At 48.4% G+C, this 70,294-nt stretch overlaps 4 protein-coding genes, 1 long non-coding RNA gene and 1 pseudogene across 8 annotated transcripts; 2 read left to right on the forward strand and 4 right to left on the reverse strand.

Moving 5' to 3' along the window:
* Positions 1–7,334: 7,334 nt before the first annotated feature.
* Positions 7,335–10,219, forward strand: LOC120685418 (heavy metal-associated isoprenylated plant protein 33-like). 2 transcript variants are annotated; one of them, XM_039967340.1, is made up of 4 exons: positions 7,335–7,527; positions 7,796–7,875; positions 8,078–8,153; positions 8,337–10,219. In XM_039967340.1, the coding sequence occupies exons 2-4, from the start codon at positions 7,846–7,848 to the stop codon at positions 9,725–9,727; spliced, it is 1,497 nt and encodes a 498-aa protein (XP_039823274.1). In that variant the 5' UTR covers positions 7,335–7,527; positions 7,796–7,845; the 3' UTR covers positions 9,728–10,219. The 2 variants fall into 2 exon arrangements, with proteins under 2 accessions (XP_039823274.1, XP_039823275.1); XM_039967341.1 differs by lacking the exon at positions 7,335–7,527 and adding an exon at positions 7,558–7,690.
* Positions 10,220–17,470: 7,251 nt separating this feature from the next.
* LOC120686270 lies at positions 17,471–19,101 on the reverse strand (annotated as a pseudogene).
* An 18,061-nt stretch (positions 19,102–37,162) lies between these two features.
* On the forward strand, positions 37,163–40,377 carry LOC120684345 (putative receptor-like protein kinase At4g00960). Its single transcript, XM_039966211.1, has 4 exons — positions 37,163–38,610; positions 39,225–39,450; positions 39,587–39,737; positions 39,856–40,377. Exons 1-4 carry the CDS (start codon positions 38,115–38,117, stop codon positions 40,222–40,224), a joined length of 1,242 nt encoding a protein of 413 aa, XP_039822145.1. The 5' UTR covers positions 37,163–38,114; the 3' UTR covers positions 40,225–40,377.
* Positions 40,378–42,430: 2,053 nt separating this feature from the next.
* Positions 42,431–44,518, reverse strand: LOC120684346 (proline-rich receptor-like protein kinase PERK12). The gene is made up of 7 exons (XM_039966212.1): positions 44,126–44,518; positions 43,940–44,026; positions 43,780–43,850; positions 43,604–43,680; positions 43,300–43,447; positions 43,050–43,211; positions 42,431–42,957 (listed from the first exon to the last, which is right to left on the reverse strand). The coding sequence occupies exons 1-7, from the start codon at positions 44,337–44,339 to the stop codon at positions 42,727–42,729; spliced, it is 990 nt and encodes a 329-aa protein (XP_039822146.1). The 5' UTR covers positions 44,340–44,518; the 3' UTR covers positions 42,431–42,726.
* Positions 44,519–44,601: 83 nt separating this feature from the next.
* On the reverse strand, positions 44,602–45,390 carry LOC120686562 (basic proline-rich protein-like; the record flags this gene model as incomplete). Its single annotated transcript, XM_039968773.1, has 1 exon — positions 44,602–45,390. A coding segment is annotated over one exon (789 nt), but the record flags the coding sequence as incomplete, so codon positions are not given.
* A 7,884-nt stretch (positions 45,391–53,274) lies between these two features.
* On the reverse strand, positions 53,275–68,842 carry LOC120686075. 3 transcript variants are annotated; one of them, XR_005679951.1, is made up of 6 exons: positions 68,645–68,842; positions 55,498–55,609; positions 55,216–55,268; positions 54,893–55,004; positions 54,104–54,166; positions 53,275–54,021 (listed from the first exon to the last, which is right to left on the reverse strand). It is a non-coding gene; the product is annotated as an uncharacterized LOC120686075 (long non-coding RNA). The 3 variants fall into 3 exon arrangements; XR_005679950.1 differs by having other exon boundaries at positions 53,275–54,032; XR_005679949.1 differs by having other exon boundaries at positions 53,275–54,166.
* Between the last annotated feature and the right edge of the window lie 1,452 nt (positions 68,843–70,294).

Genomic DNA, 70,294 nt, shown 5'->3' on the forward strand with positions numbered 1-70,294 from the left:
GAGGCGGCCTCGCCGGCCGCTGCATTGCTGGCCGGGGAAGCCAGCGTCCCAGCGCAGCTCGCCGGCGCGGTGGCGCCGCCCGCTCGGGGCTCGCCGTGGCTGGGCCCCACGCGCGCCCGTCGCCTATTGCTTCTCCAGTCTCCACAGGCCAAACCTTATCTCACCCAAAATAGGAGTTGTATACTTGTATTGATCTTCGCTGCGTTTCGATCGACATGTACCGTATGTCGATCCTAATCTAGCTAGCTGGTTACTACAAGCCTCGACGATCTCGTGTCATACGTACTAGAGAATATTCAGCTGCAGTTCAGAATACATCATTTTAGAATTCTGGGTATATATTTAAACATTATGAACTTTTCTCATCGATAAGACCATTAATGAACAAGGGCGTAGGTTGACAATGTAACAACGAGTAGATTTTAATAACACAGGAAAAATTGAGAAGTAGCTGCTGCTAGTAGCACAGGGGCGAAGCTATATAGAGATCAGCAGTGCTAATGGCACCCTCTAAAAATGGAAAAACAGTGATTATATATGTACCCCACTCTAATTTACTCTAGCTTCGCCAATCGCCACTGCCTATTGCTAGTGCATCATCAGCTCTATGCGTGGATTCAGAGATGATGCGGTATAGATCGAAGTTATGGCACGCGAGAACTTGCTGGTGCACATCATGTGTTTAATTAGAGACACGAAACTACGAATTGTGGTGCTATACAGACGCTCTAGGGATGACAAGCAGCTGTGATATTGTCAGTGTTGTACATACAAAATTTTCACACTCAAAACCAATTTTCAATCTGAATATTAACCAAAAGGGGTGGCATTGGTTATTAGAGTACGACTTCCTATCAGCAAACTGTTCTGAAGTAGTAGCCTTGTAACACAGAACTACCATCATTAAACACAAATAATCAGTACTGCTTGATTATAATTGGTGAAAAATTCAGAAGGGCCGCATCTAGCGATGGCGTGATGCAATGGCGCAGCACGGCATCACTGACAGTACCCGTCAAGAAGGAATAGATACAATGGTGATACCAAAGAGCTATTGTTAGTGCTCTACGGCACAAGCTTGTATAGCTTAATGCCTACCCCATGCCCCTGCCGAAGTTCAGACGAGGATCATCGGATGAACTGAAACGACATGGATGCATGAACAATGTGCCGCAAGCGGAAGCCGGTGAAGTCTCAGCTAGTCGCCTCGGCCTCCTCGCCGTCGTCCGCCTCCCACCTTTCCGCGAGCTCATCCCCGCCGGCGCCGAAGGCGAGCGCTGGCCGGAGCAACCAGGGTGGTCCCTGAGGGCAACGCCTGCAAGGCAGGAGCCATCGGGCCTCAGCGAGATAAATGGGCTGAGGGAACTGGGCCGTCACTTGGCGCAGCCCGAACCAACGCGTCGCGCTCCAGCACGCCAGGTCCCTCCGCTCCGATTCCCAGCCGCAGAGATCCCATCGTACGGCTCGGAATCAGTCCAGCCCGGACGGGAAATGAAACACCGTCCCCCCTGGACGGTGAATCGAATGCCGTGCCGTCCACCCCTGGGCCTGGCCGGTCGGGGACGCCGGCGCCCGCGCAGCCGTGCGGCGTTCTCCTCCGCGCGTGGGCGTGGCTGGCCGACACCCTTGCTCTCTTCGTATTTGCGCTGCTGAAGGCGCTCCGTCGCAGCAGGGGCTAGCCAGCGGCGCTGGCTTGCGGGCTGCCGGCCGGCGTCGCCGTGGCGAGGTCGAGGGGGGAAGTCGCCATTGCCGCCCGCGGTCACCGTCGTCTCCGGCAGGCCCGCGACGGCGCTGGCCGCGGCCGGTACGCCGCCGAACCGGCCGCTCGAGAACCTCGCACGCCGTGAAAGAAGCGGGAGGCGAGTCGTCGACGCGTCCACGCTGCGATCTATCCTTCATGAACGTCGTCTATGACAGAAGCAGCCCCAGAGAGCACCATCAGCTTCAATAATGGCGAGGACTGGATGTGGATGAGCCGAAGAGATTGAAACTGCACTGCTAGAAGTCTAGAACGGTGGCTAGTACCACAGGCAGGTTCCCCGATGGCGACGGCGATGCGCCCGGACACGGCGAGGACCAAGGAGCCAAGGACGGCACGACGCAGCTATGGCAGTGAGCAGGCGCTGCCGTGCAGAGCACACGTGGCTGCACCGTCGAGCATCCCGTTCTGTGCATGCGCTCCATCTGGAGTCTGGCACCGGCGTCGCACTCGCACCGGGGCACCGGCCGGGCTCGCCGGCGCCACGCGTGGCCGTCTCGTCGCAGGGATGGTGAGGAAAGGGAAAACGATGTGAAATAGGAGGAGATTTCCGAATTATCTCAACCGTAGGATCCTGATCGAATGTACCGGAAGGACCCTAGGGGTGGACGGTAATTGAAATCCCGTCCGCCCTGGGGTGGACGGTATTTGGCGTCCGCTCCTGGGAATATTTGGCGCTCGCCTCCGCAGCTTGCCGGAGCGCCGCCGCGTCTCGGTCGTCCACTTTGCCTCTTGAGAGCTCCCCGCCGCTGCTAAAGCATGCATCCACCATGGTCTCCGTTACCTTGGCTCTGCTGGTCTGAGTGTCTGCGCGGCGCGCCTGCCGACGGGCGTTCGCGCGTGGCGCTCAGTCGTGGGCTCGGCGTCGTTCTCCGCAGCGGAGGGTTCCGTTTAGGAGCGCCCATGGTGTCCGTCTAGGCTGCGGCTGAGGTGGTTAGCGCCGCGGGCTTGTTGGGAGATGGATATGGTGGCGCTGGCAGAGGACATGGCCATGATTGTCTGAGCGTCCGATGCTGCTGTGGCAGGGAGCGGCGAGCAGTAGCCGGCCGGTCATCATGGCGGTGCGCCGCCGGCAGCCCGTGCAAGGAACTCGTGTCTTTTGAGCAAGCATCTTGGATTCTTGGCAGCAAGAAGTGATCCAGCCCAGAGCTCATGTTTCTCCTCAACGATTCACAGTAGCCGCCGTTCAGTCGGCGTCTGACAGCCGATTCTCAATTGTGCCAGGCCAGTTCCTTCTTCTTCAGTCTCCACCGCTCACATCCATGCTTTGGTTGAATTTATCCTGATTCCTGAGCTACTGAGGTACAACAAGCTAACCACACAAGCATTATTAGATGAAGAAACCACTCAACGACTCAAGCAACACTCAACAAATAGGCGACAAAAGCAGGGATGCAGCTTTGAAATCGGTAGTAACACTCAACCAGCTGTTCTGCTTCCAAGACAGATCTTTTTTGAAGAAATTCCAAGACAGATCTCACATTACATCACACGACACATTAACACATTAACTGAGATCTCACATTGCCTCACAAACTAAGATCACAGGCTACAACTTTCAACTGAAAGCATCCGCACCAACTACAACTGTTGTCATCTATCCCAGGCTTGCCGCCTGTTGGTGTTGGCCGGCGGCGTCCTCCTCCGCCTGGGTGGGCAGCCTGAAGCGGCAGAGCGGGCAGAAGCGGCTGACCGAGAGCCACTCCACGATGCACTCCCCGTGGAACGCGTGCGCGCACGGCATCGTCCTCAGGCATCGCCGGCCGCGTACCCCTCCAGGCAGACCGCGCAGCAGGTCTCCTCGCCGTCCCCCATCTCCTCCCCTCCCGCGCCCACCGTCGTCTCCGGTAGGCCCGCCACGGCGCTGGCCGCGGCCGGCACGCCGCCGAACCGGCCGCTCGGGAACCACACGGTGAAAGAAGCGGACGCCGCGTCGTCGCCGTCGACGTCCACGCTGGGCGTGGCCGCCATCGTGCCGTCGTAAAACTCGTGGGGTGCGGTGTGTATGCCGATGCGGCGGGGTCCTCCTCCTGTCACCGCCGCCGCCGCGTAGCTCGCCGGGCGCCTCTCGAGGTACATCTGGTGCGGCATCGGAAAACCTCCCGCCGCACGCGCCACCTCCATCTGGCATCTGCACCTCGCCGTGTGCTCCGACGGGTGGAGAAGCGATCGAGAAGAGATGCAGGGGAGACGAGAGGCAGTCGAGATGCGATTGATTTGATCAATGGGCATCGGGGGTCCAGGATTTATAGTTTTATTACCGAATCGAACACGTCCGAGTCCGCGATGCGTTTGATGGCGTGAGAATTGGGAAACTCGGACCAGGGTCCGACTCGGATTCAAGCCGAGGTGGAGGAGTGCGCTACGGCGGCGAGCTCAGGCACGGCAGGTCGGAGGCCCGGAGGCGCCGCTCTCCCTCGTTTTATTTGCATCGTTGTTCAGCGCAACTGTGTGCGCCCGCGCTCTCTCCTCCATGAACAGAGACGGCGACGGCGGTGCCCCCCCTGGCTGCGGCGCTTCTGCCGACGGGCGTTCGTGCTCAGTGCCGTCTTGGGGTCAGCGTCGTTCTCCGCAGCGGAGAGTTCCGTTCGGAGCGCCCATGGTCTCCGTCCAGGCGGCGGCTGAAGGGGCCTTGGCCTCTGCCGCTTGCCCGCTTAATTCACACTGTGGTGGCTCGCCGCCGATCTACAGGCCTCAGCGAACTGGGCCCAAACCAAAAGCTCCCCACTCCAGCCCGCACAGGTGCAAAATCACTCCAGCCCGAACGGTCAACTGAGCGCCGTCCAGCCCGGCCGGGGAATAAAATACCGTCCACCCTGCAGCCCACAAACGAGCCCATAAAAACACTCTGCAACCCACAAACGAGCCCATAAAAACCGCTCGGCAGCGCCCCCGCTGCGGAGGAAGAGGAGCCCATAAATGGGCGCGCCGTCGGTCGCCCACTCGCCCGACGGCGCCAGCTGTCTGACGTCGCTCCTCACTAGTCGCGGCCATGGCCTAGTTCCGTTCAGCGCGCGGCGGCCACGGAAGCGAAGCTCGGCTTCGTGGGGACCATGGCGCTAGTCGCGGCCATGGCCTAGTTGCGTTTGTGCAGAGTCATGGCCACGGAGACGTCGTAGTCTATGAGGCCTCCATGGCGGTGTTGTTGGGGCTGGGCTCCGGCGGGCTCCGCTGAATATGGTTGGGACTGAATGAGAATATGAGATATGCAGAATGTTCAGAAGTTCTCAAAGTTAAATTCACATTGCAGATTATATTTAGATGGATTCTTTGGTTCACTTGTGGCTTCGGAGGTTCCTCTGGCTCGTCGGCATCGTCGACGATGCCTCTGTTGCTCGGCCAAATTCCCGGCGTTGACTGCCGATGCACCACAAGGTTCATGTCTTGCGGCTCAAAAAAGCTGGAGGTCGCGCCGATGGGTTTGGTTATGGAGCTTGAGTCCCGGCTCCAGCGGTTCGGAAGGCGGCGTGCGCTCGGGATCGGGGGAGACGACGGCGAAGAGCATCAGTGCAATTCCGTTGTTCTTTAGGGCTGTTTCTGCAAATTTGTCCGCCTGGAGATTGTGTTGTGTGGAGTTCGTTGTAATTTTATCTTTCTCCAGGGGGCTGAATGTAATTCTCTGGGGATGAATATATGGGCTTCCAGCCCCTTCCGCAAAAAAAAAAAACACTTCTGCTGTACAAAAAATGACAAGATATATGTCCATTTGTAATTGAAAAATGTCAGACTAAGAAACCAATTTATTAATTGATTTCATCTGCCCTTTTCTTTTCTTTTCATTACATAGCAAGTTCTAGGGCCTAGGCATCCAGGAATTAATATACTTTGTGCTCAAGCATACTGAGGAAACTTTTACTCACTAGATTTAATTTGCAATCATCTAACTGACTCTCTAAAAATGTGTTTGGTGTTCTTAGAAATGTCTTCTGCAATGATTCTGAGTATTCTGTTTTTATTTTCTATCTACCAGTGATTTTAAACCTACCAACAATAAATTCAGGCAGGTATCTCTGAATGAAACTAGGGATTTCTTCTATCTTGAGTCTGTGTTTAGTTCGCGATTTTTTTTGGGTTTGTGTACTGTAGCACTTTCGTTGTTATTTGGGATTTAATGTCTAATTATGGACTAATTAGGCTTAAAAGATTTATCTCGTCTTTTACAATTGAACTGTGTAATTAATTATTTTATTCAACTACATTTAATATTCCATGCATGTGTCCGAAGATTCGATGTGACGGATACAGTATGTAAATTTTTGGGAACTAAACAAGGCCTGATTCTTGGAAGCTAGGTTGTAGACACCATCTGGCGATACAAATACCACTGCCAACGGAGTGCAAATTCAGTCTGCAAGCATCGCCGTACACTTGCTGGTTAAAACTTGTGTCCATATACACCCCCCGTACAGGATGATGCACTAGCAGCTTAAGGGGGTGTTTAGAAACAGGGACTTCAAAAAAGTCCCAGGGACTTTTTAGTATTTAGAAGTATTAAATAAATATTAATTATAAAACTAACTGCAGAACCCTGGGGCTAAACTAAGAGACGAATCTAATGATGTATCTTAATCTATGATTAGCGAATGGTTACTGTAGCACTACTGTAGCAAATTATGAATTAATTAGGCTCATTAGATTCGTCTCGCGAAAAAGCACTCAGCTGTCAAAAAACATTTATAAACAGATTTTATTTAATAATATAAAATAATAAGATTTCTTTTGATGTGATAGGGACTTTTGAAAAAAGTCCTGGAGCCAAACAGGCCCTAAGGCGTCCCATGCTGTGCTGGCTGCAGTGTGCAGGTGTCTAATTGAGCCCTTGTTTAGTTGTAATTTTTTTTAGAATTTTGGTACTGTAGCATTTTCGTTTGTATTTGATAATTATTATTCGATCATGGATTAACTAGACTTAAAAGATTCGTCTCGCAAATTACAGATAAATTGTGTAATTAATTATTTTATTTAGCTACATTTAATACTTCATGCATGAGTTTAAAAATTTGATGTGATGGAGAATTTTGTAAAATTTTAGAATTTTGGATGCAACTAAACAAGGGCTGACTGCATCTGTATTGGACTTCCAGCAAAAGACTGCATCTGTATGGTCTGAAATGCCTGAGGCAGCACGTCTTCAAATGTCTTCTGTCCATGAATTTATCTTCCTTTTCCATAGCATTTTGAGAAGTTCAGGCCGGAGCTTCAGTCTACGTTTTTCTTTCATTCATGTCTTGCTATTTTCTCTTGCCATACCTTTATGCTTCTTGGATGTTAATATAGTACAGCTATAACTATAACCAACTCGGACACCGACCTGGCTGCAACTGTATTTCCACCATCTATCTAACCATTGCAACTAACCAAATCAATTTATGTTATGATTGGTGAAGACTGTTGCTACTGATGTTTCCTCCATCATAAACTACTTGTCCCCAGTTTATTAATATCTCTGTACCATGTACAACTGCAGTGTCTAATAAAGCAATGTTATAGTAAGTATAGTAACAACAGCGCAGGTCATCCAGGCGCGCCAGGTCTCTAGTATAAAATTGCAACTTTGAAAAAGAAAACATAGGGAAACCGACATTGCTAGCATGCTACTTCACGTGTTCAAAACCTTCATGTACTTGCTGACAAATGACAAAGCCTATTTAACCGCCTCTCCCCTGGCTAGTCTTTTGCAAAGCACCATTTCACAATCTTGAGAACAAAGGAAAGGCTTCAGCTTCCAGTGTCCAACCAAAGGCGACCTTAGGGAAAAAATAAAAAGGGTAAGAGGAGACTCCTCCATGTGCTTTAGCTCTGTTGGTAGATAGAGAAGAGGGAGAGGGAGTCTCTTCCTCCTCCTACCCCTTCCATCTTTTTATCTGGACCACACTGCAGGCGCTTAATATTTCCTGCAAGCCATTTAAGTACCTTCTCTCCAACGAGAAGGCACCTCTCTCTCTCTCTCTCTGAATGACTGAGAGATGAGAAGTGTTTGCCGGTTGCTGCCGTTCTTGTTCTTCTCTCCCTGATTTGGGTGCTCTCATATACCAGATCTGAATCCTCTTGTGCCATTGGAGGCTGCATCGTTTGAGGTGGTCAGGATGAGCAAGGAGGACACGCTCAAGGTTCAGGTGAGTTTGTTCTGCATCTTCTGAACTCAAGCAGCTCACTCACACACTCCATGTTCATGTTCCTTCTTGTGTCTGCTGCGGTATTAATCACAGAGTCAACCTGATTTCATCTCACCGTGCATGTCTGGTCTCCTACGGCCGTTAATATATTTCAGACTTTTCAGTAAGGAGTAACCTCTTTTTTTTTTCTGTTTGCCCCCAGATCTGCGTGTTAAAAGTGAACATCCACTGTGATGGGTGCGAGAAGAAGGTCAAGAAGATCCTCCACAAGATTGATGGTAAGAAAGACTTTTTAAATCTCAAATTGTTTGTTTTTCTTTCCATTCAGCGGTGTTCACCAGGGTCTGTTCTGTGCTACTTTGTTCTTCTCCTCAGCAGAAACGATGGATAGTTCACCTGTTAATTGTAAAAAAAAAAAGGCTTGTTTTTTCCTAAGAGAAATGTGCTGGATTGACATGCAGGTGTGTACCAGAGCAGCATAGATGCAGAGCAGGGGAAGGTGACGGTGTCTGGCCTGATGGATCCGGACACCGTCATCAGGAAGCTGAACAGGGCCGGCAAGCCCGCTCAGCTTTGGGGCGGCAAGCCTGGCGTGGTAAGCCCGCTTCAGAAGCTGCAGCTTGGCGGTGGTGGCAAGGGTCAGCACCAGAAGGACGCCGGCGGCAAGGGCCAGCACCAGAAGGACGCCGGCGGCAAGGGCCAGCCCAAGGGTGGAGCGGGTGCTGGACACGGCGGGGGCGGCGGCGGCGCTGGCGCGAAAGATGCAAGGATGGCGATGCCGCAGCCGACTCCGCAGCAGCTTCAGCAACTGCAGCAACTGCAACAGCAGATGCAGATGAAGGGACTGAAGCTTCCTCCCCAGCTCATGGGCATGGGCGGCAAGATGCCATTCCCGGCGGCCGCGCCGCCGGCGAAGGACCCCAACCCCAAGTCTGTCAGGTTTGACGTTCCCGAGGATGACGAGTTCGGGGACGACGGCAGTGAGTTCGATGATGAGTTCGACGACTTCGACGACGAGGATTTCGAGGACGACGGCCTCGACGACATTTACGACGACCCCAAGATGATGATGAAGCCTATGGCCATGCCGCCGGCCGCCGGCGGGGGCGACAGGAAGGGTGGCAACGGCGGCGGCACGAAAGGCGGCGGCGGCAACGAGATCCCGGTGCAGATCAAGGGGAACGCCAACAACGGCGGCAAGAAGGACTCTGGCGCGAAGCAGAACCAGGGCGGCGGCGGCAAGAACGGTGGTGGTGCGCAGCCGCCGCAGAACGGCAAGGGTGGCGCCCCAGGCGGTGGGAGCCAGCCTGGCCAGGCCAAGAAGGGCGGCGGCCCGATGATGGCCGGCATGCCGCCGCAGCAGCAGCCGGGCATGATGATGAGGCCGCTGAACATGATGGGCGGCGCCGGTTTCCCCGGTATGGGCCAGATGGGCGGCGGGCCCATGGGCGGCTTGCCGATGGGCCACCCCCACATGGGTGGCAGTGGCATGCAGCAGGGAGGTGCGGTCCACGGCATGCCGGCCGGCGCCATGATGCCTGGTGCTGGGTTCTACCCGAGCGGCGGCATGCCGTCGGGGCAGGAGATGATGCCGGCGGCCGGGAACCCCATGGCGCAGCAGCAGTACCTGTCCATGATGCAGCAGCAGCAGCAGCAGCAGCAGCAGGCGCTGATGATGAATGGCCACGGCCACCATGGTCACGGCGGCGCCGGGTACCCGCCGACGGGGTACGGGTACGGGTACGGCCGGCCGGCGGTGCCCTACCCGCCGCCGGCGTACTACCCTACGCCGCACCCGCATGACAACATGTTCAGCGACGAGAACCCCACCAACAGCTGCTCGGTGATGTGAGGCAAGGCCGCCGGCTCGCCGTTGCCTGCCAGAGCTTTCTCCTGCTGATGCCTTGGACAAAGTAGTGAACCAACCGGAAGGAGGGGAGCTCAGGTCACAGGTGGTCACCGGTCAGCGTCGTCACCATGGTCGTCGCAGTAACAACCTGGATGACTGGATCGGTCGGTCAGTATACATGAGAAACTAGCTCCTAGTACCAGCAGCTAGAATCTCCCCCTTTTCTTTTCCCATCTCCTTTTTCTTTTCTAGTTTATTTTCACTTTCTTCTTCCTTTGAACAAAAAAAAGAGCAACTTCCTTGGATGGGAAGGTAGGTATAGTAATTATCAATAGTGGTCATAAGAGATTATGTGCTCTATCAATAGTAGCTCAAGATGTGGTGTTGAGTTTCTGCTGATGGCTTCCCTTCTTGCCCCCCCCCCCCCCCCCCAATGTCCATGCGTGATGGCAAGGCACGGCAGAATAATGTGCAAACCAATGTTAGTTGATCTCAGTGTTGCCTTCTTCCAGTGAGTGTGCTGTGCTGGAGCTGCATCTCTTCTTTTATCTTTAACATGCTTGTATTTTTTTTAAAAAAAAAGAATCTTTCACATGCTAAAATGCTGTCAACTCTTCTAGGTGTTATTTGGCTTCAGAATTTTTTTCAAAAGTCCCTATCACATCAAAAAGAATCTTACTATTTTATAGTATTAAATAAAATCTGTTTATAAATGTTTTTTGACAGCTGAGTGTTTTTTTGCGAGACGAATCTAATGAGCCTAATTAATTCATAATCTGCTACAGTGATGCTACAGTAAACATTCGCTAATCATAGATTAAGATACCTCATTAGATTCGTTTCGCAGTTTAGCCCCAGGATTCTGCAGTTAGTTTTATAATTAACATTTATTTAATACTTTTAAATACTAAAAAGTTCCAGGGACTTAAAAAAGTCCCTGGAACCAAACAACCCCCTAGTGCCTTTACTGGCTTTGACCTACTTGATGTGAGAGCAGGATGGTATTGGTATGACACTAGTGTATCTCTACTACGGTGAAGAGATGATGGTGGATTTGTGGCAGCAGGCAGGCCAGCAAAGGAGGGGGACGATCCTGATGAGGGTTCTGGTAGTGGAGGTGGTGGTGGGCCCTCGCGAGTGGAGAGGAGCTGCCGGCCATGCCCGGATGCCCGGATGACCCTGCTTCACCAGTCACATTATTGATGGGGCAAGGCGAGAACAGGGAGCAGAGATAGATATGGCTGTCTCCTAGCGGTGGCAATAGCAGTAGCAGCTGCGTACGTCCGGGCCTGCTGGCTGGGTCACGCCAGGATTGCGGGCAGTGATAATTGATGGATCGGGCGTCGATCGGCCTGCCCAACTACCCCCGGTAAAAACCTTTGCAGAAGACAAGCTCTGAAGAAGCTGCAGCTGCGGGTCTCAACTTTTACCGCACCTCCCCTGCCGATGCTGGTAGAGAGACCCGCCTCGGTTCTGAAACAGAGAACTTTTTTATTTTTAAAGAAAAAGAGTATGAGTATCTTACCAGGACAGATTTAGTACCAGTTGTTTAGTGGACTAAGTATATGTTGGGAGGAGTAGAGTAGACTGCTAATCCATCCAACCATGGCTGGTAAACTCCGCGGTGCTTGAGATTCGGCGCCGGGTGTCGCGAGCGGGATGAAGCAGAGACCGACCGGCAGCAGCTAAGCAAGGATGGTAGCGTAGCGTCCTCCTCCTGGGATTAGGGTTAATTAACAATGCCGGGCTGGGGACCTGGGCTCGTGGGTGCCATCATGGGGAGGAAGGAGCTTCTCGGAATGAGCAGGCTGTTCTTTTTTCTCCTTTTAACTGTGCGAAATGAGTCTTAGACCTTTGCTTAGTTCGCGAAATTTTTTGAATTTTGGTACTATAGCATTTTGTTATTATTTAACAATTAATATCTAATTATGAACTAATTAGGTTTATAAGATGTATCTCGTCGTTCACACTTAAACTGTGTAATTAATTATTTTTTAACTCATTTAATATTTCATGCATTAGTTCGAAGATTTGATATGATGGGTAAAAATTTTTGGGAACTAAACGTGACTTTGATATCCAAGCTGATACTAGATAGGTAGCAGACAAGAACTTTCTTTCTCTCCAAAGCCAAAGCTATTCGGAAGCTGTGTGCTGGTGTCCTACCGATAAGTACTCTACTGTCTACTCGTACTCGTACTACCCAAAGTGAAATGGGGGCAAGAAACCCAAGTTCGGGGGGCCATGTTTTGGGGGGTGTCTGCACTGAGTCTTAGACCTTAGTTCGCGAAATCTTTTGAATTTTGGTACTATAGCATTTTGTTATTATTTGACAATTAATATCTAATCATGAACTAATTAGGTTTAAAAGATGTATCTCGTCGTTCACACTTAAACACTTAAACTGTGTAATTAATTATTTTTTAACTCATTTAATATTTCATGTATTAGTTCGAAGATTTGATATGATGTGTAAAAATTTTTGGGAACTAAACGTGACCTTGATATCCAAGCTGATACTAGATAGGTAGCAGGCAAGAACTTTCTCTCTCTCTCCAAAGCCAAAGCTATTCGGAAGCTGTGTGCTGGTGTCCTACTGCTAAGTAGTACTACTACTCTACTACCCAAAGTGAAGTGGGGGCAAGAAACCCAAGTTCGGGGGGCCATGTTTTGGGGGGTGTCTGCACTGAATCATTGCAGAGGGGAGAGGGGTTGTTGGCTGGTTGATTGCTTCGAAGCGAGATATTTAGGGTACGCACAGTAGTGTGTCTAGCGTGGCTGTCTATCTATACTGGTGATGGATTGGAGTGGAGTTGCGGGGTGGAGTGGAGGGAGGTGTGCCGCAATGACAGCTGTCGGCCCCGTCTGGATCGCTCGCTCGAACGAACGTTCCATATGGATGGATGAGCTCGTGCTGCCATGAGCTGGCTGCGATCATCCGGCCACGCCGGCCTTGGCATGAGCAAGAACGTGCTGATGATGACCACGTTTATTACGACCTTGAGACAGATGATGGTACTCGTGTGTGTGATGTGCAAAGCGTGCAAGGGAAAACTAGATTACTGCGAAACGGATGGCTCATGCTCATCAGGTAATGAAGGCGTGGACCTGCGCCTCCTCTAGCCATGGACGGAGACGAAGGCTGCAGCGGCGGCTGGGGCTCACAGGGAAGTGAACCCCACTGGCCAGTGGCCAGCATGAGTGGCGCCGCGATGTGGCCATCATCGCCGGCCAGCCAACGACGCAACGGCGGAAAGGTAGTCGGGTCAGCCGAATGGGCTTGGCACAGCTGAAGCGAGCACGTCCGCGCCGGTGGGGAGGCCGTGCCCCGTGCACAGCCACAACAAGGCGTCCAACTCCAAAAAGGTCTGTCTCCAAGACTCGGGAGGCCAAAAAACTTGCCAGTGGATGGAAGACGGCGCTTTGTTGGAACGGGAAAGCAGGCCAGGCGAGACGAGACGAGAACATGGTGCGTTGTGGCTTTCCGCGTCGTAGGCAGGTTGTAGTATTGCATTGCATTGCATTGCGGTGTCCCCACTCGGTCCCCCGATCCCCACTCACAGTGTCAGTACCCTTTTGACTCTTTCTTTGACCTCCGGACGGCCCTCGGTTTCCGGCGCCGGTCCGAGTGCTTGCTGCCAAGATATACGCAGGCGATAGGCTCCCATTCACCCCGTCTCTGATGGCTTTTTCGGTCCCTCGTTTGCCCAAATAGAACACCTGCCATTCTATTACCGACTGCAATGCTACCGCTAGCTCCTCCTCATATGGTCCTTTTCGGAATGCAGAGATGTACTGAACGCTACGGATTTTCGCTTTTCTTTTTATTTATTTGATTTTCTAACGGAATGAACTTCGGAGACTGATACAGTATTTGACGTAGCAAAACCCGGTTGCTTTGCTTATAATGAAAACGTAGCGGACCACACCTGACAGCCGCGTTTGGTTAGACGTCACATCAAAATTACACAAAAAGACGAATATTTGCACGGAGTATTAAATGAAATCTATTTGCAAAATCTCTTTAAAGACTTTAACACGCGTTTGGTGCTAGTGTGTTGCTATATTGCTTTGCGTTCTGACATTTTTATGTTGGGGAGTGTAGGATACGTACTGTCTGGACTCTGGAGTAGTAAGGTAGCCGCGTTCATTCTGAGCAACGAGCATGTTCGTCATGAACTCCCCGAGGACTAAACTAGTACTATATGCATGAGATAGCTTTTATGAATTGGCTAGAACGAGGCTAGCTAGGTAGGGCACATTACTAATTTACTGCTCCCTCTGTCTTTTTTTATATGTTATATAAAAATTAATTCTAAATTAAATTTAGCTGGTTTCACTAAATTTATAGAAAATAGAATGAAAACTATACTAACATGTGAATCTCAGAAAAAACTATACTAACATATGCACTGTCAAAATATATTTCATGTAAAATTTTATAAACAAAGTTAATATTATAAGTATTATTCTTTTTTCTATAAATTAACACAACATCTAAATAAATAGAGGAAGTACACATCAATCAACTACTAATCTACTGGATCAGACCAGGAGCAAAGCAGGCAAGTATCGGATTAATTGTGAAGGTCCTCGCCAGTTTAACATTTTTCCTTCTCTATACGCTGGTAGAGTAGAGTCTCAGTAAAGAAAAGGGATAATCTGCATGTTGCTCTGGCAGAGGATGCTTTCTTTCTTTTACCGACCTGTGCATGCAGATGCCGCTCGTTCGCCGCCTTTTCTCATGACGACGAGTTGACGATAACTCTGTTGGTTGGGTTGGAGGTTGGTTGGGTTGGAGTTACGAGCTTGTGGTTGGAGTAGTGTGAGAAAAAATATTACTGACTGGCTGGTGGCTGGAAGCTGATACTGAAGCGGTGTGAGAAAAAAATACTGTTGAGCTGGAGGATGCTCCAGCAGCCCAACAGAGTGGATGTAGGGCGGAATTACCTAGGCGGAGTAGAAACGCGTTTACCTTTACCTGCGCGCGCCTAGCTTTGCTGTTGCCTATTGGATTAGGGCTGTGTTTAGTTACCAAAAAAACTCCCCCCAATTCCAAATTTTCAATCACACCGACATCACATCAAAACATTAAATATAGTAAATGATACATGCATGGAGTATTAAATATAGGTAAATAAAAAAACTAATTGCATAGTTTTGATGTACACGACGAGACAAATCTTTTGAGTCTAGTTAGGTCATGATAGGACAATAATTACCATAAACAAACAAAAAATGCTACAGTATGATACAGTGTCCGATATGACTTTTCGCATCTACTTTTCCCTCCATCTAAACGCACCCGGGTGGGGGGAGCCCGTGGGAAAGCTAGGAAATTTTTTTGGTCGGCTGCTGCTGGAGCAGCGGCGGCAGCAGAGCAGCGGCTACTAGGAATTTGTGCAGGGAGGGAGGACAAGGGTCACATGGCGTCTGCCTGATGCAGTGCTGCTGCTGCCGCCACCGCCTCGGGTGGGGTGGTGCGCCCAAACCCTACCAGCCCTCTTGGGTGTCTATGGTCAAAGGCTCCCATGCGCGGATGCGCACCCCCACACGACCTTGGCTGGTGCTCTTTCCGTCTACGATGAGTCGAGGATGAAGGAAGGCCGGCCGGCGGCACCAATGATCGGGGATCAGATTCCAGTATCAGTAAGGCAGGAACACCTGCTTGTTCCCGAGTTTCTCCCTCATCCTCCGACCGGTAGTAGGATGGCCGAGGGTCGCCCATGGTTTCTGCTTGTAGACGCCATCCGGGGATCACCGGCTCTCAGGAGTCAGGAGTCGAGAGGTGTGGGTGTGGCTGCAAATTCAGAAGTTGAAGGAGACGGTGACGCTGCGCGAGCAACGGGGAGGAGATTGTTGGGCTCAATACTTTGTTGGGCTACACGCACAACAACCCAGTCCGGCTCGTGCATCGCGCAGTGCAGACCAAAAAGGCGACGTGTAAGCGGCAACCGGGCCAAATGAGCGACCAGAGTGGCCTAGGCCAAATTCGTTGGGCCGCCAGATACCGGGCTTAGCGCAACAAGGCCTTTGATTGTTTTTTCTTTTTGAGAAACACAAGGCCATTGATTAGCAGCTACCCTCCCGTCCGGGCCACAAAGAGTTCGGCCCAGCTGCGTTTCATGATCAATTTTTTTTGATGAAACGCTTCTGTATTACTTAGATAAGGAAAACAAGCAGGTACAAGTAGGAATACAGAACCGTACAGAGAGGATACAGAGGCAACTGTTCTAGCCAAACTTCGCAAAGGACCCTAAACAAAAGAGAAGAAACAAAAAAGCCCCTAAGTCCTTCACGAGCCACCAGGGATGGAACTTCTCGCCGGCAATGTCACCGCCAGAGAAGAAGACCTGCCCCACCGTGAACTGGAGAAGCTCCATAGCACACATGCATTGATCGGAGTCGCATTAGAAAAAGAAGCCATCGGCGGTTGCCCATCGACCGGGGCTGCGCCCAGGGCCGTACCGGCAAATCCGGGGCCCAGTGCGAAATAATGGACTGGGTTCTAGTGGTCTAGTAATAACTGATAACTACAATAAAAATGACATATATGCTATAACATAGTACATGTAAACAAGATGTTTCAATAATTATCATATCTAGTCGGAGTCACGACGCGGCCGCCGCCGACGTCGTCGGTGCAGACTGCGGTCTGGCGATCTGCCGTCTGGGTGGACGGTGGTGAGTGAGTGAGGCCGTGCTGCCGTGAGCACTGGAGTGGCGGGGCGCACTGGGCAAGTTGGCACTCGGTAGGATGGTGAATACCATGCGACAGCAGCCGGCAAGCGCAATGTGCGAAAGGAAGCAGCACGCGATACACCTACGGCGATTCATCTTCCAGGAGCAATTTGGGCCATGTTTTGTCACAAATTGAGCCAAAATCAACTAAATTAAAGTCTTAGGATCATTATACTTAATATATACCTAGTATTTTGGGGGCCTTCGAATTTGGGGGCTCTGTGCGGTTGCACGGCTTGCACGTGCCCAAAAACGGGCCTGGCCGCGCACCAACTCCTCCAGCTCCCAGATCCGCACTCGCCATCGACGGCCGCCGTCGCCGAGGGGAAGCCAAGCCAGATCCGGCCACCGAGCATCCACGAAACCCACAGCTTGCCCAAGATCCACCGAGCAAAATGCCAGCGGACTCACCTGCCGACGAGCCGCCAGCCACGGACTCCTGAACAGGGGATCCACTCGGGGAAACCCTCCTCCACGCACTCGTCGACGGCGCCAAAGCGAAGCATCGTCAAGACGGGGAAGAGCACGAGAGGACCTTATTTCTAAACGACGTCGCCGCTGCCGCCTCGATGCCGCCGCCGGAAACCAAAACCTAGAAGAACTAGGACCTAATCTACATCGCCGGGCATAGAGATGCCGTTCCCGCACACGTCGGAAGGCCCGAAGGCCGCCGGAGGCGGAGGGGAACGGCGACCTCGCCGGCGGGAGCACAAATCGCCCCCCTTTCGCCTCTCTCAACTGTAGCAGATAGAAGAGAGGAGAGAGTTCGAGAAAGACGTTTCATGATCAAATTGATCATGCACACAGCTTCGTCGCCGCCGCCGCCGCCGAACGACGTGAAGGCCCGGCCTCCCTCGATAGCGTGGCAAGGCCAAGTGGACAACATTGGGCTGCCGCAGGAGCCCTCTCACTCTGCAGATCGACTGACGCATGCAGCATCAGCAGCAAGTCAACATCTGCCCTCACCCATCACCATCAGGTGCCATCACGCAGTGTCAACGGCAATGGAGAAAGTAGTAAGCTTTAGATTATTTGCTACATGTACAGATCGATTACAGAACTCCATCCATGCATACAACTGAACTGATCGACTGGCGCCCTGTCTCGACTCTCAACTTCTTCCATGCACTGATTAAAAAAAAAAGCTTCTTCCATGCAAGTTGAACACCGCAGATACACACACACGACCAACAACACTGAGGAAGCTCTCTTTTTCATGGAAGACGATACGGATAGACCAGCTGCACGCCTTGCCACTATGTTACACCACCATGTACACGGTTTTGCTCTCATGGCCCTCCCATCCCGTTCACGCACGCCTCAGACGCGTAGGTCTCCTCCTAACGATGTGAGGACTGTAGAACCTTCCACCTGCAGACACAAATCCATCTCTGCGTCAGGTGAAATTCCTGACACATACAGAATCCCCCAGTTCTTCAGTTATTCTTTCTATCTGTATCCATTCATCAGGCTGTGCGCCATGCGACTCTCTGAATTTCGAAGTCCGATCCTGAAACCGATTTTTACCTTGAAAGTTGCACCGCAGATTTATTCCTCGTTTGCAGGAACAGCAGTCACCTTGTTCTTGGGGTTCTCGTAGCACTTCAAGCCTCCAAGTGCGTTGGAGTAGAAGCAACCTGGAGCCAGCATGGGATTAGTGAAAAATGACTAATCAAAAAAACTCTTTGAATATGTTGTTGTATAAAGAGGCTAGTCTTTTAGGATGTACTCCTTATTCAGCAGCGATTAGAACATTTTCAGAGATTCCCTTTTTTTCTCCCCCGAAGAGAAAGAAAAAAGTCAATTGACTCGGTAGTTGGGTTGGCAGCATACTAGCTAGAAGTCAAGACATGATCTGGCATTGTTTGATGAGCTCGCATTACCTTGTGGAAAAGGTGCGAGTGACTTGCCACATGATCCTTTGAGCATATCAATGTCGTCAGAGAAGGCGACGCAGCCATCTGCAGTGATCCCCCAGAAGAGCGGCACCTTGCCTTCGGGATCCTGAGAGGAGGTAGCACATTGCCCAAGCCCAAGAAAATACTAATAAGCTACTGTCCTAAACCAGAGTCACCATTGACAGAGGAGCTGCAGCCTGCAGCAAGCACTAGGAGCAACATACAGATGCGACGAGCAGGGAGTTGGTGGACTTGTCGAAGAGCACGAAGGCGTAGCTGCCGGTGAGCTGCGAGAGCATGAAGCTGGCCGGGTATGGCGCCCGGTCCCGCAGGGTCTTGTAGGCCTCGATGACGAGGACCACCTCGTTGGCGCCCTTGGACAGCCCGTACTGCTGGCTCAGCCGCCCCAGGTTGTCCAGCACCCCCTCGAATAGGCAGAAGATCTCGTCCTTCGCCGCGAACGACCTGACCAAGACAATTTTATTTCTGTCACTTGCTTGTTAACAACCTCTGTAAGGTGAATAACGCATGTTCATGGTACTGCCCTAGTATGATGACTAAAGCATTGGAAACTAGACCCAAAGAAAGTCAGAAAAATTCAGCTACAATCTTGAATGACTGAAGGACATGTCGTTCAGACTTTCAGAGTTCAGATTAATTAGGTGCACCTAACATCGAGAATTGGAATACTTAAGCTTGTTCTTAACAAAAGGAAAAACATGGAATAATACTTAAAAGAGAAATAACTAAGATGTGAGGTAAGCACTGAAAGAAAAGGCCAATGCAAACTGGTGAATGGGGTAAAGGGGTGGAATTCCTTGGATGCTACTTCTTCAGTGTATCAGCCTAGTACTGACAGGATAAGGGCACAGGGCAATCAGGCCCCACAAAATCATAGCCGTGACAGACCATCTGGCCTCTGGGGGTGCACCTCTTACTTCCTTTTATTCCTTCAGATCTGTGGGCAGCAAAGCCGATTACCATCAGACTGCATGCACTACCATGAACTGAACCATGTGAACATTTATCCCCAGGACAAGTAAAATGATGGAGACAAATCATACTTGCTCCATACTGCCACGACTCCCTCATGACTCACGAATACTATTATTTTTTTTAAAAAAAGAATTGTTTAGCCAGTAGATTACACATAGGGCTGTCCCTTTCCTTAAACAAAAATTGGGTCATTGATCTTTCAGTTTCAGTAGCCGCCTATCGGAGAACATGAGGCTCCATCGTTTGTTGGCATGTCAGTTGACAGGCACCTTCTTGTCCGTGGAAGGTGACATGATGTGGACGTCCAAATTGCACCCTATGTGTGGGAAGTGATGTGAAGGCCTCCTCTCATTGTTCTTCTTCTCTTTTCTTTTTAGAAAACAAGGCTTCCTTTTAATAAATATAAATATATAATAGTCGAAATTTGGATGTCCATGTCAAAGATATGCATCCAGATGCAACTCCTTCCCGTTTCTTCTTCCTCATCTGATCGTCACCAACCATTTCTGACGCAGGTGTAGCAACCAGCTCGAGGTAGCGTAGCGCCATGGCTAGGGAGATCTAGATGCCGTATGGCCGTAGCAGCATGGCAAAGGCACCTCGTTTTATACAACTAAAGACTTCCTCTGTTCGTCGATTTTATGGTCCATATAAGTAATAAACTTTTCTTTTTTTGCGAAATAGCAATAAAATTTTCTACTTTCTGAATAAAAATAAAAGAAATTAAGGAACAGACAACAGTTCAAAAAACCGTTGCCTTTGTGGCCTGAAAATCGCACTGGCTTTAGTGGCCAGCCGTTGCATGGCTAATTTTTATGGCTCACGATTATCAGTTGATAAAAGGATAAGCCAAGCAGCTAGGGTTGGTAGGTTGGTCCCACGGCTACTCGGTGTAGCGATCCTTGAAAGTTGTCGACGAACACCTTCTTGAGGTCCTCCCACGAGTGGATTGACTCGCGCGCCAGGCTTTCGAGCCATGTGAGGGGTGCGGGCTCCAGGGCCATCGGGAGGTAGAGGACCTTGGTGTTGGTATCTCCCCCTGCAACACTAATAGCGGTTGAGTATAAACGTAACCATTGAGCAGGGTCTTGCTTATCGCCGTACTTTTGAATGTTCGTAGGCTTGTGTAACGATCGTGGCCCAAGAAGGGGGGTTGAATTGGGACTTTTTCAAATTTCTAGCTAGTCCTTAACCTAGACTAGTATTGCCCAATCTACAAATTTGAAAACTACTCACTAGAGCATGCTAGCAAAATGTCCTTAAGTAGGTAAACACACTATCATGATCATTTTGTCTAGAAGGTTGCACACTAGCAAGATCAAAACCTAAGCGAGAGTTCACACTACCATGCAAGTTGTCTTAATCAAACTACAAGCAATCAAAAGCAAGAATAACAACAAAGGGATTTAATTGCTTGAAATAAGAGTAAGGGACACGAGACAACCAGATTTTTTCCCGTGGTGTCGAGGAGTTGACGCTCCCCCCTAATCCACGTTGGAGCACCCACACAAGGGTATAGCTCCCTTACTTCACCAAGGAGCAAGTGATCACTAAGAATGCTCTTTCTCCATCTCCGGAACGGCGAGCTTCACACCGTGTACAATCTTCTTGTCTTGGGGCTCCCACAAACTCCAAGAAATCACCAAGAACGTCCCGATCACCAAGACCGGCTAGGTGCCGTCAAACACCAAGAGTAACAAGCTCCTAAGCCTTCACTTGACCTACACTCAGTTGGCCCCAGCTCAAGCACACTTGCTACACTTGCAAAGAATGAATTCTTCAAGGTTGAAGCACAAACAATTCACTAGATCTTCTCTCTTTTGCTCAAAGCACTTTCTCTTCTTCTCAAAGGTGGCCTCAGGTATTCAGGGTGTCAAAGGCAACTGAAATGAGCCAGGGGGTGCCCTTATATAGAGTGGAAAGAGTTACATAGCCGTTGGAAGTCCACTGCAGAAAAACCGTGACCACCGGAAGAACCGACGAGTGATAAAGTTGAGGCGTCGGTTCAACCGGTCTCTCTGTGTCTAAATTGTAGCTGTTGAAGTTCTGACACAGTATCCAGGCTTGCGTCATTGCACCGGTGCATGCTCCGTAGGGGCATCGGTTCAACCGGTGCTGAAGAGTTTCACTGACCAACTCAAACAAGCTCTCTGGAACAAAGTACATCCAATGCACCGGTGCTTTGCTTCTGAAGCGTCGGTTCAACCGGTGCTGAAGGCGAGTTGAGGTCCACCAAAACATACTTGTCGGGTATCACAATTAGGGGCACCCTAATCGGGGTACTAAGACCGCTTTTAAAAACACAAACACCTGTTAAGGCAACTAGGCCCACGGCCTCCTTCCAATCCGGAAGAAAGGAAAAGACTCAATAAAGCCCAGCACGCGGCCCATTCACTTCCCCCTCGAACCCGCGGAACGATCTCCGCCTCGCTCGAGGGTCCCTCTCGGGCCCGTTGGACAATCTCCGCCTTGCTCGAGGGTAGCGAATCTACCCTCGAGCGGGTGATTCATTCTCCGCCTCGCTCGAGGCCCCCCCCCCTCGGGACCCTCGACCGCGCAACATACTTCCGCCTCGCTCGAGCGTAGCGGATCTACCCTCGAGCAGGTGACTCATCTCTCGCTCGAGGCCGTCTCTCGGTACAAGGGACAAACGGCCCCGCCGCCCAACCACTCGCCGTACGAAGGCATTAAAGGCCAGCCACTCCGCCACGGCTCAAAGGACAGGCGGCGTCAGGCCGCCACTCCCACAGTAGATGTGACCAGGGTCCCATCCGCTGACTTCGGTCACCGCTCCACCGTCCCGGAGGCTATAGCGGCACTGTGGGACATGCAACGCGGGACAAGACGGGTCCGGCACTGCTCCCGTTACTATTCTGCCGACACCGACCATCCGGACTCACCTCCCACCGGGGAAGGGGTCCGGCGACGTCACGTGTCCTTCCGAGAGGGGCACTCAGCACGCACGGGCGGAGTCCCGGACCTCTCTCCTTGTGGAGTCCGGGACCGCCGCGCGTCCCCCGGACCTCCTAGTGTGCACGCCCGCACTCCGACCGGGGGGCCCGGGGCCGCCACACTGCCGCTGGTGCATGCAGGACCCTAGTCCGCAGGGCCCACTGAACGCCACCGCGCCGTATATGGAAGACCATACATCAGCCACGACCACGCCGCCTGGAGGGACACTGCAGGACGACCGGCGCAATCTTCGCAGGACCAAGGACGATATCCAGGACGACAGCGACACGCGCCGCCTTCCCACAGTGTACTTCCTACAGTATTCGACCACTGTACCCCGCGATTCAGGGGAAAACGACGACTTCCATGCCCCCACTCATGTGCACCACCCCTCCTTGAGACTATAAAAGGAGGAGGCGGGCTTCCTCTAGACGGGCTGCTGGACTCTAGTCTGCTGGCACGGCTCTGGTTTTCTGGCTTCTCTCTCCAGGAGGACGTTCAGGGACTACTGAGCACTCATCTCAATCGACTTCACTCCTAGCTGAGACTTGGGAGCTTCCCTCCCTCTCTTGCCTCGCTTGTATCCCCTACTACAAGCACTCCGGGTGCAAGATAATACAGTGCCTTCGCACACCCCCTTTGCTGGACGTACGGCCCCGCGGCCGGAACCAGGATAAACCGTGCGTTACTGTGATTGCCTCTTGCATCATCATCTAGGACGAGGAAGCACGCAGCATTTACTAGTTGGGATCCAGTCCCCCAGGTCGGGACACCGACAATACTCTCTGGAACATAGTATATCTAATGCACCGGTGCTTTTCTTGGGACCATCGGTTCAACCGGTGCTATAGGGATTTCTGATTTGATATCTGCTGGCATCCAGAGAGATAGACCGACAGGGCATCGGAACTTCCGGCAAGCATCGGATGCTCCGATGCAAGGGGCACCGGTTTAACCGGTGCTGCTGTTTTTCTTTGTTTTCAGCTGAAATGACTTGGATTCGAATGTGACTTTGATTGTTTCTTCTTCCAAGCGTTGTGTTGACTTCTATTGACCATCTTGGGCTGTTTTTGAGCGAGTGTGCATGATTTATAAGGCCAACTCAATTTTGATCAAGCTACTTACTCATGAACCCCTCTTAATAGTACGGTCAAGAACTAAAAACTATAAACCCTATCTAAATCAAGTGTCCTTCATCTCCTTGTGACACTTGAGACTAGAAAGGTCCTTAATTTTTGAAATTGAGTCCTTGGCACGCATGGTTGTTCCGAATTGAGGGGGTCTCTTTTCACATTTCATATGAGACTAATCCATTCATTGATTTTTCCTTTAAAACACACGTTAGTCGCATACGGTTGTCATTAATCACCGAAACTTACCATTAGCATCTATCGGCCTAGATGCACTTCAATCTCCCCCATTTTTGGTGATTGATGACAACACAAAGTAGAGATACACAAGATATGAAATTGAAAGCGATAAACAAGCATGCAATACTCGAAATAAAGCACATGTAGGGACATATCAACGCAGAGCAAACACAATATCCAAATAACATGTCCATACACAAAATCCATGAAGATCCAATCACGCCACAAACCACCATGCTCCCCCTATCTCTACTCCCCCTATCTATCTCCCCCTTTGGCAACAAAGCACCAAAAAGGAAGCGATCTAATCCTGAGCTGGAGAAGGCGGGGTCTTCAGACTGGGTCCGGTGGAAAACTGAGCGGCGGAGTCATCGGCGTCGTCGTCCGTCCAGTCGTCGTCGACCGAAGAGGACTTCTGCTCTACCGGAGTCGTCGGAGCAGCAGAAGTAGCTGGAGTAGCGGTAGTAACCGGCTCGGTGACGATCGTGGAGTCCGTCGGAGGGGCAGACGTGACGGGAGTCAGGTCTGGCTGAGTGGGGCGCACAACGGACGGACGGAGCACCTCAGGCTGTGAGGGTGACTCGAACGTGAGGGACTGAGCTGATGGGTGCTGGAGCTGGTGTAGGATTTGCTGCTGCCTAAGGAACTATGCATGCTGCTCGGCAGTCCAAACACTAGGCTGTGGAGCAAGAGCCAGAGCAGAAGTGGAAGCAGCAGCAGGGCTGGCAAACATCCTGGTCTGAAGAAGAGGTGACATCGGAAAGGACGCTAGGGGTGTCTGCACGAAGCCACCAACAGGTGGAGCAGGAGCTGTGGGGTCGAACTGGAGCTGCTGGGCTATAGGAAGCTGAGGCTCAGGCAGTCCAGTGTGACGGTACAGCTGACCGAAGCATCCCGAGAAGAAAGTGAACATCTGCTGCTGGATCTGAGACTGCTGCTGAATCCCTTCAAGCACTAGAGTCTGGGCCTCCTGCTGGCGAGCCTGCTCGGCTTGCATACTCAGCTGAGCTGCAGCAAACCGGTCCTGCTGGTCAGAGAGCCGAGTAAGTATAGCTGCAAGAGAGTCTGGCTGTGTGACCTGTGCAGTGGTAACTGGAGGAGCAGGGGCTCGTGCTTGACCGGAGGATCCTGCTTCATCATCATGAGCACCTCGAGGGACGGTAATAGTAGGTATGAAGTCCTCGTCATCCTCCGAGTCCTCTGAGTCTGTGACAAGATAGTGTGGGAGCTGGGCCTCTGCTGCTGCTAGTGAGGCATCCTCGGCTGCTGTCGGATCATCTGCAACTCTGCCCTCAGCCAAGACACGCTCATCCAGAATCCGCTGTGCCCTGCGCTGGCCTCTCGAGCCACGACGACCGTCTCGAGGAGTAGCAGGTCAGTAAAAACTGAAGTGCGTCCTCGAATGCTCCAGCTCATCCATATGCTCATTCTGACTGAGCTGAGCAAGTATCCAGCAGATCCAATGAGCAAAAGGATGACAACGGTGAACTGTCATCCCATCCAGAATCATGTCCTCCAGCTCGCAGATAAAGAAGTCAACGAGGTCAAAGTCTCGTCCTGTCATGATATACAGTATAAGCCACTACTTTAGAGCTATGATCCCCTCGTTGTATCCAATCCAGAACAACAGACTCCTCAAATCTAGGTGTACGGTGTGAGCTACGGGAGTCAGTCTGTCCGAGGTCCTCGGTGTGCCAGGCAGGAAGGGCTGCTGAAAAAGAATGCTGATTTCCTCGTCAGACGGGACGTGAGACTCATGTGGTCGACGAGGAGGCACCGTGTTGCCATAAGCCTGATAGTGCACGAAGTGTGGCTCCTCGGCAATCTGAACTCCTAGCAGGGTAGCCAAACGTGCTCGAGTCAATCTATAATACCTCTGCTGGAACATAAAGTCAATAAACTGCCGGTCCTCCTCAATAAACAGAGTGGCGTAGAAGACTCGAACCCACTCTCGAATGTATCTGGACCTCTCATTGAGTAGAGCAGGCAATCCATCATATCTCTCGAAGAGAGGAAGCACTGGAATCCCACCTGTAGCTACACGCAAAGCCACCCAGTGAAGCATCTTGTGCTCACTGATCTTGATATCCAACTGGCAGTAGGCGTGGTAAAAAGACTCCTGGAGCAGAGTGTGAAAACGACGATCAACTCCAATGTCTCTCTGCTCGGGAAACCACTGCTCCGGGGTGACATATCTCAATCTCTTGACCCTAGGTCCTGGAATACCCCTAAGATCCAATAACTCAACCTCGGGCAGCTCCTCACCACTGTCCTGACCTCCTGTCTCAGTACCACTGCCGGTGTGCTACTGCTGTGTATGACCTGCTCCCCTCTGAGTACCACCACCTCGAGTCCGTGGACGTGAGCGGGACTCATGTGTGGTCTGAGCTGTCTGAGTACATCCTGAGCGACGTAACTACTGCTGTGGCTCCCCCTGAGCCTGAGGATCTCTGATCCTGAGTGATCCCTGCCTGTCTGCAGCATCTGCAACTGCCTCAGCTTGCTCTCGCTCGCAGTCCTCACGGGTGCGCTTCTTCTTCTTTTGCACAACCATCTTACCCTTGCCATTCTTGTCACCAGCCATCTGTCATAGAGAGGCAAAACACGGATTTGATTTGAGCCTATGACGTGAATTCTAGTGAATAACCTCTGAAAGAACACACTAATTGAGATTTCATCAAGACAAGTGCAAGTGTGTGAGAGATAAGTGTTATGTGAGGTGCAAGGGGCATACTAGTGCATATGTACGAAGGATGTGAGATTGAGAGTGCACCATATGCAAGGGATGGTCAGAAAAAATACCCTTGTAGATCAGAGACGAAGCCGAGTCAAACAACGACAAAAATCGTTCTTGAGACAATTCGTCGAACACCTTGAGATCACAAGGAGCACAAGGTTTAGGAGGCAAGATGTGCCCAGTGCTGTACGTGTGGGGGTCGGGAGTGGAGCAGCACTGTGTGGAGGAGGCTTGCAGGCGCTTGGAGAGAGTCCGTCGGCGGTGGTGAGCGGCGGCACGTGGGTGGCACAGGCGCGGCGTGGGCGCGCGAGTGGCTGCGGAGCAGCGGCGCAGGAGCAGCGCACGAACGGTGAGGGCGTGCACGGGCGGCGGCGCAGTGGAGTAGCTGCGGCTGCGGCTTGGAGTGGAGAACACGGGCGCGGCAGTGGCGGCGGGCGGTTCTCGTGGAGGAAGAAAAGATCTGTGAGACTGACAAGCCGGGCCCGCAAGCAGACAGGTGAAAAGGTGAGCGCGGGCCCTCAAAACCTAAGCACCGGAAAGACTGACGGTTTAGTGAATTAGGCATCGGTGTAATCGTCGGTTTGAGTTTGACCAGATCTGATTGAGATGAAAATGTGGTCAACAGGGGCACCGGAAGAACCGCTACTGAGTCATCGGAACATCCGACGGGTGTCGGTGCAACGGCAGGAGTAAGGTCCAGAGACGCTACAAGGGCCAAAACTCCACGCAGTAGCACCGGTTGAACCGATGCTGAGGCGTCGGTTCATCCGCCAACCATCGGATGCACCAGTGGCCATCGGTGTAACGGTCGGAGGTTGTTCCAGAGACGATGCAGAAACCGAGCCACGAAGACTTAAGCACCGGTTGAACCGATGCAGGGAAAAGCAGGGCGTCGGTTTAACCGGTGGTTAAGGAAAATTTCTGCTGAACTACAAACTCTACTTCTGATCCAAATTTTCAAAACCAAGGCCATAAACACTCAATTTGGACCATTTTCGAGAGACAACCTCACCCCTCAAACACCCATACTAAGTGCTCGCAAGCTTTTACATTAACATAGGCAAAATAAGATCCAAGCGAGGTTTTAAACACAAAAACCAAATGTATGAGCCACTTTGACTATGAACTTTGAGATTAAAACTTTAAGTTTGATAGGACGTGGCTCAATAGGCATGAAAGCGCAATATTGATCTTATCACTCTTGTAGAGATGATATATCATATTTAGCATGAATATCTTTCTCGAAGTGTGATTTGCTCCCTTGTGATGCTACTAACGTGATGCAATGCCAATACAAAGCTAGAAATTAAACATGGATGCATTCCATATGACAAGCACATGCATTGCACAAATTTAAATCTATCTTGTCAAGTTTGAACCCTTGGCAAGCTTCTTCATGATGAACCATTCTTCACGCCATGAGCGAAACGAAGACCACCGGCTCATGCAAGACCCATGTTCATCAGTATCTTGACAAGGTTAGACAAGCCCCTAGCATTTGTACATATGAAATGCATCTATATGACAAGGCAATTATATGACGTTAGAAGCATCTAGAACGTTAAGCTCACTTCGCAACCTACAAAAGGTGCTCTCATCTAGAGGTTTTGTGAAGATATCCGCCAATTGATCTTCGGAACGAACACCACAAAGTAGTATATCATTCCTTGCCATATGATCTCTTAGAAAGTGATGGCGAATATCTATGTGCTTAGTACGAGAGTGTTGAACCGGGTTATTAGAAATTTTAATGGCACTCTCGTTGTCACAAAGGAGCGGGATCCTATCTAATACTACACCATAGTCCAAGAGGCTTTGCTTCATGTAGAGGATTTGAGCACAACAAGCCCCAGCGGCAATATATTCCGCCTCCGCGGTTGACAAGGCCACGGAATTTTGTTTCTTTGACGACCAAGAAACTAAGGAACGCCCTAGCAAGTGGCACCCACCTGATGTACTCTTGCAATCCACACGACATCCGGCAAAGTCCGAATCCGAGTAACCCAAGAGAGAAAAACTAGTGCCTTTGGGGTACCACAAGCCTATGCTAGGCGTATGCTTGAGATATCTAAGGATCCTCTTAACGGCACTAATGTGTGATTCCTTAGGATTAGCTTGAAAGCGGGCACACATGCATACGCTAAACATGATATCAGGCCTAGATGCGGTTAGGTAAAGGAGTGACCCAATCATGGAACGATAGAGGGTTTGGTCAACTGATTTACCTCCCTCATCCAAGTCAAGATGTCCATTAGTTGGCATTGGAGTCTTGATCGGCTTGCAATCATCCATCTTGAATTTCTTGAGTATATCCTTTGTATACTTTTCTTGATGGATGAAATTCTCTTCCTTCAATTGCTTGATTTGAAACCCAAGGAAGAAATTGAGCTCACCGATCATGGACATCTCGAATTCCCTAGCCATTATTTCTCCAAATTCTTTGCAAAGAGTGGGGTTAGTTGAACCAAAAATGATATCATCAACATAAATTTGATATACGAATAGTTCTTCATTGATGATTCTTGTGAATAAAGTTGTATCCACCCTCCCGATCTTGAAGCCCTTGTTGAGAAGGAAGTCACGAAGGCGTTCATACCAAGCCCTTGGCGCTTGTTTGAGCCCATAGAGCGCCTTGTGCAACCTATAAACATGATTAGGATATCTAGGGTCCTCAAACCCGGGAGGTTGTTCAACAAACACCAACTAATTAATAAAGCCATTTAAGAACGCACTCTTCACATACATTTGAAAGAGTTTCATGTTATGATGTGAAGCGTACGCTAAAAGGATACGGATGGCTTCAAGTCTTGCAACGGGGGCAAATGTTTCACCAAAATCCAATCCTTCAACTTGTGCAAAGCCCTTTGCCACAAGTCTTGCCTTGTTGCGAATCACTACACCATGCTCATCTTGTTTGTTGCGGAAGACCCACTTAGTACCAATGATATTCTTGTCTTGAGGACGTTCTTCAAGAACCCAAACTTCATTGCGGGTGAAGTTGTTGAGCTCTTCTTGCATGGCTATCACCCAATCCGGACCCACTTAGTACCTTGTTTGAAGGCCTTCTTGAGTTGGCTCATGCCAATATGAGCAATGCGGCGATGCCAAAGCCAACCCATGGAGTTCTTGGAGAAGAGACATGTCGCCAAGCTTGCATCATTAGATGAGAAGTCAACAAGGTAAATGTTACCATGTCGAAATCCTTTGAATATTAAGCTCTTGTCCTTCTTGCTTGTCACTACAACCTCACTATCACTAAAGGTGCATATTAGTCCTAAATCACAAAGTTGAGCAATAGATAACAAATTGAAACTAACCGACTCAACAAGCAACACATTAGAGATAGAAAGATCCTTGGTGATGGCTACCTTACCCAAACCTACCACTCTTCCTTTTGAGTTGTCACCAAAGGTGACATGTTCATAATCGCCCACATCTTCATCTAGTGAGGTGAACATCTTTACATAGCTGGTCATGTATTGTGTACATCCGCTATCAAGCACCCAATGCTTGCCACCGGATTTGTAGTTCACCTACACACAAATGAATCACTTTTGAGGTTTGGGAACCCAAGCAAGTTTGGGTCCTTTGACATGAGTTACTAAAGCTTTAGGAACCCATAGTTGATGTGGTAGCTTTCCCTTCATATGAGTGCCAATAAACTTTGTGTTAACCTTGCCACTTTTAAGCTTGCTTAACAAGAAATGATGTTCATTGAATTGAGACTTGTAATTAGGAGGCAATGTAGGAGGTGGACGAGTAGGAATTGGACACTCTCTTGTGTGATGCCCGGTGATTTGACAATATTGACAATATGAGCCAACTTCCTTGGTGAAGCATGCCTTGAGCTCCGGCGACTTGGGACAATTTTCCGGAGGGTTGGGAAATTATCCAAATCCATTTGTCCCATAGTGCCTTGCATTGTAGAAGATAATCTTCTTATGCAAGTATTCTCCCCTTGTCACATTGAAGATGCATTTGGTCATGCTTTCAAGTTCCTCCTCAAGTTGTTTCTCCCTATCATGGTTAGTCTTTGAACAAGAAGGAGAAGCATGATGACAAGTAGTAGGGTGAGGCAACTCCACAAGATCATCACAAGAAGTAGCTATATTGACTTTGATGACTTTCTTTTGAGTTTCTTTTAGTTCTTCATCCAAAGCATCAATGGCAAGGTCAAGTTCTTGATACTTCATATTTAAGTTAGCATAATCAAGCTTAAGCTTCTTGTTGCATGAAGTAAGTGACTTGTTAAGCACAACTACTTCCTCATATTTAACATTCAATTCATTATGCTTAACAAGTAGCTTGTCATGCTCCTCTCTAAGTTGCTTGCTAGAAACAATGCTTGTATCATGAGTTTCTACTACCTCATTATGCCTAGCAATCAACTCATTATTTGAGGCCTTAAGCTTGTCATATTCAATTTCAAGAACTTTACATTTTGATTTGTACTTCTTGATCACTTGTTGGTACTCATCTAGGATGTTTTGCACTTCATTAGGAGATAAGCAATGTTCACTTTCATCACTAGAGGAGTCGTCATCATCACTCACCTTGGAGTTACCTCTTGCCATGAAGCACATGGGTGGTGGAGGTAGAGGTGCCTCATCACCATCATCTTCATCATTATGCATGGCAATCCCCACAATCTTTTTATTGGATTCTTCATCACTTGAGTCATCATTTGAGGATTCACCATCCGTGATCCATTCTCCAAGGAAAGCCTTGACCTTCTCTTTTCTTGTGAAAGACCCTATCTTCTTGTGGTCCTTCTTCTCATGACTTTTCTTTGATGACTTTTGTTGATTGCCATCATCTTCTTGTTTCTTGTTGAGCTTTGAAGGCTCCGGACAATCATAAGAGATATGACCATATTTGCCACAATTGTAACAAACTTTCTTGACATTGTCCTTGCTCTTCCGGGTACGAAACTTGTTTTTTCTTGGGGTCATAGTTGTACCCTCTCTTGTTCAACCTTGACATCATCTTGGAGGTCTTTCTCATGAGAAGTGCTAACTCAACATCACCATCTTCATCACTCGAATCTTCGTTAGCTTCATCTTCACTTGAGCTTGGTGATAGAACTTTGCACTTGTTCTTTTTCTTGGACTTATGATCACTCTTAGCTTTGAGTGCAAGATCTCTCTTGTCTTGCGGTGGATCAACTTCTCCCAAGAGGAACATCTCATGAGACCGAATCTTCGCAACAACATCACTCACTTCAAGTGTTTCAAGATCTTTCTCATAGAGCAATGAGGTGACGATGTTGTACTTGGGCTTGTGTAGACAATGAAGGATCTTCCGGATGATGTCACTAGTAGATAAAGGAGAAATTTCAATAGCATTAATATCTTCAACAAGCACATTCAATCGAGCATACATTTGTTCAACCAATTCATTTGGAAGCATTTTGAATTCATTAAGTTTTTCCTTAAGCACTTGATATTTTTCTTCGCGAAGCTTTTTAGAACCAACATAAATAGGTTCAAGTGCTTCCCAAATTTCATGAGAGGTTTTTTTGCTGTGAGCACGAGCAAAAATCTCCTCACTAAGAGCATCAAACAAAGCATTCTTAGCTCTAGCACCATATTTGACTTGATCTTCATTCCAAGGACCAACAATAGGTTTTTCCGTGACCGCCCAAGCGATGTGATTAATAGCCTCAAGGTAACCCGCCATGCGAGCTTTCCAATAAGCATAGTTTCTCCCATCGAGCTTGGGTGGACCACCACTTCCCCCGGCCATTCTCTAGGATTTTAAGCCTAAAAAGAGAAACCTGGCTCTGATACCAATTGTAAGGATCGTGGCCTAAGAAGGGGGGTTGAATTAGGACTTTTTCAAATTTCTAGCTAGTCCTTAACCTAGACTAGTATTGCCCAATCTACAAATTTGAAAACTACTCACTAAAGACTTCCTCTGTTCGTCGATTTTATGGTCCATATAAGTAATAAACTTTTCTTTTTTTGCGAAATAGCAATAAAATTTTCTACTTTCTGAATAAAAATAAAAGAAATTAAGGAACAGACAACAGTTCAAAAAACCGTTGCCTTTGTGGCCTGAAAATCGCACTGGCTTTAGTGGCCAGCCGTTGCATGGCTAATTTTTATGGCTCACGATTATCAGTTGATAAAAGGATAAGCCAAGCAGCTAGGGTTGGTAGGTTGGTCCCACGGCTACTCGGTGTAGCGATCCTTGAAAGTTGTCGACGAACACCTTCTTGAGGTCCTCCCACGAGTGGATTGACTCGCGCGCCAGGCTTTTGAGCCATGTGAGGGGTGCGGGCTCCAGGGCCATCGGGAGGTAGAGGACCTTGGTGTTGGTATCTCCCCCTGCAACACTAATAGCGGTTGAGTATAAACGTAACCATTGAGCAGGGTCTTGCTTATCGCCGTACTTTTGAATGTTCGTAGGCTTGTGTAACGATCGTGGCCCAAGAAGGGGGGTTGAATTGGGACTTTTTCAAATTTCTAGCTAGTCCTTAACCTAGACTAGTATTGCCCAATCTACAAATTTGAAAACTACTCACTAGAGCATGCTAGCAAAATGTCCTTAAGTAGGTAAACACACTATCATGATCATTTTGTCTAGAAGGTTGCACACTAGCAAGATCAAAACCTAAGCGAGAGTTCACACTACCATGCAAGTTGTCTTAGTCAAACTACAAGCAATCAAAAGCAAGAATAACAACAAAGGGATTTAATTGCTTGAAATAAGAGTAAGGGACACGAGACAACCAGATTTTTTCCCGTGGTGTCGAGGAGTTGACGCTCCCCCCTAATCCACGTTGGAGCACCCACACAAGGGTATAGCTCCCTTACTTCACCAAGGAGCAAGTGATCACTAAGAATGCTCTTTCTCCATCTCCGGAACGGCGAGCTTCACACCGTGTACAATCTTCTTGTCTTGGGGCTCCCACAAACTCCAAGAAATCACCAAGAACGTCCCGATCACCAAGACCGGCTAGGTGCCGTCAAACACCAAGAGTAACAAGCTCCTAAGCCTTCACTTGACCTACACTCAGTTGGCCCCAGCTCAAGCACACTTGCTACACTTGCAAAGAATGAATTCTTCAAGGTTGAAGCACAAACAATTCACTAGATCTTCTCTCTTTTGCTCAAAGCACTTTCTCTTCTTCTCAAAGGTGGCCTCAGGTATTCAGGGTGTCAAAGGCAACTGAAATGAGCCAGGGGGTGCCCTTATATAGAGTGGAAAGAGTTACATAGCCGTTGGAAGTCCACTGCAGAAAAACCGTGACCACCGGAAGAACCGACGAGTGATAAAGTTGAGGCGTCGGTTCAACCGGTCTCTGTGTCTAAATTGTAGCTGTTGAAGTTCTGACACAGTATCCAGGCTTGCGTCATTGCACCGGTGCATGCTCCGTAGGGGCATCGGTTCAACCGGTGCTGAAGAGTTTCACTGACCAACTCAAACAAGCTCTCTGGAACAAAGTACATCCAATGCACCGGTGCTTTGCTTCTGAAGCGTTGGTTCAACCGGTGCTGAAGGCGAGTTGAGGTCCACCAAAACATACTTGTCGGGTATCACAATTAGGGGCACCCTAATCGGGGTACTAAGACCGCTTTTAAAAACACAAACACCTGTTAAGGCAACTAGGCCCACGGCCTCCTTCCAATCCGGAAGAAAGGAAAAGACTCAATAAAGCCCAGCACGCGGCCCATTCACTTCCCCCTCGAACCCGCGGAACGATCTCCGCCTCGCTCGAGGGTCCCTCTCGGGCCCGTTGGACAATCTCCGCCTTGCTCGAGGGTAGCGAATCTACCCTCGAGCGGGTGATTCATTCTCCGCCTCGCTCGAGGCCCCCCCCCCCTCGGGACCCTCGACCGCGCAACATACTTCCGCCTCGCTCGAGCGTAGCGGATCTACCCTCGAGCAGGTGACTCATCTCTCGCTCGAGGCCGTCTCTCGGTACAAGGGACAAACGGCTCCGCCGCCCAACCACTCGCCGTACGAAGGCATTAAAGGCCAGCCACTCCGCCACGGCTCAAAGGACAGGCGGCGTCAGGCCGCCACTCCCACAGTAGATGTGACCAGGGTCCCATCCGCTGACTTCGGTCACCGCTCCACCGTCCCGGAGGCTATAGCGGCACTGTGGGACATGCAACGCGGGACAAGACGGGTCCGGCACTGCTCCCGTTACTATTCTGCCGACACCGACCATCCGGACTCACCTCCCACCGGGGAAGGGGTCCGGCGACGTCACGTGTCCTTCCGAGAGGGGCACTCAGCACGCACGGGCGGAGTCCCAGACCTCTCTCCTTGTGGAGTCCGGGACCGCCGCGCGTCCCCCGGACCTCCTAGTGTGCACGCCCGCACTCCGACCGGGGGGCCCGGGGCCGCCACACTGCCGCTGGTGCATGCAGGACCCTAGTCCGCAGGGCCCACTGAACGCCACCGCGCCGTATATGGAAGACCATACATCAGCCACGACCACGCCGCCTGGAGGGACACTGCAGGACGACCGGCGCAATCTTCGCAGGACCAAGGACGATATCCAGGACGACAGCGACACGCGCCGCCTTCCCACAGTGTACTTCCTACAGTATTCGACCACTGTACCCCGCGATTCAGGGGAAAACGACGACTTCCATGCCCCCACTCATGTGCACCGCCCCTCCTTGAGACTATAAAAGGAGGAGGCGGGCTTCCTCTAGACGGGCTGCTGGACTCTAGTCTGCTGGCACGGCTCTGGTTTTCTGGCTTCTCTCTCCAGGAGGACGTTCAGGGACTACTGAGCACTCATCTCAATCGACTTCACTCCTAGCTGAGACTTGGGAGCTTCCCTCCCTCTCTTGCCTCGCTTGTATCCCCTACTACAAGCACTCCGGGTGCAAGATAATACAGTGCCTTCGCACACCCCCTTTGCTGGACGTACGGCCCCGCGGCCGGAACCAGGATAAACCGTGCGTTACTGTGATTGCCTCTTGCATCATCATCTAGGACGAGGAAGCACGCAGCATTTACTAGTTGGGATCCAGTCCCCCAGGTCGGGACACCGACAATACTCTCTGGAACATAGTATATCTAATGCACCGGTGCTTTTCTTGGGACCATCGGTTCAACCGGTGCTATAGGGATTTCTGATTTGATATCTGCTGGCATCCAGAGAGATAGACCGACAGGGCATCGGAACTTCCGGCAAGCATCGGATGCTCCGATGCAAGGGGCACCGGTTTAACCGGTGCTGCTATTTTTCTTTGTTTTCAGCTGAAATGACTTGGATTCGAATGTGACTTTGATTGTTTCTTCTTCCAAGCGTTGTGTTGACTTCTATTGACCATCTTGGGCTGTTTTTGAGCGAGTGTGCATGATTTATAAGGCCAACTCAATTTTGATCAAGCTACTTACTCATGAACCCCTCTTAATAGTACGGTCAAGAACTAAAAACTATAAACCCTATCTAAATCAAGTGTCCTTCATCTCCTTGTGACACTTGAGACTAGAAAGGTCCTTAATTTTTGAAATTGAGTCCTTGGCACGCATGGTTGTTCCGAATTGAGGGGGTCTCTTTTCACATTTCATATGAGACTAATCCATTCATTGATTTTTCCTTTAAAACACACGTTAGTCGCATACGGTTGTCATTAATTACCGAAACTTACCATTAGCATCTATCGGCCTAGATGCACTTCAGCTTGAAATCCTTCGGGTACTCGATGTTGTCGAAAGCCTTGCTCAGGGCTTGGAAGCGGTCGGAGTTGTCCGCAAGTTGCGCTCTCCGTCTTGCGTTGATGATGTCTCGTGTGTCCACAATGGAATCGGCTATCTTTTCCCTGTTGTTCCCATGGTTGTTGTTGTTGCGGTTTGGCTGAGGGCCAGGAGCTTGATTTGCTTGTGGTTGGCCACCTCTGGGGCGATGACTACTCGCAGCTTCCTGATCCTCTTGGTTTCTTCGGTTCTGCTGTTCCTGCTGCTGTTGACGCTGGTGGCCTCCGGGGGGTACGGCTTGCTTGAGGTATTACTGTTGCAGTGGCCCTTGATCGCGTACCGTGAAGCGAGGACAGGGGGTTCTATCTCTCGAGTTGTTCAACAGCGTTTTTGGTGAGGACTCGTTCCAACTCGGGATTCTGGGGCATCGTCATGAGTCGCAGATTTGCTTCTGTCATTGCGGCGATTGGTGTTCTGAAGATAGGATCTGGGACATTGTTGAATTCGTTGTTGAGGTTGCGTTGCGGGAAACGAGCACGTTCGGCCGCACGAGTCCTGCACACTTCTTTGTGTTGATTTCTTTCCCTGCGGGCTGTACGAGTGACTTTGTCTTCATCAGCTGGAGCGTCTTGGGTTAGGTTGTCGGGAAGCAACATAACGCCACGATCATGAGATCTGGCGAGCTTGTTGGAGTCTTCCGACGTAGAGCTCTTTGGTGTGGGAGAGTTGGTTAAGTGGCTATCGAAGCCGCCTGAACCATTGGCGACGTAGACCCACGAACCGAAGATGAAGGTGGCGCATCTGGGAGGCGTTATGGTGCTGAAAGCGAAAGTGGCCATCGAACTCGGTGATGAACTCGCTGAATCCCCTACCTGGCGCGCTAGCTGTCGGTGTTTACCGCCAAGCCTGCTCAGGGATACCCTTAACAGTAGGGTTTGTAGGTAAGGATCGACGGCTCTGGAATTCGATGGTGCAAGAAACACAAAGATTTAGACAGGTTCGGGCCGCGAGTTGTGTAATACCCTACGTCCTGTGTGGTGGTCTGTATTGCCTTAGGTGCAGATGTCTTTGGAGGGGGTCCCTGTCCGCCCTTATATATCCGGGGGGACAGGGTTACATGAAAAGTCCTAGCCGAGTACAGTTAGAGTCCTACTACTACACAATCCTATGCCTATTCGGGTAGTTACAAGGGAGATAAGATACATCTATGAGCTATCCCTTACTCTAAAACATTCTATGTCTGTAAGTAGTTCCGTTGCCCCGGGTCTAACACGTTCCGCGCTAGCAGTTCCGTATTTATTATTACGCGGACGTGGCTGCCATATAGTTAGGCACTAAGTCAGTCAACGGTGGACTAATCAAATACATGTCCGATCCTTGGGCTCGGTCAGGGCTCGTCCTCAAGTCGATCGAACTACATATTGGGTAGTCAGAACATTGTCTCCGGTTGAAACCAGCTAATATTTATAGTTCAGTTTGGTCATGGTTTAAAAAGACCGATACATTGGTTTAATTTGGTTCGGTTTTCGAAATATGCAATTCGGTGTAGTAAGGTTTAATTGGTGAGTAAAATAAAAAAGATAATTTGGTGTAGGTATGGTGTGGTTCTCAGATCATTAGCAGCAGGTTGAGGCAAGCAGCGACTCGGCCTGTGCTGCCACTGCTTCCCTCTCTACTTGATTTATTATTACGCGGACGACGGGACCTATCGCTGCGACATCGTTAGGCACTCAAAGTCAGTCAACGGCGGACTAATCAAATACGTGTCCCATCCTTAATTAGGCTGGGTCAGAGTTCGTCCTCAAAGTCGAAGCATCCTACCGTGTCGCTCCCCGGATCTCGCGTTTTCTTCTAGACTTGCGAGAGGATGCTTTAATTTTGCTCTCTGATGGAAGGTTACCTGGTCTTAGCACTTAGCAGAGCGTGTTCTTCTTTCCCAGGCATTGCTTGCTAGCTTGGTTGTCCTGAGCGAGATCGAGCTGTTGGATCTTCCGGTGATCCGGCAGGGTTTCCGGTGATCAGGCTAGGAGATGGACACCTCCAGAGCGTTCCTAGGGAAGATGATGGGCACTAGCACTGGCACTGGCACGGGCGTTCACTCGCCAAGATCAGATGGTTTCGGCGAGTTGGAGGCCATGCTACAAGACCCGTGCGCCGTGCCGATGCGCCTGCCGATGGATTTCCTGGAGAGCATCACTGACAATTTCTCCGAGGGTCGGCAGCTAGGAAGGGGTGGCTATGGAGTCGTCTACAAGGGCGTTCTTGGAAACGGGAAGGCCATTGCTGTGAAGAAGCTTTTCGACATGCACCTGGAAGACGATCAGTTCCAGAAAGAAGTTACCAATATGATTGGGCTGAGGCACCAAAACATAGTGCAACTTGTAGGCTACTGCGCCGAATCGCACTATGTTCCGGTGCCTCACCCTAATCAGAAAGTAGGCGACAGGTACGTCATGGCTGAAGTGCGGAACAGATTGCTTTGCTTCGAGTGTATCAACAACAAGAGCCTTGTCCAGCACCTCTCAGGTACTATGACACTCTAGCTGCATATATATTTGTTTATTCCCGGTACTGCTTTCACTTTTTCCGTCGTACCGTTAATAATTAAAGACTCTGCATTAATATTCACAAGACGTGCTAGAAAAAAGAAGAAGATCAAATTCTAACACTATTATATGGGGTTGGAAAAAACATATAGAGTGCTTACAGTTTTCAGCATTAAACAAAGACAAGAATGGAATTATTGGTAACTGGAGTTCATAAAGATAAGAATGTATTATAGTGTTAGAATAGGAAAAAACTAAGCAAAGACAAGTAATATACTTTGTTTAATACCCGTACTGCTTTCATTCCCCCCCCCCCCCCCCCCCCGTTATTATTCACAAGACGTGCCAAAAAAAAGAAGAAGATCAATTCTAACACTATAGGGTTGGAAACAAAAAAGAGTACTTACAGTTTTCAGCATTAAACAAAAACAAGAATGGAATTATTGGTAACCGAAGATCATAAAGATAAGAATGTGTTATAGTGTTAGAATAGAAAAAATTAAGCAAAGATAAGTAATTTTAACTAGTTATGTGACCTTGGAGTTCAAGCACTTATCTCACTAAAATTAACTAATAATCCATTGTTTCTTGCAGCTGAATCTTGTGGACTCGAGTGGCACGTGAGACATGAGATAATTAAGGGAATTTGCCGTGGTTTGCATTACCTTCACACTGATTGCAATATGGTTCATATGGACCTTAAACCCGAGAATATACTGCTGGATGACAAAATGGTGCCAAAGATCTCAGATTTTGGCATGTCAAGACTCTTTGACCAGCAACAATCTCGGATTGTCACTCAAAGTCGCGGGGGAACACCGTGAGCTAATCATCATCATTTCCTTGTTCAAAAAAATACTTGCAAAAAAAGAAGAAGAAGACCAAACCTTTTTTTTATCTTTACTACTACTTTTCAAATGGAGTTAACTATAACTGCATCAACTTCTACAATACAGTGGCTACATGGCACCGGAATACATAACGAATGGGACGATATCAGCTAAGGCAGATATATTCAGTCTGGGTGTTATAATTATGGAGCTAATGACGGGAAGCAGAGACTATCCATGGGGCAGTGAAGCAGCTTCCAGGAACTTCATCGAGACCGTAAGAAGAATTGGCGCAGCCTTTTGCATATATGTATATATAAGTATCCTTTTGTTTTTTTGAAAAAAAGAAAAGTAAATAATTCTTAAAAACAATTACTGCTGCCGCGATTTTATAGGTGACTGGGAACTGGAGGTGCCAGCTGGAGAAGGCAGAACAGTCGTACACCCCCCTGGACGTGTTCATCCAACAGGTTAACAGATGCATTTCAACAGGACTGAGGTGTGTCGACCCTGACCCGAAGAAAAGACCTACCACATGGGATGTGATCCGGATGCTTGATGCAGTGGAGAGTACGGAGGCTTGTTCCAGCACGAGCAGAGCTCCACCATTATGTGGCCGTGCACCGGCGCCGCCTCCCGCTGCCACCACCGTGCCCACCGCCGCGCACACCATGCTGTCCATGGCCACCGGCGGCAAACTAGTCGTCATTGTAGCCATGGCAACATATATATATCTAGGGTTGCTACCAGTGCTTTTTTTGTGAAGAAACAGGAGGGGTACGATCCCCTACTAATTATATATTAAGAATAAAAAATGCAAAAGGGTTGCCGTGTACAAATAAGAGTAAACAAAAGAAAGAAAAGGGGGAAGAAAACTACTCCAAAGGATTCGAATGCACCGAATCAAGCAAGGCTTCCATTGTTTCCCCTATGCTTTGATTGACTCTATGAAGGAGAAGTTTGAATTCCTTGCAAAACTTTCTCATGCAGTCCTGGATAGAGGGGTCCATATAATTGAAAACCCAATCGTTTCTCATTGTCCATATGGACCATGCCATTAAGATGATGATATCCAACACAAAGGGGACTCCCAAGCCTCTTTTAATCTTTTCGAAAATCTGCAGTAAGGGTCTCTTAGAAGCAAAGCGAACTCCGATAGAATCCCAGCAGGCTTTTGCAAAGCTGCATCGTAGAATTAGGTGAGTTGAAGTTTTCAGTCTTTGCAGGATACAAAGATCACAAATCACCGAGTCCAATTCCATGCCTATTCTCTGCAGAATATCTCTTTGTGTTGATTAAGTCCTTGAGAACGAGCTAAAAGAAAACATTATGTTTCATTTGGCACTTACCTTCCCAGAGCCACTTGAACTAGGATGGGTCTGTCTGTAGCCAATTAGGGCTTTCTAAGCTTTGGTAGGTGGAGAACAAGGGACTGCCCCAAATATAGCTCCAAATGTCATGCTCTTTAGTGAATTGCCAGTTTGCTAGCCACTCAGGAAGGTATTGAAACTGCTGAAAGGTCTCCGGAGAGAGTGGGAGAGAAGAAAAAAGTCTACTTAACCTCCTCCCAACTATAAAACCGGCTAGTCTACCCTCTATTCTTTTTTATTTATTTTTTCTGAATTTTTAAAAAATCATAGTAAATTGCAAAAAAATCATAAAATAAAAAATCCAATTTTGTTAGACTTCACATGAGTAGATCTACACACTGAACATATAATATAATATTTTTTAGTACAAAGTTTTTGTCGTAGCTTTAGATCTGTGCTTTTCTATAATTAATTGACAATTCATAACTGCAGCTTCTATGGTCCAATTACGGTAAAATTTTTATGGTTGGCAAATTATTATATGCTTAAATTGTAGTAAAACTTTCATACTTATTGGATCACATATAACTTAGTTATAGATTTATTTAGGTTTATGCTTGTTAAATCTATGTTTTATCTATAACTAAGATATACACGATCCAATGAGTATGAAATTTTTACTAAATTTTAAGCATATAATATTTTGCCAACCATAAAAATTTCACCACAATTCACCATAGAAGCCGCAGCTATGAATTGTTTTAATTAATTATAGAAAAGCATAGATCCAAACCTAAGGCAAAAAATTTTGTAATAAACAATACCACATTATTTAGATCTACTCATGTGGAGTCCAACAAAATTGGATTTTCTATTTTATGATTTTTCTATAATTTGTTATGATTTTTTAAAAATTCAGAAATAATAAATTTGAAAAGTGTTCTTGAAAAGGAGCCTGGGCTCCTGCATTTTGTGGAGTTTACGAGGGGTTTGTTGGCAAAGGAGGACAATTCTAGAAACACAACTTTGGGGATTTGATCATTCCACAGGTCAGGAGGATTGAAGCTCCATCTTGGGCAAAAGCGTTAGCTAAGCCCAAGTGTCGATCAGTTTCACTATATCTCTCCAACAAAAGAACCCTTTTTTTTTTGTCCCGGCAGTTTCCCGTTTGAGCAGTAATTACTCCAGATCAGGTGGACCTAGGAAATGTCAGCTTTTGTGTATAATTTGTGCAGAAATTTTAACATCAAGCCATCATTGCGTGTTTAATCACCCCTAATCCTCCTCCTTGCTTCGGGAGACAAACCATGGGCCAAGTAAGTTTAGGTGGCTGTCTAGTCTGGCGTTTAAATTTGATTCTCTCCAAAGATGCAGCTTTCACCGCTTTTAGGTGTCACCGTGGTACCAAATGTCACGGTGGGCGGTGGGGGAGCGGCGCGGAGGTCGAAACGCAGTGAAGTGAGGCGGGCCTGTTTGACGCTGGTTGGGGTTGGGGCCCAAGGCGTGGTTTCACACGGTCCATATGGGCCTTTCGGGCTGACGCTGGCAGATTGAGCCCACCGTGTAGCTGGCCTTGTTGTCATGTCGTCACCGACAAGCCTCAGCCATCGTTCCAAGCAGGCGAGCACGACGCGATCACACACATGCCTTTTCCGACGGATGCTCATCTGAACTGGGCCTCTTTTCCCTGCTGATTTACTGCTGCACACGCACACACAAAAAAGGTGTACCAGCAGGAGTGGCAACGGATGCCCACCGACACGATGCCAGGCAGGCTCAACCAACGAAGCCGCCGCCGCGCCTGCGTCACCTCCTCGTCTCCCGCCGCGACAATCCTCCGCCGCGCGCCCGGTCACGGCGGCTCGGTTGGTTCCAGCTCCCGCGCCCCATCGAGCTCCACGGCGCGCGCTCTCGTGGGTGTTTCTTCTACTGTTCTCCGCGCACGTGTCCGCTCGCTCACTTGCGCCGCGCCGTGGAACCGGCTCCGCTGCCGCCGCAGGCCTCGAACTCGGCGGTGGAGATGAGGCTGCCGCTGCAGCCGTCGTCGCCGTCGCCGGCGAACGCCATGCGCCGGAACAGCTCGATGTCCGCCGAGTACTGCCGGGAGTCGTACGCCGTGCTCTGCCCGAGCTTCACGCCGTTGGTCAGGTCCGACGAGCCCTCGTCCACGTCCAGCGACCGCCACACCTTCGTTGTTCCGACCATCCAAGAGGGGGCGACGGCGATCATCAGCAAACCGTCCGTGAATCAATGGTGCTAAGCGACGGCCACCAGCTTACCTGCACCATCCTCGGGCGCTTGGCGGCGGAGTGGCGCACGCACGCGGCGGCGGCTTCCACCATCCGCCGCATCTCCGACTTGGGGAACCTGCCCTCCAGCGCGGGGTCGGCGATCGCCCGGAAGTCGCCCGTGTCCAGGGCGTCCACCAGGAGGGTCCGGGCCTGCAGCAACCAGGCGGCCGGATTGAGAAAGCCAGGCAGGAGCAATAGAGGTTCAGGTTCAGGTTCAGGTTCAGGTTCAGGTACCCACCCATTCGACGAGGCTCTCTTCTCCCAGCGGCTGCGACGCGTCCACGGGCTTCCGCCCGGTGATGAGCTCCAGGAGCACCACCCCGAACGAGAACACGTCGGACCTGTCAGTCAGCTTCCCGCTCGACGCGTACTCCGGCGCCATGTACCTGCGCAGCAATGTGATTGCAAGATGTTCAGTAATCGCAGAAAGAACTGTGGCAAAAATTTCAGATATTCAGAATTTCAGACTTTCAGAGATGTGGATGTGCGACAGTTTCTGCAAGGTTCAGAAGACACAAGGCATGCGAACGAGGGAGCTTTACCCGAATGTGCCCATCACGCGCGTCGAGACGTGCGTCAAGGAGTCGTTGGTGAGCTTGGCAAGGCCGAAATCAGCAACCTGTTCGCCAAACCGATCGATCGTCAGTACTACGCAACCAATGAGCACTTGGAGTTACGGAAGATGCATGGAATCATGGAGTCTGTTGTGCAGATGAACCTTGGCCTCGAAGGCGTCGTCGAGGAGGATGTTGGCCGACTTGATGTCCCTGTGTATGATCCTAGGATGGCCTGCAGGCAGTGCTTATTAGTCTTAGAGAAATCGAGCGACAAACTAAGCTATCAGGCGGAGCATTGCAGGATGAACTACTGCTACTTACAGTCTTCGTGCAGGTACGTCAGCCCACGCGCCGCTCCGATCGCAATCTTCATCCGCTTATGCCAGTCCATCACGGGGAGTCCTTTCCCTGTAGATCGCATCCAACAATTTACATTCACGAAGAGGAGCAGCCGCCATGGATCGAGCTCTATATGATCTAGCGGCGGCGGCGGCGGCGGCAGCTGACCGTGTAGGTGGTGCTCGAGCGTCTTGTTGGGGACGAACTCGTAGACGAGGAGGCGGTGGTTCTCGGTGACGCAGCAGCCGGCGAGCGTGACGAGGTGGCGGTGGTGGATGCGGCTGATGATGTCCACCTCGGCGCGGAACTCCTTGTCGCCCTGCCCGCCGCCCACCTTGAGCTGCTTCACCGCCACGCGCCGCCCGTCGCCCAGCGCGCCCATGTACACCTTCCCGAACCCGCCCTCGCCGATCACGTTCGCCGCCGCGAACCCGCCCGTGATGCCCGTCAGCTCCTCGTACGTGAACCACGACTTGGACCCCGACAGGTCGTACGAGCTCGCCCCGCTCGCCGGCGGCGACGCCGCCGCCGCCGCCGGGCCGTTCGCGTCCGTCGTCGAGACCACGTCTGCAGATGGCAAGCCAAGCAAGCGCGCGTTAACGCTGCAGCCACGATGCAAATTTGCAAAAAAGTCGGGCTGCTGATCAATCATCAATGCTGGCCGGCGGGCACTCACGTTCCGGCACGACGGCGTTGTGCCGCTGCTTCCTCCCCCGGCTGTTGCTGAAGCACAGGAAGATGAACAACGAGGCCAGTGTCAGGATCAGCCCGCCCACGGAGAGCCCGATGAGCTCCTCGGTCTTCAAGCTGCTGCCGCCGGAGCTTCCGGCCGGGGGGCCCAGCGGCGGAGCGGTCGCAGCGGAGCCAGGCGGGCCCGTCCACATGCCCGCAGGTGTGCCGGAGCCTGGCATGATCACCGTCAGGGCCATTGGAGGAGGCAGCATCTTCGTCGCCGAGGAAGGAGTCCCCTGGGACGGACGCGGCTGGGCGTCGGTGTCTGGCGGCGTTGCCGGTGTCGGCGGCGCCTCGTGCGGTGTCGACGGCGGTGTCTTTGACCCGGAGCCTGACGGGGCAGTTTGGGGAGGTGGAGGGGTCGCGGCTGTCCCTGAGGATGTGGGTGGCGGCTCCGTGCTCGATTCCGGAGGCGATTGGCGCGACGACGGTGGCGTTGATGACTGGGGCGGCGGCGTCGCTGGAGGAGGTGACGGGGGCGGCGACGACGGGGAAGGGGGAGGAGGGGACTGGCTCGTCGGCGGCGGCGAGGGCGGAGGCGAAGCAGGGGGAGGCGGGGACGCCGCCGTCGACTTCTCCGGCGGACTCGGAGGCGTCTTTACCAAAGATTGCTCGAACGGCGACTTCGGGCTGTTGCTGCCTGAAGGCGCCGGAGGCGGTGGGGACCGCTTCTCCGGCGGCGGCGGCGGCGGGTGCTGAGGCGGCGGCGGTGCCGGCGGCGGAGGAGACGACGAGGAAGCCACCGGCGGGGGTGGCGCCGACGAGTGCGGCGGCGGCGCATCCGGCGCCGGCGGCCCTCCCGCCGGGGATGAGGCCAGACGCTCGGGCGACGCCATGAGAACGCGCGGCATCGCAGGGCCGCCGCGCGCTCAGCTCCGTCGTCGTCGTCGTTCCGGGGGAGCCTTTAGGAGCCGGAATGGCATCTCAGTGCGCGCGCGCGCTGGCAAGAGGAGGCGGCGGCGGACAGAGCCACCGGTGGAGGAGACGCCGGTCCGGCGGCGAGCCTAGCTGGGTGGCGTGGAGACACGGAATGCGCCTCGCCTTGGCGAGGAGACGGCCGCCGCGTAATGTGCTTGTGTCCTTTTCGGTTTTCCTCGGTAATTTCTTCCTTTTTTTTTCGTCTGTTTTTCCTCGTCTTGCTTTTCTTGGATGGGTGGAGGTGGAACGGAGCAGCTGCAAGGGAGCATCGAGAAACATGGGCGGCCGTAGGAGAAAGGAAGCGGCGCGCACACTTGATTGTGTGAGCTCGCGTCGCGAGGAAGACGACGCCATGTCGCCATGGCAGTGATGGGCAGATGAGTCAGCTCTTCACCTTTCTGTTTACACAAGCTAAATTTGGATACATGCAGGAAGTGCAGCTCTCTTGTTACACAAGCTAAATTTGGATACATGCAGGAAGAGCAGAAGATGGTCAGTCACAAGATAGCAGAAGAGAGGTTTGTTTCCTCTCAAGGTTGGTTTGCTCATTGCTTTTATTTCCTGTAACGTAACTGAATTAGACCGTCTACTTTTAAAAAAATAATAATCATCAGGTTAACTGTCATTTGTCAGTGAATTGTCATTTGACAGGGTACTGGAACCAGAGAATAATTTGCTGTCAAGGTTGTTATAAAAGAGTCTGAATTTTACTGTTCCAGTGAGCATGATAATTCCTTGATTAAACAGTGAAATGTTGTCTGATCTGACAATGTATCATTCCAGAAATAATTCCTTGAGGAGTGCTGCTGCTTCACTGAATCCACTAATCCAGAAAAGTTTCCGTTTTCCCGACTTCAATCTCGTTTTTTACCAGTTTTTTTAATCAATTATTTTTACCAGTTTCGAGATCTAGAGTAAGCTTACTCTGCAAATCCCACAATGTTTAGGGTCCGACTCAAACAAATCCATTATCTTTTTGCACTTGAATGAAATTCAGAATCCTCTCACTGCTAAATAAGACAGCATCCTTTTCATTTTCCAAATACAGCCACTGCAAAACATATTGTGGTCATAATTTCCAAGACTATCAGTTCTGAGCTTTGTGCAAACACTTCGTGCAATAACAAATGAGTAAACACGGCTTAGGCTCTGACAAGATTGGAGTATTTTGGTTCATAAATTTTAAGAAACACAGTTAAGAGGTAAGTACTTGTATATATAGGTAATTCTCTTTTTCAAAATATTCGAAACATGTACCAATATCAATTTGGTTATACAAATATAAATAGAGGTAAAATGATCTTTTTGTGTGGCAGTTAACTCGGTTGCTGCTCAAAACTAGTGGAAGGGTCATTTCTGAAAAAGAATATTAAGGAAGAAAAAGGTAAATTTAGTAAGGGAATTTTTTCAAGATCGAAGCGGTTTTCCATCCCCATCCAGAATTAGAGTGGGCCATTCCGGGCTGAACACAGCTGTTGGGCTAGGCCTGCTTGTTCCTTTTTCTGGGCTGCGTGTGGTTCAGCAGGCCGATTGGGATTACCACGTGATGGAGACTAAACTTTATCCCCAACTGGCCAAATGATCAAGTAAACCGTGATCAGTAATTACTAGAAACAACACGCGGCATTGCCGCGTTGAAGCCATTGTCTACCTTTGGTTTTGCCACATATTTATAAATATTCTGTGGTTTTGAGTTTATAAGAAACAAATGTACTGATCAGCGAGCACCGTACTTGCATTGAAGCACCAGAATTGTAAATGTTACATGGTTTTATAAAGATCATGACTTTACATAGGGGCGAAAATATTGCTTTTCAGATGTACCGGGAAAAAGATTGGTGTTTGCGATTGCTAGAAAAGCATGGTGTTACCATTGCTGGAACTGCAGTAAGCTTTAGATAGCAAAAAAATAAAATCGGATTTATCTAGATGTCTGTGTACATTAGTTGCTAAATTAGTTCCGCAAGTGGTACTCAGCTGCAACTCTTGAGGACGTTGTCCAGGTAACAACAAGCGATATGAAAGTAAGTCACAATCTGATCTTAGAAGAAGTAACCTAACTTATACAAAATCACCATGAGTTAGTAAAAAGAGACCTGCAGAAAAAGATGTCTAGCAAAACTTATATCAGGAAGGCTATACTATGGTTAGCAACTAAATAAAAGCAAAATCATATCTTCAGGCATAAACCGGTAACCGAATTTTACCAACATAATAAAATATTGATAAAGCATGTAACAAAATTCCTCCAACATTTTTTGATACCAGAAAGTATTTATTTTGGCCTTAGTAAGACAAGTTGAACAATTAAAGATCTACAAACATGCATACAACTTATGGGCTTGGGAATTTTACAGTGAAGTACACATGCAAATATGGGGCTACTACACAAATTTCGTAATTTTTGGACTTCCAGAACAGCAGAGATTAAATAAACAAGCTTAAACAAGCATTATTTATGATGAATTCAATACATCAAAGAAACATTAACTACACAGTAGGTTTAATATTTTTATTAGATACTGCATGTCAAAACAAAACTAACTCAATTGGTTTTATAATTATAGCATACTCCTAACTCCATTTATACATTTAACAAGCTACAAAAGCATTTATCTAGCATAATTAAAACTGCACAGAAAAAGTTATCAAACAACACATTTCATGGTCTATCATATAAAGTATTAAAAGATGCATCTAACAAAACTAATTTTGTATTTTTAGCATTTTTCTACAATTTACTATGTATTTTCAAAGTTTCAGCCAGTTTTTCAAAAAGACCCTACGCGGCACTATTTATATGAGTCTATGGTTGTGGAGTTAGCCCCCTAGATTTGTCCCTATTGTTGCGTGGGGTCCCTCGCGAATTGGAGCAAGCGAGTCACTCAGGGAGCTCGATTCCGGCTATGGGGTTGGCACGGGAGCAACCAACGCGATGAGGGGAACCCGCGTGGGGGCCTGCGCAGCTGCTGGCTTGCCACAGGCAGCCAGCAGCGTGCAGCTCGGCCCGGCCATAGCGGCCGCGGCGGCGCAGTGCCACTGAGTTGCGGCGTTGCGGCGTGTGGCCATTTGAGTTGTTGATGAGATGTGTTTCATAGTACATGTTTGTATTTTGTTTCGTAGTACTGTAGTTAATTCAGATTTTAGTTCGTACTGGTAGCAATTAATATATGTAGGTAAATGTACAATTTTTTTAATCTACACAGGTAAGGTAAATGTGTCGATTCGTTATGTTCGCGTAGTTGTCATGGTCCACAACCCTTTGTTGATTTAGTATATATTTTAGGCAATCTGGTATCATGATGCTATTGTTTAAATAATATATTATTTTGGATATCGAAATAGAACTGTATTCGAGAGGGAGGAGTATAATTAGCCGGAAACTTAATATAATTGCGAAATGAGGAGAGATGGGATTTCAATCATGAGATTGAAAGTAGACGTGATGGTATTTTCTTCAAAGAAGTAAGAGTTATATTAAAATATGGCATGTTATTATTTGTGGGGATAGCATGAGAAATTATAGAAGAATGGTTGTATGATATTTTATTTTTAGCAGAATAGGATCTTGTGTTGCTATAGTATTTTATTCATGTAAGTAGCGTGATTATTAGAAATGATATACGTTTTTTAGAAGTTTCACATTGTGGCGGGTTAGCTGTGTAAGGTATGAAGGTTTGTTTCTTCAAAAATAAATTCGCTTGGAATTTGTTTCATACCGCGTACGTTGAACCTAAAGATAATTCGAACTCGTGGATATCAGACTAATATCATGTAAATATCTCACACTTTTCTCCTCTTTCTCTCTTTCCCTCGGTTGCCTTGCTGCAGTTAGAGATCCGTTTGTTTCCTGTGGAGACCCGTCGACGCCGTTAATGGAAGAGGAATCCAATGCTGCTCTGCTGCTGTGTGTTGACAGTTAAATTGGCACCAACCGGTCTGACCGGTCGAGGCACTGTGGCCTGTCCGGCAGGGACCAACCGCCGACCGGTCTGACTGGTCCAGGTAGAGTCCGAGTACAACTAGAGTTTTTCATAGATTTGGATCTGTAAACAGGATTTCTTGTGGGATAAATCCGCCACACCCTATAAATATAAAGGGTCACGGCCGATTAGGGAATCCAATCGATCAAAATACAAAACAAATCTACTATTTCATTATCTTTACTTTTCTTCCTCGTTATCCTACTTTTCCAACCTCGACATGCTGTTCTTCCCTCGTCTCTATGGCGTTTGAGGACGTCCTAACTGGCCTGCCGAGCCTAGGACAATCCTACGCGCGCTTGCCCTGACGGGTCCCTCCCGGGGAGCGTTCGTCGGATCATCGCCTGACCGGTCTGACCGCTCCACGCAGGAGGCGCTGCAAGGAGCCCCTCCTCGCACCGCGCGATCTAGCGCGTTGGTGTTGACAAGAAAAGGCGTCAACACAAATTGGCGACTCCGCTGGGGAAGATAATCAGGTTATCATGACCGATTTTTCAAACCCTAGCAATATAGCGGCACATGATAAGCTACTTGAGGAGTATAAGCGAGAATACGACGGAGCAGTTAGAAGATTATTCTTGTCCCGCTGCCATACAATAGAGCAAGGAGTCAAGAAGATAAATGAGTATCAGATTCCATCCACCATTGAAATATTAATGGAGATGCGATCCTTAGGTACTTTATCTAATGTTATATCTAGTGTTGTCAAAGATTTGATTGATCAAATAGATAGTTCAATCCAAGCTCCTGTTGCTCAAAAGTCGGTTATTGAAAAGCCGACTAATAATCCTTACAAAAGTTTGCCTGATGTTGCTGGTCAAGCTGTAATTCGGCCGTCTCAAGCCGGATTTGTTGATAAAAAATCCCCTAGCAAGTGCATGGAAACTAATTCTAGTACTTCTACGCTCGGGGGGCAACAAAACAATGGTAATGGTGTCGGTTGCACTGCAACCGGTCTGACCAGTTCGCCAACCGGTCTAACCGCCTCTCCGAGGGTTTCGCAAAATAAATTAAAGCCAAAGATGGTCAAACCCAAGAACCCCGAGATTGGTGTTTGGAAAACTGTTGAATCCAAAAGCCGTCATAAGCATGAAAAGAAAAAGCCGAAGCCAAGTAAGAAGTTTCTGGCTAAATCCTCAAAACAAAAAGATATCAAACATGCTAGTCGGGCTAAAAATTCCAAGCAACCAGAATCTGTTCCAAAACAGAATTTCTATGATCCGAATCGGCAATGGAATTATGTTTCTATGTCAATGCTGTTTTTGTCATATGGATCCCCAATGTGTATGCCATGTGGACCTTATTTTTACATGCCTTATTCTTGTCCAACAGGGTCTTATAATCCTTGGATGCCGGCTTCTCATAGTTATTTTGGTCAAAATCATGTTATTTATAGAGAGCCGGTAATTAATGAATCATCACTTAGAAATAATGACCGTTTTCATCAAAGAGATCAGTCTATGCAGAAAAATAAGCATAAGGTGATCAAACAAGTCTACCGTGTCAAAAAGGGATGGTAGGTTAAATAAGAATTCAGATTTGACACTAGGTAAAGAAATGCCGGTTTTTGAAGAGCAATTGGTTAACTCAATTGATGAAACTGTCCTCCATGATGATCATGGTTCAAACAATATAGTCGAACAATGTTCAAGTTCGGTTGTGGGGCAAGACAAGAAGAAGAAGACCGACAACAAGTCGACCGGTCTGACCGGCCATAGCGGCGGTCTGACCGGTGCCGGTCATGGGACCGGTTTGACCGGTGCGCCCAGTAAATCTGGGAATTCCTCCAAAATCAAGACAAGGTCGAGTTTTAAGGAACTCTTGGCCAAATATGAGAAGGAAGGGAGTGCTCAAAGATATAAAGGGCCACCAAGCGAAGTCAAGGATACGGGATCATCGTCAAGACATCAAGAGCAATCGAATCCAGGTAATTACTTCATCTAGTGGACTGATTGCTCCATGGTATTGTTGGTATCCTTATTTTTATACACCTATGGATTATAGTATGATGCATATGTAATCATATTATATTCAATATCCTCCTATGTATCCAAATCATGCATTACTACAAAGACCGATTGTTGCTAGTAATAATCCGGTCAAACAAGATGTTGATTGCAGCAAAGAGAATGAGAAGAGTAAGAAGCAAGATTCAAAGTATTTACAGTCGAGGTGGTGTCCCTCAGGCTTGTCTCATACTCAGAAGCGAAGGCTACAATGTATGCGCAAGAAGGAGGCAATAGAACAACAAGTGGAGGTCGTGGCAAAGACATCAGCGACAATGAAGAAGGTGTGGTGGCCCAAACAAGTTGTTTCAACATCGACTTGAGCAAAACATGGCCGATAATTGTTTATCGCCTTTAGTACAAAAAATTGTCGATGTAGTGTTAATCATCGCCCTTAGACAATTTTGGCTTAGAAGAATATTTTTTGGCAAGCAAACTTTACCAAAAAAATAGGGGGGGCATATGTTGACAGCCAAAATTGGCACCAACCGGTCTGACCGAGCGGTCTGACCGGTCGAGGCACTATGGCATGTCCGGCAAGGACTGACCGGTCTGACCGGTCCAGGTAGAGTCCGAGTACAACTAGAGTTTTTCATAGATTTAGATCTGTAAACAGAATTTTCTTGCGGGATAAGTCCACCCCACCCTATAAATATAAAGGGTCACGGCCGATTAGGGAATTCAATCGATCAAAATACAAAACAAATCTACTATTTCATTACCTTTACTTTTCTTCCTCGTTATCTTACTTTTCCAACCTCAACATGATATTCTTCTCTCGTCTCCATGGCGTTTTGTAGGTCCATGAAAAAAAAACTCTTGTGATCGAATTTCTTGTCTGTCCCGGAGGCGTTCTTTACTTTTTTGAGTGACTAGGTTTATGCCTGTGGGTTGCTACAGGAGCTGAAAATTTTTCTATCAAGATAAGAGGAGCATAAAAAAATATAGTATGATCATCAAGCATTACAATCTAGCAATATGCTATTTTGAACCAATACACAAGCACCAACTTTGAACGAACTAAAAAGCGAAGGAACATGAAAAATTTCAAGAGATCAATTTTTTGAGCTTATATTCCATTACTGAACTCGTCAATTGACATTCCTGTTATCTTGATCAAGACATATATCAAAAATTTATTTTTTAAACGGCATGCCTCCTTTTCCAAAATCTTCATGATCATACCTTGTGGCAATAGCAACCGGCACAACCTCCAAACATGACACACATAACAAATCAGCTCAACTGTGTCAAAAGAAACTTTATAAAAAAATTGCACTGGATAAGACACGGATGGGAAAAACCATAGCATTTCTTATAGAAATGACAGAAATGTTTAACTACAAAATTTCATTGACTCTATCCAAGACCATGTATGCAACTCCAAACACCCTGTAATGAAGCTAATCAGAAAATATCACCTACCATAAGGCCATGGTGTAGTTTCAAGCATTGAATGATGCATACTAAGATATGTAGCACCCGCATTTTCAGTACTGTTTACTCGAGTAAATGACTAATTTCCTCTTAATTCATCATATTTTCCCAGATGCTTAGTGTCCTTCAAATAGCATTTAACAAGATGAGTCTACTTTCAAACATGTCAAAACACCTCAAAATTAAAAATCACAGTACAGATCACTTATATATATAGTTCAATGCATGAAACTGTTACATATCTGCAACAAAATCGAATCTGCATCCGAACATTTTCAGTAAGCAGTTAACCAACAAACTGCTACATTAATAAGCAACAAAATACCTTGTTGTTCATATTGCAGCACGGTCATGGCATTCCAACACTTGACAGACCGATCAAGATTATGTGGTTACCGGCATAACCGAGCAAAATAAGCTACAATGGATTGTAAAAAACAGAGAGTTTGATGTGCTGGCATAAATAATCCAAATAAATTCTGGTATCTGTCCGGTCAAATGGTTGCTATTAAGTGACCTGCAAATAAAATAATATAGTTGAGACGGTTTGAGATAACATTATAGCAAGTCTTAGGCTCTTAGCTCCCATATTATTAGAAAGTACTCAGAACGTCCAGAGCCAGTAAAGTCAGAATTTACCAATTAATCGAAGTTTGTCCAACAGAATCGACTTATGAAAGCTAGCTTACCACAGCCTACAGGGACATTCTCTGCAATGTAGGTAGGTGACATGTATACCAGATTATTGCCACAGCCTACAGCGGTTTGAGGTTTTCTAAAACTCAAATGAATTGTGGATGGATATGTACCTTGAAGATGCAGAGATATTATTTTCATATGAAGCACCATGGAATTTCAGACATACTAAGATCAAAATGTGGATGGATACGTACCTTGAGCCCCAGCACCGCTTGTTATCCTTGAATAGCATGCACTCCAGACAAGTCCCAAATGCCTCTATTGCCTCCTCCCTAATCGAATTCTAATGCTGTGGAAAAACTAACAGCCTACAGAATTAGCCTTCCCCCACCAAACAAACCGCAATCATGTTGGGGCTGGTGCATACGTACCTTCGTTATGGCAATGGTATTGGAGGGGAGGATGGATTGAACCCAAACCCCAGATCAATGCACCTGCAGAGCTTGTTGATGTCATCATCCATAACATTGGTCGGTAACATTGCAGCCATATTTTTGCAAGCAACTAAAACTTGCAAGATATGACCCAAAAAAATAAGAGTTTTGACTTTCTGAAAATGAGGGATGCAAATCTGTCATTTCTGTCTATACATTGTTTAACAGGTTTCAGGTGTGTACTCTGTAAACAATCATTAATAGCTAAATAATATCCATCATGGTCATATTCATATTCTATTGATCACACCTGCACGGCACATAGTGTAATCAGACATAGCAAAAAATAATGGAGCAACACCATATGACAAGCATGCAATTCAGAAAGATGTTCATATTAAATACTCAACTCTGATGAATATGTGAACTTCCTAACCCAAAAAATGAAAACTTAATTAGTGAAGACCAGTGAACCTATATGCAGAAAGAAAGCCTTGCCTAATTTGGCAAACGAGATTCTACCAGTTTTCACACTGCATCCACACTACAAGTCACACAAGGGCAAACTCAGTAGGGCTGAGAAATTTTCGTCAACGACAATCAGACAATGCTCGCAATTAAACTGGAATTCAGGTGCATGTAGACGATCTTGACGCCTCCAATGGCGTCAACGGGCCTTAAGCTCTAGTCTTCAATATTTGACTATTCTCTCTTTTTGGCAACATATAAATATTTTTTAAATGTAAATATGAGACATCATGCTGAATGAGCTAGCAGACTTCATACCTTGAGCTGGCACATTCCAAGCCTGCTAGCTAAGTTCATGATATGCCCAGCAACAGAATTTCTAGAAGAGAAACCTTCTAAGAAAGAACATTCAGTTGTGTCCAAGCGGCATCTGCATTTTTAAGAACTATGAGTATCAATTAAGTCCAAGCGGCATCTGCTTAAGCTAATGTACCCATTTACATATTGCATCACACATGACCTTAATCAAGACCAGGCAAAATATAAGTTCAAGTATTGATATATTGTCCATTGGATAATAAAAATATAGCTATAATCGCATGAGGAAATTATAGGCCAACAGAATTCTCAGAACTACTTACACATAGTATCCTTTATCAGGCTTAATGATGTCCTCAAAGTTGATCAGATGATCCTGCCATTCGGAAAAGTGACCGTGGTTGTTACAGGAAGGATAAGTCCAGCAATATTTAACAAAAATTATATAAATACAATGACGGTAAATAAACACCTAGTACAACAGTATGCAGTGCCCTCAAGCACAAATGAGAGACACATACACATATGTGTCAATGCCCACAAGCACAAATGGGAGTCACATGATTATACACAAATAAATAAATAAACATACAGTAGGCAAGTACCCAGAACTGCGGTTCCATTGATGAACCTCGATAGATGTGGCGGATCTTTGGCTTCTGCCTGCTGGATGGCCAAGTTCCTGCGAGGCAGCGACGGTCACTGCTGGCTGTAATACTTCAGACCATGAGGAATGTTGAGTACTCTATCCTGCTTGTGATGAGTGAATTGTCAACCGTGCGGTGTGATCGTGCGCTTGGTCTTTGGATTGCAGGTACACGGGCGTCGAGTGTCGACGGGGAGCTGCCGTGGAGGTGCTGTGGCCGATGGACCGTGCGGTGGACGGCGGTGAAGGGCAGCCAGGACCGGAGCTCGGACCGGGCGGCAGCTGTGGCGTCCACTCCTGGATCGATGGTGCAAGCGGCGACGGGAGCCGGGTTTCTTGGTTTGCGCCACAAAACCAAGGAGGCGGACGGCGGTTGAAGACGCCAAGTCGTGGAGGCACGGGCGTCGGTCTCGGGACTGACGGAGGCGACGGGCGTCGATGGCGTCTAGGGCCTCGCTGCCGGCGAGGAGGTGACGGGCGTCGGGCGGCGTCTAGGGCCGTCAGAAGGCCGAGGCGGGAACGGCGTCTAGGGCCACGGCGTGGAGGCGGGAATCTTCCCGCACGTGAGGTTTTGGCGGTTTTCTCAAAACAGGCCACCTACCCGGGTTTCGCGGACCCTCCAAAACCGCGGACCTGATCTTCATCAAGATGGCGGCATCGCGGAGAAGACTTCGTTTCGAAGAAAGAACCTCGGCCGTCGGATGAGATCGTGTACATGGGGTGCTGCAGGCCAACCGGTCTGACCGGTCCCTGGCACCGGTCTGACCGGTCTAATCAACCGGTCTGACCGGTCCCGCGGGTATAAATACCCCTTCACTTGTGTTAGGTTAATTGCGGCTTTGGTATTTCGTCCGTGAATTGTTCTATCTCCCAGGCCGCCGCCCCTGTGTTCCTCTCACTCTGTTCCTCTCTTTAGAGTAGATTTTGTCCATGGATTGTTGAGACCTTGTGTGGGATTTGATTGGGAAAGGAGGCCCTATCCTGCTCGTGCCCTCTGGGCTTTTGAATCGATTCAATCCCCTCATTTGTGTGCCCGTTTGTGATGGATTTTGGTTTCGTTTTTGGTGCACACGATTGCGACGGTTCCATGAGCTCTTTATAGTGGTTCCTCTACTTCTAGCCTCGTGCCAAACCTTCTGGAATCGCTAGCTCTTGAGAATTGGAGTTCTTGAGTTTTTTTGAGAAAACCCAATCCTTCTTGATCTCCCCTCGAATTCTCAAGATTTGTTGATCTTTAGGACGAGATCTCTTAGGAATATGTTCATGGGGTAGGGGCGAAGCTATCCCCTAAGTTTCATCGATTTTCTTGGTCGTTTGGTTGAGATTCATCGTTTGAACCCAAGTTTTCGGGGGTTTTCTGGGTGCCACCGGTCAGACCGGTCAGACCGGTCTGCTAGTTTCTGAACAGCCGCGACCGGTCAGACCGGTACAGTGCACCGGTCAGACCGGTCCTGGCAGATCAGTTCTGCGGTTTCTCTCAATTCGCTTCCGATTTGCGTCGTGATTTCGCTCGCTCGTTCGAGGCCTTTTGTGTTGGTTTAGCTTTTCAATAGCTACTCCAAACTCTGGTCAGAACGCTAGAGGGCTTGGGTGATTTTCGGGATATAGGCCGACGATTCGAATTTCGAAAAAATTTTGATCGGCTCTCATTCACCCCCCTCTGGTCGCCGGCTTCGGTCCCTCAATTGGTATCAGAGCTCAATTGAGGTTTTCAATACCTTAACCGGTTCGAAAACCACTCGGCGACCATGGCGAGTCTTGATAAGATCTTGGTGTTTTCCGGCGAGGACTATGCCTACTGGAAGGTTCGCATGAGAGCCTTCCTGCAGAGCATGGGAGCCGATGTCTGGGAAATTACCACGAACTAGCTTTACGAGGTGCTTGCTGTTCGGACCACACCTCTCCAGGTGACCCAGCACGAGGCTAACACCAAGGCCGTCAATGCCTTGTTCGCTGGCGTTTCTCGTGCGGAGTTCTCACGCGTCCAGGGTTTTCAGGAAGCCCACAAGATTTGGACGTGCCTTGAGAACTACCACGAGGGTACACCTCAGGTGAAGGCCAGACTGTTCGAGACTCACCGGCGTGAATACGAGAACTTCACACAGGAGCCAGGTGAGAGCATTGACTTAATGTTCAGTCGATTGTGAACAAAGTCAATGCGAACAGATCTGCTAGTGCCCTTGAGTACACAGAGCACGAGAAGGCCCTCAAGTTGCTTTACGCACTTGATCACTCTGTGTGGGATCTCAAGGTGAACACCATCATTGAGTCTGCTGGCTATGAGACTCTGACGGTGAACGAGCTTTTTAGCAAGCTCAAGGCCACAGAGGTGGATAACCAGACACGAGCCAAGCTCAATGGTGCCCCTCCTTCCAAGAGCGTCGCTCTTGTGACTGGCCCAGGTGGATCGAGCTCTAACGCTAACTCTGCTCTTGGCTTTTCTCTTGCCACTTTGACTTCTGTTTCAGATGAGCAGCTGGAGACGCTGGGTGATGACGATTTGTGCCTCCTCATCAGCAAGTTCCAGCGCGTCTACCACAACAGGCAAAGGAAGAAGAACCCCGGGTGCTACAACTGCGGCGATCTGAACCACTTCATCGCCGATTTCCCCAAGAAGTCCGGCGGTGGCCAGAACAACTCCTTCGACTACTACCGCCACCGCCACCGCGACGAGGGAGGCTCCAACAAGGAGCGTCGGCGCCACAAGCATCGCAGTCGTGACCGGGGAGGACGCTTCGACAAGGAGTCGCTCAAGAAGCGCTTCCAGTACAAGGCCAAGAAGCGGGAGAAGGCCTTCCTGGCGCAGCTCAGCGACCTCGACAAGAGCTCCGACACCGACCGCTCTTCTTCACCGACCTCCGACGATGATGACAAGAAGAAGAAGAAGCGGGACAAGGAAGCCACCGGCTTCATCGGCCTTTGCTTGGCGGCCGGTCGGCGCAAGAGCTTCTGCACCATGGCGGGCGAAGTCGATGGTGCTCGTGCGTCTTTAGGTGGACATGCTACACCGACACAGTCCGGCTCTTCTCCTGGATCCGAGAGCGATTCAGAGGTAAACTCCACGATCGACCTGCTTGATACAGAGGTTAGGGAGTTGTACGCCGCTCTCGACAACCAGAAGAGGCTGCTTAAGGAAGCAGCTAGAGAGCGTAGAAAGCTTAGGGCTGAGCTGGCTTGTGCTAGGGAGAAATCTAGTGAGGATGAGTGCGCTGGCTGCATATCTCACATGAATGATCTTGTTGCTCTCCGTGCCAAGCATGATGAGAACGTCGTGAACTTAGATGTTGCTAAGACTTCGCTTTCTGACGTGTCTCACGAGCTAGCCAAGGCCAAGCATGAGCTTGAACTTGTCAAGGACGCTCCCATTGTTAGTGATGTGCTTGAATGCGATGAGTGTCCTATCTTCAAGTCCGATCTAGCTTCTTTGCAGTCCAAGTTTGCTACTGTTGTTTGTGAACTAGAGGAGCTTAGATCTAGGCCTGTTTTGCTTGGTGCTTGTAAGCTTTGTCCCACGCTTAGATCGGAGCTAGATGAGAAGAACGCTTTGATCAAGTCTTTTGGAAAGACTAAGGTCGTAGAGTCTAGCCCACCTATTGACTGCTCTGTTTGCCCTGGTTTGATCTCTGATTTGGATAATCTTGCGGTAGAGAAGGCCAACTTGGAGAATGAGAACACATACCTTAGGGCGATTCTGAGTTGGGTTTCTAGCAGTGAGCCGCAGTTGGGCATGATGATTAAGCAGTTCAAGCGTGGTGATGAGTTTGGGGTCGGTTACATATACACGAAGTCAGACTTTGACAGGTTGTATGGTAAGATTGGCACGGCTGCTGGAAACACTGCTAGCACGAGCACGCAGCCTTCGCTTGTGGACCCCGCGGATGGTGTGCTTAAAGAACCACCGAAAGCACCTCCGCAGAAGCAGGTTTGGGTTCCAAAGCCCAATGTGTTGAGGAATTCCCTCGACACGCTCCCTGCTGCCGCAGCCCAGGTTGCTCAGAAGAAGAGGGCTGCTCCTCCCCGTCCGCAGGCTAGGCCTCCACCTCCCAAGCGTGAGGTGAGGTACCACTGTGAGTTCTGTGATAGGAAAGGTCACCTGGAGGAGTTTTGCTTCAGGAGGAAGCGGGCTGTGAGGAGAGAGCAGGAGAGACGGAACGCGAACATGTACTCTGCTCGGGTGCATGGTCCTTCTCGGCGTGGTGGTAGGCAAGATGCTAGGGCGCGCCGTGTAGGTGGAGGTCAGGGAGACGGTGGTGGTCACCGTGCTCCAGCGGGTGGTCGCTTTGCTGGTCGTGCTCCTGGTCATTTTCAGTACAGCTATGGACCACGGGACCGAGGCTTTGGAGGAGGTTTTGAGGCTCCACGCTTTCCTCACGGTGGTGTTCGTCAGCCTCGCGGTAGACGGGACAGGGGATACGCTTTGCCTGACTTTGCTTATCCTTCTGTAGAGTAGATGGCTCGTCACTGGTTTGCTTCTCACTTTGCTAACCCCAGTGTCAAGACGTTTGCTCCTCCTTTGTCTCGATGGTGATGCAGGTTGGAGGCCTGGAGAACAAGTGCTCCATGGATCTTGGTCTTATGTAGGTTTGATCAAGACTTGATGGTTCTCCAAGGCTGATGGATAGCCCATGGTGGCTGTTGTATCCTATGTATATTTGAGTTTATCTTTTGAGTTCTTTGTACATTTTCTGCGTGTGACATGTTGTAGATTCTACATCTCTACTTGTTTTGCTTGCTAGGTCTGTGCTTGTGCTTGGGTGGACTAGCCACTCTGTATGCTAGTTTTTATGATTTTCATTTTGTCATGACTCTTGCTAGCTCAGGGTGTGTGCTTTGTCCAGTCCCCTCACGCTTGTGTAGCTTTTGCTCCTTAGTTCTGGTTGCTAGCTCAAGTATCTTCTTCATATAGTCTTGCTGCATTGGTTCTTGCTTTTGAGTGCCTTTAGACTTTTCTAGGAATATCTTCTGTCTTGATATGTTCTAGAGTGTCTTTTGGTATACTTTTGCATGTAGTTTGACTAACACCTAACCGTTTGCTTGAGTTTTGCTCTGGATCTTTGGTGTTTGCTATTTCCTTGTGTCCTAGCTTCTCTTGTGCTAGGTATCACTTGTTGAGGGGGAGATCTACCTCAGGTGCTGATGATGGTCTGGAGTTACTTCGCCGGCTGCAGGCTCCATCCCCTTCCTACTTCGACTACAGATTTGGTCGAACAGGAGGTGGACCCGCTGAGGACACTGTGGAGGTGACCTCGAGCTTGCTATGCTCTAGGTCCAGCGGGATCTTCATCAAGGTATGTAAGCGTTTGGCTTGTACGTTCTCTTCCCAGGATAGACCTGTGGTTTTCTAATTGTTACCTTTTCATGGTACTCAGTTGGATCCATTTTGGTCTAGTCCTGTATGTCTTTGAGCCGTTGTATTTGCTGAGTTCTTCAGTTGCACAGCTTTTGGTTTTTTCTTTGTCTTTCTCTTAGTTTTAGCTTGGTTAGTTGCATTGTGCATATGCATTGTACATGTTTGCATTTTGCATTGTCTCACTTGCACTAGCATTCTTGTATACATTGCTATGATCTTCTAGTGCCTGCTAGTGTGAGTTGATAAATTTGATCATGTATAGCTTGCTCCACTGTGTATATGACATCATCTGAGTTAAGCTATTTTGATTTGAAAATCTGAAAACATGATCACCCTGTTTTGGCTAGTAGCATGTTAGGGCGTGTTTATGTGCTTTGCTATCTTATTCATGCTAGTGTAGCCTTTCATTCAGCAATTCATACTTGAAATGATCTAAATCTAATAAAATTGCTTGAACTGCACTTGAATTGGTTTGAAAAGATCCAGGTGGGATTGCTTGTCGCACTAATCGAGCTTTCGGGATGGCTCACTTTGCACTTGTGAGAACCCGGGCAAGGCTGCTGTGGCGGAACCGCCCAAAACTACTGGGCCCGGGTGCACTGATCTTCGTTGCTAAGCAACTCTGACCCAATCTGGCACTCACCGGCAGTTCCTCGAGTGAAGCCTCGATAAAAGCCACGCTATTCCAGGATCAGCAGACAACACTCACACGAAGGTGAGCCCAGAGATTACAACACAAACCATTTCATACATCTCAGAGTGATTGCAGCGGAAAGAAAATTTATTACAAACCATGTTCAGACTAGCGAAGAACTACGGAGTTCCAACTCCTCAATTATTCAAGTCTCAAAGTTCAGCGGAAGCAGTAAGATAACTAGCGAGATAACGTGACGCATCGGTAAAGCCCGTACGAATGCGTCACTCAGCGGGAGGGTGATTAGCACCAGCTGAAGGGCCATCCCACTCAACCGACCAACCCGGAGGCAGAGTGCAAGGCCAAGTAAGACTCGCAAACAGATCTTCAAAGTTAGTACCTGAAAAACAGTGCCACAAGCAAGGCTGAGTATACTAATACTCAGCAAGACTGACCCGTCTCCGGATATAACATAGTCCGATAACTAGACATGCAAGGCTTTTTGGTTGGTGGGGTTTGTTTGCCAAAAATGCCGCTAAGTGTTGATCCTTACCTTCAGGTTTTACTTAGCCAGATTCTAGTAGAGTTAACCATTCTAAATTTGCAACTAACTCTACTCAAACATGGTAGAGCAACCATTTAATCAACCAGCAGTATTTTCATCATCGTATTCCACTTGTTACTCTATGTGACCGAAATCATTAAGCAATCTCATGCCGTGAGAGGCGGACGATTCTGAATCGAATTTCAACCTGGCCAGGGGAACCTAGACCACACGCATGGGGATCGACTTCGCTCCCGCCCACGCTACTTTTCCCCTTTCTTTCCAGTCCGTGGATCCGGAACACCCTCCCCGACTACAGAGTCCGACCACTCTGCACCCGTACGTCGCGACATAAAAATAAACCCTACTTCTACCAGGAGGGTGCGAGATCGTTCCACTCGCCGGTCCAATCAGGTACTTAAGCTTACCGATTACCATATTTCTCGGTATGTGGCTAGTACTTTCAAACGCTTAGCGAAATGAGCCACACACCGCGACCTTAGCCATTTTTGACTACACCAGCGGGGTATCACAACTACACAACCCCGCCCGTTGTCCTTACATTTCAACAGGAATTAAAGTCAGTACAAATCCTATTTGCTCGCGAGAGGCAGGGAACCACTCGACTTCTACCGAACCTATTTAGCATGGCAACTAGTCGATAAAAAGATCCGGTATCAAACATAGGTTCCTATGGATCATGCATCTAGGGTTTTCGATCAACGCCTAGAGAACTTAATTGCAGAAAACCAACTATTATCATACATTAATAAATAGATAGCAGAATGAAACTTCGGAAAATAGTGGGATTATGCTCCGGGGCTTGCCTTCTTGGGCACTGTCAGGCAGAAAAGCTTCTGGGGCTTGGCCCAGGTCTTGGGACAAGTTAGTACAGTTCAGATTAACCTCCTGCTCCGCACGAGAGTCCGCGGGCACCAGTTCGTAGTCTCCGTCCGCGAGGTTAACCGTTTCTATATGCAATGCAAGATTTTGAGTTATTCAGGGATATAATTTCTTTCCTTCACGATAAAGTTGTAGTCCATGAAAGTTAATTTAGTGATGATTTCACATTTCATTGCATGGGCAACCGTTTATAGAGTAGCAAACATAAATACGGTTATTCATGAATGAGTGGGGTTTTGGGTTTTCATTTTTTTATTTCAACACATAGCATGCTTTCATTATTCCTTAACAACACCACTACTAAAGAGCTAGTGATGAAACACTAAAGTAACTCAGATTCAAACTTGAACATTAGGGTATAAATTTCAGCATCTACCATAGAGCAAGAACTATAACTATTCACGCAAAAGGATTACTCTAGTTACTTCATCTTTTTGTACAGAATGTTCAACATGGATTCTGGTTCTACAAATTTTATGCAAGCAACTTCAAAGCATAAAATCAGTACTGAAATTTTTCCAGATTTTATACACTTATATAGCAGCGGTGATAAAAAGATTAAAAACAGCAGGCCATTAACAAAGATTAAATCTACAGAAAGTTTTACTAAGGATTTGCTTCTCAAATTTTTACCAGAGACTAGTCCTGAGTTAAACATACTCCAGAAAATTTTTCAACATTTAACTTACTATGATAGATTAGTTATTCAGTTAATTTAACATGAGTTTGCATGAATTTCTCAAGATGCATCCGACCAGTATTGCATCTGAACTTTTTACCACAGGTAGAACATACTCTAAACAAGATCATGCCCAAAAATAATGACCAGAAACATTGCAGATTACTCAGAACAAAAATAGTAAATCTAGCCCTAAGATGTTAAGCATGATTATTCACCAAGGCAAAACTCTGTAACTGCATCTCAAAATTTTTAGACAGGAACATAGAGCTAAAAAGAGACTCCAGAAATAAACATGGATTTTTCTGAGCATAAGAACTATATATGAGGAATTAAGTTGATTAAACAAGCATAAATCATGGTATATAGCAAATGAACTCTAATAAATTTGAATTTTTGAGATTTGCAGGGATTCAGTGGCACAAGGCTGTAGTAAAATTTTCAGAGCAAGTTCATGTACATATTTTCCAGAATTAAATCGAGATTGCTAACAACAGATTAGAGAATCTTGATTGTTCTAACCCGATAACTGTTTTGGTTTGGTGTCATCTTTTTACTGTGATCTTAGCATCCCATTAGTTATAACATATCCAAAAATCAAAGTCATTTTCTGAGCAAAACTTCATGAACATGCATAAGGTGGTTTTCTTAATCTTTTTCCTAGATTAAATTCGGTTGAGTTTCTGCAAATGTGAATGTTACAAAATTTGTAGATTTTGTTACAAGGATTCCAGATCAGTTGAGTTTGCATTTGTCTGATTTTTCTGTGATTTGTTTCGCATTTTAGAAGTTCATTGGTATACACTGTAAAACTTGCAGAGACACCCTTGAACGAAAAAAAGAAATTACAACCGGGTCCTTCGCCGGCCTTCTCCGCCGTGGCATCTTGCCGGTGGTGTTCTGCGGTGCAGGGCTTACCGGGGCTGCCACGGGGAGGCGCGTGGGGGAGAAAGGATCGAGGAACACCTACCCTGGTCGACGTTCGAGCGTTTGGAGCTCAGGTTCAAGCTCGTCGGCGTTGATGGCGGGTCGGTTGTTCGGTTCGCCGGCGCTGGAGGCGAAGGAGGGCTCGGGGTAGGGGAACAAGGTGCGCACGAGCACCGCGTGAGCTCGTGGATGCTTCTGGGGTAGCTGTCGGGCTCGGTCTTCCCCGGAGCTGGCCGGTCCGCGGTGAGCCTGAGCTCGCCGGCGGCGGCGCAAAAGGGGAACGGCTTCGGGAGGGGGTTTGGGTTCGATTCCGCGCGCGTGGAGCTTATCTGGGAGGTGGCGAAGCTGCTGCGGTGGTCGGAGGGGGCAATGTGGGGCTGGGCTAGCCGGTCCGCGCGAGCTGGATCTCGGCGGCCATGGCGGAGCGGCGGGAGGAGGAAGAAGGGGAAGAAGGGGCGCGACTGTGGGGTGCTGGGGGTCTTTATAGGCCAAGGAGCTCCTGGGGGAGGAATGCAGTGACTGGGGGCGGTTGATTTGGTCCTGGGTGGCTCGACGGCGAGCGGGCGGAGCTGCAGCGGCGCTGCGCCGGCCGGGGGTATCGTGGCGGCTCGGGAAGGGGTCTGAGACGCGTGTGCGCGCGAGGAGGTGCCAAGGGGCGGGCCAGGTGGCGTTAAACGGTTTCCCCGGGTCCATTTGGCCGTGGGCGCGCGGTGGACGAAGTCCACCGGCGGCGTACGGCGGGCGGCGGGAAAACAGAGCACCGGGAGAGAGAGAGGTGAAGGTGAGGGCCTATTTGGGATTTCTGATATTCCAGGGACCTTTCGGTAAACAAAAATTTTCTCCTATTTGGAGGGCTCAAATGGAAAAGTGTTGAATACCACTTTTGCATAACTTTTCAAGATCTACAACTTTTGTGTTATGTAAATTTTCATTTGAAACTCTCATTTTGAACTATTGGCACATTTGCATATTTGCACAAAAGGACTTTAGTTTTATTCAGTTTTTGACTTGATTTTGGCTGAAGTTCAATTGAGCACATGTCAATTGAAACACCTCTCATGAGCCAACAAAAATTTTGTGCACATTTTTGAATTAAATTTTGAGTAGCTTTTCACTCCTTTTTATTTCTCCTTTAATTTCCTTTGTATGACTTGTATTTTATTTGGTCCTTTCTCTTTGAATTAATTTCTCAAATTTTTATTTTATCTGTAGCTAAGGTACAATGATTGTATTTAAAAGTACTGACACCTGGGGTGTCACAGCTGTGCATGACTGAAACGAGTGCCTTAAGCTTCTGATTGTCTTTGGCATAGGCTTGGCCTCGTTGCTAAGTAAAGCATGACAAGCTTTCAACCCCTGGCATTAAGAATTGCTTGATATAAATTTGATCGAAAAATGAATGTTTGCAACATGCTTTTGGCTGGTTTGGCTCACCTGTATGAGTATGAGTAGCACTGCTTTCCATTCCCTATTTGTTAGTGCTAGATCATGGGTGATGCTTTTATTTCTCCTAAATTGAACTTGCTTAGCTCTAGACTGATTTGATATACCCTGTTGAGCTAGATGCAGGTCTTGTTTATGAATGCACACGTGCTTGTGACTAGATGTTGCTCATATCTTTGTATCCATGAATGCTTTCACTCACAACTCCTGCATTGCATTCATGGCATAGCATCTGTTTAGGGGGAGTCTCAGCTTCAGGGGGAGCTTTAGGTCTTTTTAGGCTTGATGTGTGCATGTGCCAACAAGGGGGAGAATTTTGGGAGAAGTGATCGAACAAGGGGGAGACTTGTTTGATTTTTGAAAAACCTGTTGTGCACAGGGCTTTGAGAGTGCATCATTTTGGGAGAGTTGCACTTGTGAGAGGGAAAAACTTTTCTTGGGGAGTTTCTGCTTTGGTTTAGGCTAAAATTTTGGGAGAAGTGATCGAACAAGGGGGAGACTTGTTTGATTTTTGAAAAACCTGTTGTGCACAGGGCTTTGAGAGTGCATCATTTTGGGAGAGTTGCACTTGTGAGAGGGAAAAACTTTTCTTGGGGAGTTTCTGCTTTGGTTTTGGCTCCTGGTTTCCTCGTTTTCCCTCTGCTTCTTGCATGACTGCGTCGAGCGTTACCTCTGTCTTTGCGGAGTCATGTTTTGGCTTTTGATCGATTGCGTCGAGCCGTTGCCCTTGTCTTAGGGAATCGATCTGTGCTTGAGTAAGTGACTGTTCTTGCCTTTCTGAGCCTTTCGTCACTTGCTTGTGCTTCTTTGTTCTTTTCTGGTTTCACTTCTCTTGGTTCGTTTGTGGTGTGTTGACAATGCACTCATCAAGGGGGAGATTGAGGAATGTTGAGTACTCTATCCTGCTTGTGATGAGTGAATTGTCAACCGTGCGGTGTGATCATGCGCTTGGTCTTTGGATTGCAGGTACACGGGCGTCGAGTGTCGATGGGGAGCTGCCGTGGAGGTGTTGTGGCCGATGGACCGTGCGGTGGACGGCGGTGAAGGGCAGCCAGGACCGGAGCTCGGACCGGGCGGCAGCTGTGGCATCCACTCCTGGATCGAGGGCGCAAGCGGCGACGGGAGGTTGGTTTCTTGGTTTGCGCCACAAAACCAAGGAGACGGACGGCGGTTGAAGACGCCAAGTCGTGGAGGCATGGGCGTCGGTCTCGGGACTGACGGAGGCGACGGGCGTCGACGGCGTCTAGGGCCTCGCTGCGGGCGAGGAGGTGACGGGCGTCGAGCGGCGTCTTGGGCCGTCAGAAGGCCGAGGCGGGAACGACGTCTATGGCCACGGCGTGGAGGCGGGAATCTTCCCGCGCGTGAGGTTTTGGCGGTTTTCTCAAAACCGGCCACCTACCCGGGTTTCGCGGACCCTCCAAAACCGCGGACCTAATCTTCATCAAGATGGCGGCATCGCGGAGAAGACTTCGTTTCGAAGAAAGAACCTCAGCCGTCGGATGAGATCGTGTACAGGGAGTGCTGCGGGCCAACCGGTCTGACCGGTCTCTGGCACCGGTCTGACCGGTCTAATCAACCGGTTTGACCGGTCCAGCGTACCGGTCTGACCAGTCCCGCGGGTATAAATACCCCTTCACTTGTGTTAGGTTAATTGCGGCTTTGGTATTTCGTCCGTGAATTGTTCTATCTCCCAGGCCGCCGTCCCTGTGTTCCTCTCCCTCTGTTCCTCTCTTTAGAGTAGATTTTGTCCATGGATTGTTGAGACCTTGTGTGAGATTTGATTGGAAAAGGAGGCCCTATCCTTCTCGTGCCCTCTGGGCTTTTGAATCGATTCAATCTCCTCATTTGTGTGTCCGTTTGTGATGGATTTTGGTTTCGTTTTTGGTGCACACAATTGCGACGGTTCCATGAGCTCTTTGTAGTGGTTCCTCTGCTTCTAGCCTCGTGCCAAACCTTCTGGAATCGCTAGCTCTTCAGAATTGGAGTTCTTGCGTTTTTTTTGGGAAAACTCAATCCTTCTTGATCTCCCCTCGAATTTTCAAGATTTATTGATCTTTAGGACGAGATCTCTTAGGGATATGTTCATGGGGTAGGGGCGAAGCTATCCCCCAAGTTTCATCGATTTTCTTGGTCGTTTGGTTGAGATTCATCGTTTGAACCCAAGTTTTCGGGGGGTTTCTGGGTGCCACCGGTCAGATCGGTAGGCAAGACCGGTCAGACTGGTCTGCTAGTTTCTGAACAGCCGCGACCGGTCAGACCGGTACAGTGCACCGGTCAGACCGGTCCTGGCAGATCAGTTCTGCGGTTTCTCTCAATTCGCTTCCGATTTGCGTCGTGATTTCGCTCGCTCGTTCGAGGCCTTTTGTGTTGGTTTAGCTTTTCAATAGCTACTCCAAACTCTGGTCAGAACGCTAGAGGGCTTGGGTGATTTTCGGGATATAGGCCGACGATTCGAATTTCGAAAAAAATTTGATCGGCTCCCATTCACCCCCCTCTCTGGTCGCCGACTTCGGTCCCTGAGACCAGCATGCCCCAAAACCACACAGTTCAGCAAAGCAGCTCAAAGTACCAACCTGGGACAAAAAGATGAAACTTCTTCCAAGCTAAGCCAATGCAAGTTACGTACCAGAGGTAGGAAGCAGTCCTCGGTGGCGCGGCGCGGCAATGAGAAAACCACCATGCCTGCTGTTGTCGGATGCATCTTGCAGTGCAGCAGCTGCGAGAACCGCTGCTTCACGGTGTCCCCATCCTCACCTCTGCTCCCATCCTCCCCGTCATCCTTCTCCTTGCACCCTGTGTCCTGCGATCGCCATTCCTAGTGATGAGGTCTGTCAAACATAGAGTCCGTGTGCAGTATTAGTTTGCCGAATTAAGCCAAATCAACGCCCTATCAGCTAACAGAGACTGCTAATCAGTTTGTAACCATCAAACATAGAATCTGTGTAAATAAATATTGAGTTTAGAATTGGTTTGCCGAATTAAACCAAATCATCAACGCCCCATCAGCTATAAGAGACTGCTAATCAGTTTGTAAACAAAAAGAAAAAAGTTATGAACTGACGAGTTAGGGCCATTTTTAACTGAACCTGCTACTTCAGCTTTTTTAGGGATAAATTTTGCTTATTCGGATTGACCAAAACCAAGCAAACCATAACATCACCACACCTTTTTGGGCATTCCCGAAATTAAAGATCATATCTCAACATCCAGTTGCAGCATAGGCAGATGCAAAACATGAGTAAAAAAATTCAAGGTGTAATTCCGATTTGTTGAATTCAGCAAAGCCTGCCGTGTGTAACCATGAGCTGCAAAAAATTAGAGCATCTCACTGTCAACAGACATGCAGGAACTTCCATTTCTCTATGATATGAAAATGCAAGGAGTATAGGAAATGGGAGCCAAGAATATACTAATGTCCCAGAAGCACATAACATATTCAAACTGCAGGAAACCTGACCACTTGAGGATGCTCTAATACAGAAGTAAATATAGAAGATATATGTGCAATCCATGGATAGGGGCATAGGGCTATGCATTTTTCGAGAGGCAGATCAGAATAGACTCCACTAGCAGGGCAAAGCAGGCGTAGCCATAGCAAACAAAGAAAGAAAACTCATAACAGACCATAAAAAGCATCAGAAAAGCCTATTCTATATGTTGAGCATGAAAAGTGAATTAAGAAAGTATAATTCGAAAATGGATCCATCTCAGGGAAAGAGTGTGCCAGGTTGCTTGCCTATAAAGCGTACTACTGCAAGTTCCCAGTCTTTGAAGTAATCACCTCAAGTATAAGAAGGTTCCCATGATTTGGTTTTATACCCCTGGGTGTGCAGAATTTCACAATAAATTAGGCAACAAAATGAAGAAAATAAAGTGGTACTCATTAAGTTATAAAATGTTTTCTGCAGTAAAATAACTACTAGGACTGAAAACAAGATAACTATCTGGTGCAAAATTTGATACTGGAGACAAGTATAGCGTTTCTCTATATAACTTCATCAAACAGAGGAGACCACAGAATGGGGCTAGTGAACTAAAGCACGAGGCAGACATAATCAGTCAAACAAATTTACATGTTCTTGGATATTGCAGAAATATTTACAACTTGCCCAGACACCAATGTTAGCATAGGGGGAGAGAGACTGGAGTGGTTCACCTGCTTCAACAGGGGCGAACTCGGAACAATCCACCTGACTTTGCCTGCGGATAATAGTGAAAACAGACAAAAAGATCCATGATCACAACGCAACACTTCAACTGGGTGGGTTAGAATATA

Source organism: Panicum virgatum, chromosome 8N (genome assembly GCF_016808335.1).
Source record: "Panicum virgatum strain AP13 chromosome 8N, P.virgatum_v5, whole genome shotgun sequence".
NCBI classification, from domain to species: domain Eukaryota; kingdom Viridiplantae; phylum Streptophyta; class Magnoliopsida; order Poales; family Poaceae; genus Panicum; species Panicum virgatum.

Excerpts from the sequence above, each read along its gene's own strand:
- LOC120685418 (XM_039967340.1), top strand. The coding sequence starts at position 7,846 with ATGAGCAAGGAGGACACGCTCAAGGTTCAG. Across the intron at positions 7,876-8,077 it reads AGGACACGCTCAAGGTTCAG|ATCTGCGTGTTAAAAGTGAA; the intron begins GTGAGTTTGTTC and ends GTTTGCCCCCAG. Across the intron at positions 8,154-8,336 it reads GATCCTCCACAAGATTGATG|GTGTGTACCAGAGCAGCATA; the intron begins GTAAGAAAGACT and ends ATTGACATGCAG.
- LOC120684345 (XM_039966211.1), top strand. The coding sequence starts at position 38,115 with ATGGACACCTCCAGAGCGTTCCTAGGGAAGATGATGGGCACTAGCACT. Across the intron at positions 38,611-39,224 it reads CCTTGTCCAGCACCTCTCAG|CTGAATCTTGTGGACTCGAG; the intron begins GTACTATGACAC and ends TGTTTCTTGCAG. Across the intron at positions 39,451-39,586 it reads CAAAGTCGCGGGGGAACACC|TGGCTACATGGCACCGGAAT; the intron begins GTGAGCTAATCA and ends TCTACAATACAG.
- LOC120684346 (XM_039966212.1), bottom strand. The coding sequence starts at position 44,339 with ATGGGCGCGCTGGGCGACGGGCGGCGCGTGGCGGTGAAGCAGCTCAAG. Across the intron at positions 43,851-43,939 it reads GACGTACCTGCACGAAGACT|GCCATCCTAGGATCATACAC; the intron begins GTAAGTAGCAGT and ends CACTGCCTGCAG. Across the intron at positions 43,448-43,603 it reads CGCGTGATGGGCACATTCGG|GTACATGGCGCCGGAGTACG; the intron begins GTAAAGCTCCCT and ends ATTGCTGCGCAG.